The sequence below is a fragment of the Juglans regia genome, chromosome 1 (genome assembly GCF_001411555.2).
Source record: "Juglans regia cultivar Chandler chromosome 1, Walnut 2.0, whole genome shotgun sequence".
In the NCBI taxonomy this organism is placed as follows: domain Eukaryota; kingdom Viridiplantae; phylum Streptophyta; class Magnoliopsida; order Fagales; family Juglandaceae; genus Juglans; species Juglans regia.
In genome coordinates, this window is record NC_049901.1 from 42,978,863 (window position 1) to 43,049,676 (window position 70,814).

Genomic DNA, 70,814 nt, shown 5'->3' on the forward strand with positions numbered 1-70,814 from the left:
ATCTACATGTCCTCCTGAATCCAACAGATGTAGCATTCGTCCTCCTTAAAGGACAACTTTCTCAACAACTAGTCATTGAGGCTCAACCACCCTTTCACTATGCAGCCTTATTGTTTGGATCGAATGCCTCTCTTCCTCAATAACAAACTCCTCACGTAACAACCCCCCCACCACGATAGATCTCTCTTCCTCCATCCTTACAACTTCTTTAGTCCCACTCAACCCTACATTGGGATAACTGCCCCGTACCACCTCCACCTCACCAGGTTCTATCTCCTTCCACTCTACAAGTTGCAACACCCCATCATTTGGTGATGGCCCCTCACATGAAAGCATATTAGTTTGTGAATTTATTTTTATATAATCTCTTTGTATTTATTACACTTTTCTCTGTGTGTGTGTATGTATATATATATATATATATATATATAACATCAAACGACTTGTTGACTTTTCATAAATCCACAACGTACAAATGAAGAACAGACTATCAATTACTTAATTAATTCAATGAATTATACATTAGGGCGGGGAGGTAGGGGTGACAATATGTGACACGACCTGTGAACCCAACACGAACATAACACGAAATTAGTGAATTTAAGTTTGATGTTAACGGGTTCGGGTCAAAACGGGTTGACCAGTTAAAACACGATTTATAAATGGGTCAATAACGGATTAACCTGCTTAACAAGAGAACAACTCGTTTTGACCCATTTATAATTTACTTCAAACTTAAAATCTTATTATTGTTATATTGTAATATTGGTATTTATCAATATACTTATGTTTTTATTATTTTTATTGTTGGGATTGTAATTTTAGATCTATACTTATATTTGTTAACATATGGTTTGTAATATTGGTTTTATATGTTAAAATTTGAAAAATATTAATATATATTTTTTAAGATATTGTGGTTATTAATAAATATAGATTTTAATTTTTATGTAAAATTATGTTAATCAGGTAAAATGAGTTATGTGTTTTAGTTAAACATGAAACAAATGGATTTAAATAAGTCGTATCGTGTAAACAAATGGATTTAAAATAGGTGATATGACACGATCCGTTATCTAAAATGGATTGAGTAAAGATTTGAAATTTTGGGTTCAAATTTATTTATATATTTAAATATTCATGACTTGACATGATACAAACATTATTCGAAAATACGATTTGACATCCCTGCTACGTGGAGAGGAAAGAAGAACCACTAGACTGGCCAGACCGGCCCATCTGTTAGACAAACCCAATAGTAAAATCGCACTACGAAAACTACATAATCAACCTAGCATCACTCTTTAGAGCACTCTCAATGAATTAGCTAAAAGCTAAATTCATTGAGTATTTAGTTATTAGAGAGTAAAATATGCTCACAATGGATTAGCTAAATTCTAAATATATTTGGAGTTTAGCTACAGTGACTTTTAAAAGTTTTTTCAAATTTGAAGGTTACTGTACATACATCAAATACATATTTTATTAATTATTTCTCTCTCACTTTCTTTCTATCACATATTTTATCACAATTGATATATTAATTTGAGTTAGTGATGTATTAATTTAATAAGAATATGATTATTAATTAATGTATAATAGGTAGAATAGTAAAATATGATAAAATAAAATAAATTAATAATTAAAAAATTAAATATTTTTTAAATGATTAATTATTCATTATTATATAATGAATAAATATATAATCTAATGTAGAAATTTGATGTGAATAATTAAAATGAAATTTATCTTATATTATTTTATTATTATATAATATAAAAAATAATTATTTTAATATAAAAATTTATGTAAATAGAATATTTAAATTTTAAATTTTTTTTATATTTATAAAAAAATATTCTTTTATTTTAACTAATCGAATGAATGTGATCTTAATTAATCAATCCCGAATACGGCGGTCATCGTCGACTGCGTCGGTCAGAAAAATAATAAAGCAGCATTCGTGTCGCAAAGGCAGGCGTAATTTGACTCCAATGAACTGAACGATTGAGAGAGAAACAGATGGGAAAGTGCGCCAGAAAATTGTGTGGGCGTCGAATATACCAGCATCATTTTTTTTTTTTTTTTTTCGTCGAATATAAATACCATGTCCAGGCTAATCTTTTCCTGCAACCAACCCACTAGCTAGTACTACATTCCTCAACTTTCTTCGACTTCCAGCTTCTGCTCGATCCCTCTGTCTCGCTTAATTTTTTCTCTCTTGTTTTTACTGCCCCGGATCCCGAGAAAGACAAGGAAAGGCCAGGTCAGTATATTTATGAGACACTTATCTTTTCTTGACATGTTTCTCTGCTAGATGCTATGAAAAACGAAAAACAAAAACATGTTGCTTCGTTTCTCTTCGAGGTTGTGTTTTAAGGATGTTTTATGGATAATTGCAAGCATTGTAATCACCTTTACTCTCTCTCTCTCTCTCTCAAGTTTCGTCTGTCTTATGTTACGAGTGATCTTTTATTTGGTACCAGGGATTTGGGATCGAATCATGCATGAAATAAAAACCACGTAAAAAGTTTTCTTAGAAAAAAAGAGATAGACAAGTAAAGTAGTAATATTTAAAAAATAACATGATACTACAGAACCAAATAACACTTCGTCATTTTAGAATTCTCCATGCATACAAAGAAGAGTTTCTAGGTTAGTTGTTAATGGAGACAATTAAGAGCTTTTTATCTGGATTCCTATCTGAACGCGTCCCATGTTAAAGTGTTCACCAAAAAAAAAACAAAAAACAAAAGTGAGCTGTAATACGCTTTCACACATATTTTATTCTAAATTTTTTCGTTTTTAACTTTTGTCTACTGCCTTCTGGCCGCTTCTGGGATACCCTGTTAAAAATAACTCTTATAAAAGAATAAGAAATTGGTAGAAATGCATATGTTGCCGGAATAATTTCCACGATTAACGGGCTGAACTAATATATATATATATAGGGTTCAACAATCCTGTAAATTTCCAAAGAGGATCAGGATGCAAAATTAAGGTAGCAGTTGTACCTGCTCTTCTTGTTTTGACTAAATTACATGATCCGTTCGATCTGGTTTGCCAAAGTCCAGTGATATATTATTTTGTCCCCTCCCTCTCTTCAAAATAGTCCAGAGACATGATCGTGAGGATTCATTCACGACTCTTCTCGATCTTAGGTTGCGGACCGTATAAAAATCATTTCTTCTTCATCATCCTAATATTTAAAGATTCACCCTGCCCAAAATATGGGTGAGAGTTGCAGTCTCTTTGTATTTTTCTGATTCTTTAATATTGGTGTGTTTGAAGATAAAATCAAATCAAAATAATATCAAATCAATTAAGAAATAAGCTTAATTATTATGAAACTACTATGATAATTCAATTAGAATATCATAACAACAATTTGTTTGAAGTCTTACGTGTACTTGCACTTCTCAAAATTTGCAGACAAAGAAACATTGTGCGAAACAGACAGCAGAGAAGTAATTAAGCTTCTGAGTGAGCTCGAAAATTAACCATGGCCAAGGACAATTTACAGGTGCTTAACGCCCTCGATGTAGCAAAAACACAATGGTATCATTTCACTGCTATCATCATTGCAGGAATGGGGTTCTTCACCGATGCATATGATCTATTCTGCATATCTCTTGTCACCAAATTGCTTGGTCGCATATACTACCATGTTGATGGTGCGGAAAAGCCTGGCACGTTGCCTCCCAACGTCTCAGCTGCTGTCAATGGTGTAGCATTCTGTGGAACTCTCGCCGGCCAGCTCTTCTTTGGGTGGCTTGGAGACAAGATGGGCAGGAAACGAGTCTACGGCATGACTCTCATGCTCATGGTTATAGCCTCCGTAGCTTCAGGTCTTTCTTTTGGCCACAATGCTAAATCTGTCATGGCAACACTTTGCTTTTTCCGGTTCTGGCTTGGGTTTGGTATCGGCGGTGACTACCCACTTTCCGCCACCATCATGTCCGAATATGCTAATAAGAAGACTCGTGGTGCTTTCATTGCCGCAGTCTTCGCCATGCAGGGATTTGGAATCCTAGCAGGCGGTATATTTGCAATCATTATTGCATCAGCGTTTAAGGCTAAGTTTGATGCTCCATCTTATGAGGTTGACGCGCTTCGCTCAACCGTCCCACAAGCAGACTTTGTTTGGAGGATCATTCTAATGGTAGGAGCACTCCCAGCTGCACTGACTTACTACTGGAGGATGAAGATGCCTGAAACTGCCCGTTACACTGCCCTTGTTGCCAAGAACGCAAAACAGGCTGCAAACGATATGTCAAAAGTTCTTCAGGTTGACATTGAAGCAGAACCGCAGAAGGTTGAGCAGTTAGCTCAACAACCAGCCAACACTTTTGGTTTGTTCTCTAAACAGTTTCTTCGCCGCCACGGACTTCACTTGCTTGGAACAACAAGCACATGGTTCTTGCTTGACATTGCATTTTACAGTCAGAATCTATTTCAAAAGGATATCTTCAGTGCAATTGGATGGATTCCTGCAGCAAAGACCATGAATGCCATCGATGAGGTGTACAGAATCGCAAGGGCACAAACACTGATTGCTCTGTGCAGTACTGTTCCAGGCTACTGGTTTACAGTGGCTTTCATTGACAAGATAGGAAGATTTGCTATCCAATTGATGGGTTTCTTCTTCATGACAGTGTTTATGTTTGCCCTGGCTATTCCTTACAACCACTGGACTCACAAGGATAATCGCATTGGGTTTGTGGTGATGTATTCCCTCACCTTCTTCTTTGCAAATTTTGGGCCTAATGCCACCACATTTGTCGTGCCGGCGGAGATCTTCCCAGCTAGGCTCAGGTCTACTTGCCATGGCATCTCGGCAGCATCCGGGAAGCTCGGGGCTATTGTTGGTGCTTTTGGGTTTTTGTATTTGGCTCAGAACCAGGACAAGGCCAAGGCAGATGCAGGGTACCCTGCAGGAATTGGGGTGAAGAATTCACTCCTTGTATTGGGTGGAATCAACTTCTTGGGAATATTGTTTACTTTCTTGGTGCCTGAATCGAAAGGAAAATCTTTGGAGGAGATGTCTAGGGAGAACGAGGACGAAAATGGAGAAATGCAGGAGTTGGATCAAACATCTTACGAAAACAGGACAGTTCCCCTGTCTTAGATTGATTGTGTCAGTGGAATGTTCTTTAGAATCAACCTGAGTCAGAGTCCCTCCCCTCTTCTTTAGGGTGAGAGTAGCTCAAGTTTCTCTAAGCAGTTTCTTAGAATACTACCGCGTAACCCCTTTCTTCATTCGGCACGAGAAGCTTTTGTGTTGTTCTTTTTTATCTAGATCTGTGTACTAGTTCTATTTTTAGTTTCTGTTCTCTCTTGTAGTATCTCGGTTCTACATCATCGCTTAATATTGAGAAACATGAGAAGAATATTTCTCCGCTGTTTCTTGTCATTCTATGCTATGATGATCGGGGACCTGTAGCCATCAAAATTGAATAAGATGTAACCATTTGGCCATATCCTGCATTTTCTTGGTGATGTTGATTTCTTAGTTTTAGTTCGATATTTGAGAATGATTATGTCCTGATTTTGTCTGAAATCATTTCCGAGTGCTTGTGGATGCGTAATAGGGTCCCATTTGTGATTAGAAGACTTTGGTGTGTGGAAAAAGGAGGAAGAATATTGAGACTTTCACCTTGACATTTGTTCGGCACATCTCTATCTCTGCTTTAGTATCTATGCAAGCTCAATGTCACACTGAAGACTTTCGAGAAGCTGAGTTACATGAAAGACTCTTTTCTTCTTTTTGAAAAGATTTCTCTGATACGACAGCCTTGTGCTCTCTGACGTCCTTTTTCTGCCATACCTCGTCTTTTTCTGTTATTCTTGGGCAGATGCTTAAGTTCCCATCTCTTCCTCCACTGAGTTCTTTCGGTTCTCCAAGCTCTCTCATTGTTCCTGGAGTAGAAAGAATTTTCCGAGTTTAAGGAAAGAAGCCAGATTTTCTCTTGAGCATCAGATTGGCAATGGAGGAGGCACTTACCTTTGATTGCCATTTAACATCATGCTGAAAGTCTGGTCTTGAGATATGGCAGTAGGATCATTTAAGATGCTGCTAATAATATCAATGCTATAGCAAATAGTCTCCTCTGCTATAAAGGAGGATGGTAGATGGGCTTGGAGTCCTGCTAGATCAGAAGACTTGATGCAGATTCAAAGTCAATGAACTTAATTGCTTCTTAAGCGACTCAGCAGAAAATTTCTTGCGAACCTGCCCAAGTCAGGAAATTAATTTGAACTTGCTGCAACTTTGAGATGCTATTATGGGAGTTCTTCCCAAGTTGAATTTGGTGAAGACTAATATGGCATCTTGAAGCCATCTATCCACAAGCTTTGGTTTTGTTTCATGGTTGGCAAATCAAAATAAGTTATTTCCCAAGGATAGCCAAAATATGTAGGGCTGGTACTGTAGATATCAAGGATATCTTCATAAACGCTTGATCATTTAATAAACGAACCAAATCCACATCGAATTTGCTCAAACCGATCTCAACAACTTGTTGAGTAACCTTGTTTATTTACAATCCTAATCTTCGTAACTCCTCTGACAATGTCTCGCTGGTTTGTTTTTTGTTGGCTTCATCCGATAATGCAATAACCCTTCCTTTGGTTGAAACGGCTGCTTTTAGAGCTTCCCCCTTTGGGCGTGACCATAAGAGCTTCCACTCGCTGCGGCATGTTCAAATTGTGCCATAGCTACTAACCCCAAAAGAGGCAGTCCGTCACCGCAATCCCACCAAAGTGCCAGCATGCAAAGGCTCCCAAGACTTTGGTTTACAAGTTTTATTAATACAAGCCATTTCAAACCTATGACATCGGGCAAGGGAGGAAAGAATGATCCCGTAACCTATACCAACCAACATTTATTGTTTTGGGGCCCTTGAATGGAATTATTATTACTGAATACTTTAGTTAGGATTTTGACAAGGAATAGCTAGTTATGAAATATAGTCATTTATCAAAGGCGATAGGAATAGTTATTCCTTGAGGTTAAGCAATAGAATTTTTCAAACAAATTCCCATGAAAACAAGTTAAAAACTTGTATGGTGGCCGTCCACCTTCCTTGACCCTGGGGTTTCTAACCGAACATAAATGAACATCCTTAATAATCATATACCGATTCCACAAATCAAGAGCATCGTTCCTTAATATGTTATATTTCTGTTGTGTTCGTATCCCACTGAGTTTAACTCTGTCTAGTTACTATAATTTGCATTTGCATAGGAAAGCAAAGCAAAACAGAAAACCGGTGAAACTAACTAGAAAATATAGTGAGTGTCTGTTGCTAAAAGTATGAAAACTGTAAAAAGGCTAGAAATAGCAGGAGATTTTCATGGAATATGGCGGTGTAGATTTTGGTCCATTGAGAGTCGAGATAATAATAGGATGATAATGTAGTCAGACCAGAAAATATGGGGAATATGCAGGGCATATATTCTGGTCTATTTTAAGGAAATTCTCATTCATATAAATTATCGAACCCACACAAATCTCTTCACTGTCCATTGTCATCCCTGTCTGTCTCTCACAGACAACACGACAGGCTAAATCAGGTCAGTCACTTATTAACTTCTTCTACACATGTGTTGTTCTTCCTTCTGATCTTAGAATCTTTTGAAGGCGCTTTATGACGTCTCATGCTAATTGAATAACCTTGAAATATTATTTCGTACATCATATAGATGATCCTGACCCGAATCTATTCATTTTAGGCAAGGAGGAAATCGTCAAAAATAACTTTTCTATTTTTAAGGGAAAAAAAGGAGAAATTAAGGAGCCAACTCAATGCTTGCATTTATATGTATACTTGGGATTTAAGATTTTCTTAAAGAATTCAAAAGGGAAAAAAAAAAAACCATTTAGCTCTCTTTTCGATCGGAGTTCGAGAAGTTTGCGGGGAAAATGGAAAGGAAGTATTTGCGTTGGAAAGTTTGTAATTATATAACACTTCTTCTGGCCCTTCCATGTGTTCTTGTATATCTATTTCTACTTCTGTAATTTTGATTCACGTAATATTCCTTTCTGTATATCGTGAAGAAATGTGAAGTTTTTATGTCCATATGGTACACATGTTTGCTTGCATTCATGAATTCATGCATGTCACATTTCTAAAGAAAACATCGAATGATCCTTGTTGAAAGCTTTTAATGTGTATGTGGCTAAACGCTCTTACACATGCAGCTCCCAACAGATAGCAGAGAAAAGTTAAGAGCTTGGCCGTGAAGGAGAGAGGTTGAGCAAAAGACAAGGCAGATTCGAAAGTGAGGCAGCCAACCATGGCCAAAGAGCAGTTGAAGGTGCTGAATGCGCTTGATGTTGCCCAAACGCAATGTTACCATTTTACTGCAATTATCATTGCTGGAATGGGGTTCTTCACAGATGCATATGATCTATTCTGCATATCCCTCGTCACCAAATTGCTTGGCCGCATCTACTACCATGTTGATGGGGCAGCAAAGCCCGGCACATTGCCTCCCAATGTATCAGCTGCGGTTAATGGTGTAGCACTCTGTGGAACACTCGCAGGCCAACTCTTCTTTGGATGGCTTGGTGACAAGATGGGCCGAAAGAAAGTCTATGGCTTGACATTGCTGCTCATGTTCTTTTGCTCCATTGCTTCTGGTCTTTCCTTTGGTCATAACGCAAAAGCTGTCATGAGCACTCTTTGTTTCTTTCGGTTTTGGCTTGGATTTGGCATAGGGGGTGACTACCCACTTTCTGCAACCATTATGTCTGAATATGCTAATAAGAAGACTCGTGGAGCCTTCATTGCAGCAGTGTTTGCCATGCAAGGGTTTGGCATTTTGGGTGGTGGTATATTTGCTATTGCCATGTCTTCCATATTCCAGGCCAAGTTTGGTGCTCCTACATATGAAGTTGATCCAGTTGCCTCCACTGTCCCACAAGCAGATTATCTATGGCGAATTATTCTAATGGTTGGTGCACTTCCCGCTGCGCTCACATACTACTGGCGCTTAAAGATGCCCGAAACTGCTCGCTACACAGCCCTTGTTGCCAAGAATACAAAACAGGCTGCAGCTGATATGTCAAAGGTTCTGCAGGTTGACATTGAAGCAGAACCGCAATCGAATGAGCAGCCAAAAGCAGGATTTGGGTTGTTCTCTAAAGAGTTTGCTCGTCGCCATGGACTCCACTTGCTTGGAACAACAAGCACATGGTTCTTGCTTGACATTGCATTTTACAGCCAAAATCTATTCCAAAAGGATATCTTCAGTGCAATTGGATGGATTCCTCCAGCAAAGACCATGAATGCCATCGAGGAGGTCTTTAGAATCGCAAGGGCACAAACACTAATTGCTATGTGCAGTACTGTGCCAGGCTACTGGTTTACAGTGGCTTTCATTGACAGGATTGGAAGGTTTGCCATCCAACTGATGGGTTTCTTCTTCATGACAGTGTTTATGTTTGCCCTGGCTTTTCCTTACAACCACTGGACTCACAAGGATAACCGCATTGGGTTTGTGGTTATGTATTCCCTCACTTTCTTCTTTGCGAATTTCGGGCCTAACGCAACCACATTTGTCGTGCCAGCTGAGATTTTCCCAGCCAGATTACGGTCTACTTGCCACGGCATATCTGCAGCATCAGGAAAGCTTGGAGCCATGGTGGGTGCATTTGGTTTCTTGTATTTGGCTCAGAACCAGGACAAGGCCAAGGCAGATGCAGGGTACCCAGCAGGCATTGGGGTGAAGAACTCACTCATTGTGTTGGGTGTGATCAACCTCTTGGGCTTGCTGTTTACTTTTCTAGTGCCCGAATCAAAGGGTAAATCATTGGAGGAGATGTCAGGTGAGAACGAGGGTGACAATGGAGCAGGAACAGAATAAGAGCAGCCAGAAGTTCACAATAAAATGGCCATTTGGGTAATTTATTTTTTTCTTCAGAAAATTTTGAATCATGTTGTAGTTTGTACGTTTGATTAAAGAGATTGATTATTTTTCCTCCTCTAACTCGGTAGAAAGTAATTCCTTTCTACGAAGTAATGACCTTTCTCTAGAATCATAACAAAGAATCATTTTATCATGTTTTTTTATCCAATAAACTGTCCGACCTTATTTTGCTCTCCGACCATTGGACACTCAACAATATAAATTAAACAGCAGTAGGCTTGGCTTGTTCGAGAAATTTTGAGCATGCTCTGGCAAAAGCTCGTTTGCAGGCTTCTTGATGGCTAACAAGTAACCATTCTGCATAATACTAACATTCAGGTGAGTAACCTACAAACTATAACAACAACAAATGATAGTATGGAATATAACTGCTAAGGTTCCGGTTTCTTGAAGAAAATTTATCTGAGAAATGAAAGGGAAAATGTGGAATGCATAGCTGCAAAAATATTCAGGTTCCCATGGGAGACTTTTCTACTCGGTTTGCTCTCAAAACTTGGGACTTTGGTGTTTGCATTTGGGTTCTCGTATTTCTCTAAGAACCGGGTTAAGACCAATGCAACGTGAGGATTTTGCTACTCCCGTTGGGGGAAATCAACTTCCCGCTTATGACATTTTCTCTCGTGGAACCTAAAGCAAAGAGGAAGAGAAGGGTGGAAATTGGGGAGGGGAGGGTAAGAATAATTTTTGTTGTTTCCCATACATCTTCAGACATGTTTTACGTGCCAATATACATGGAGTTTCTACATATCCTTTTACAGGTAAATCCTTTGGAGACCAACTTTCATAAGATTACTTACATCAAGAGTTTCCAGATACCACTTTACAAACTCATCCGAGAATCGGCAATCAAGAAGGAAAGTGACTTTCTCCATTATCTCTGTTATCAGATAATATTAGCCTAAAACTAATGTGCCTCAAAGATGTCAATTTATTCACAGATAGTGCGCAATGCTATGCTGTGCCTGATAACTATTTCATAAATTTAAAAACCATAGTAGATCTCCTCTCCAAGGAAGAAAACTCTAAACAGCAGAGTCCATTCAGCGTGCACGGTCTCTAATCACTTCAAGATCCATCTCCATGGGGTCAGTAGCCTGAATCTCATAATGGACACCATCCAGCTCCCGTCTGAACCTGTCTCTAGATGTGGCATAGAGCATCTTGGCACGGATTCGAGAGGATGAAGGAGACCTGATGGGAATGTCATGCAATGAATCATTAAGAATGAGATCTTAACAGCAGAACCACTCAAACACTAAAGAGTATAAAACGTGTCATTACCGTAGGATAAAACATAAATACCAACATCCACATGCACATAAAGAAAACTAGGACCAACGTTTACTGCTATGCAACTGCCTGGAGGCTTGAAAAAGAATAGCATTGGATCATTTAAAAGTCATCCTCCAACTTCTACCAGCAAAACAAGACCAAGTATTGATCATAAAATGAGAAAATGGAAAAATGTAAAACAGTGGTCTGCATATGGAGTCACACTGGCTACATCCATAAGTCCAAAACAAACAAGAAATATGGAACCAGATCATCAAGAATAGAGCTTAGGAGAAGTTTTACGGATTTAAATTGTTGGTTGCTAAATAACAAAGCATGATAAGATCCAGATTTCAAAATCTATTAAGTAGAAGTTTTTTAAATCGAAAATTCACACAAGCCTTGAAAAACTACATACATTGACATCAGGAACAGATTGTAAAACTGAGAGGACATTCTTTATTGTCAATTAATGCACAGCAATGGAACACAACAAGAACAGTAGCCTTGTTTCATTTAACAAAAGAAACCAACTAATTAATATATAAATGATGAGTGCATGCCCCATGACCCTATAATCTCATCAGTTACATACAAGATTACCCCATTTAACTTCATAGGTTGACTAATGACTACAGTTAAATGGAAATTTGTTAACTTCAGAAAGATCAGACATCCATACTACCACCTGATTTGCCAATGCATATCAATGGATGAGTTAAAAAAAATCTATCAATGGTCAAATATTTCTCTATGAACATTAAGAATCAGAATTTGAAGAAGGGGAACAGGGAGTCCTGAAACCCCAACAGATTGAGGAGAATTTGTTCAATCACATAGTTTGAGCTCCTGAAATATGCACCCTTCTAGTTTCTTTTGATGATGTAGCAGCATGAAACAGAGCTCCAATATAGCAAGAGACTGCCTATTAAAGTATGGAGGGATAAGGGCATCCCATATTTAACAATCATACAGCAGAAAATTGCATGCTTATAGCAACTACCGCTATTCTCGAAACAAATTTCCTTATGCCATTCTCAAACCTGTGAAGTATGCCAGCCCAAATATGCTGTATATCAAGAAATACCATAAATTAAGTGTAGTGTTTTAAGTTCAGATGACGATAGATTTGATATCAACAGAATAAGCATGTCTACAATTACCACAAATATTAATCATTTTTAACAAAAAATTGTATACAGAGAGTCAGAGCAAGTAAGTCCTGAGGCTGCATAAAAGAACTAAGAAAGACGAAAAAAAAAACTAAAACTAATACTAAATCTAAACCCAGATAAGTTTTTTAAATGCTGGATATTATGAGTGCATGGATATGTTAAGTGAGGTCAAAGAAATAAAACACAAACGAGAGAAACAACAGAATGAATTAACAATGCAAGAACTATTGACAGAGTAGATGTGGATTTTTACTTTTCATTGTCATTTGAACATAGATTTAATAAATTAATGACGATAATTGCCATGTCTTTTGAGGATGATATAAGTGCTTATGTATCGGTTACCCTCTCATAGAGAAAGTGATAATATCAATGGAAATGAAATATAAAGAGATTATAGGCGAAACCTTACCATGCGATGAAGAATATCTTGCTCTTTTGACAGTTATCAGAAGTCACGAAATCATAGTCATAAACGGCATATCGGCAATCATTCTCAGGTAAAGCTGCAGTGAAATCATCATAATTCTCAGCTGGACCACCTGTCTTCTCAACCACAACCTCCTTTTTATTCTCATCAACCTTAAAAATCACATATCGGTGAACCTTCTTCCACTTCAATTCAAAAAATGTGTTTTTGGTTTGATCACCAACACCCATGCCCCACGAAGCGTTTGGCTGAAAACGAAACCAAATTGCATCACAAAATTTTTCTATCTAAAACTTCAAAATCTTGACAACAACGTGCACATTAATAATAACAAGCTATTAGTTCCTTTTTAGCCAGCAAGAAGCTCCAAACCGCTTGTCATAAACGATCGAAAATTGTATTCCAGTGTTCCACAACTTGGAATAAGATTTTTGACACAAGGGGTCTAATAATAGATTTTATTAGATGACAAGACCATACCATACCACAATCAATACCGCAAATCAAATCATGATAAAAAAAAAAAGGTTTTAATTAGTGTAAACAAATAAACAGGATATTGAAAATGTTGGAGTTGCATTCATTACAGTGATCGAACCCCAATTTAATGAGAGAGCAAATATATAAGCTCTATCAGTCTGCAGAGGACTCAGATTTTCAATTTTCCGCGAACCAAGAACACATCAAGCAATTAAAAAAAAAATCCTTCACTAAATAAAAAAGAACCCATTTTTTTATATTTTCCTGACCTTCATCGGCAGCCAAATCAAACAGAAAAAAAAAAAAAAGTGATCTAACTTTTCATTCAAGTTGAATAAAATGAGCGGTGAAAAGAAAACTCTTCAAAATATAACTGAAAAGGAAAAGATGTCTTCGATTTTAAGTAAATATGCTTAACACATGAATCTATAATCTTATTCATGGTTGTTGAAAGCAAATAGCCGCAATAACGCCAACAGACTAATAGAAGTAGAGAGTAGAGAGAGAGACCCGGTTGAGCCATCTGAAAGACATGATATCCAAGAGCGTGAGCAAGACGAGCGAAAAAGAAGGAGGAGGAGGAGAAAGCAGAAGTGGTGGATTGTGTTTGGACGGAAAGAAAAACTACTATGAGAAGAGAGAGCACGGACCCAGAAGAGAGAGGTGGCAAAATACAACAAAAAAACAAGATGGGGAATACTGCCAAGAAACCAAAGAGAAGTGAACCTTCCTAGATCTCTCTCTTTATTGTCTTCGTTTCCTTTCAAAGACTCGGATTTTTCGAGGACAGGAAGGTTGGGTGCATATACTGCTCTACAGCTCTGTTCTTATCTTACAATCGAATGAAAAAGACTGAAAAAGACTAATCAATCTATCGTATGGACCATGCCTTTAACGGAACAAAGAAGGGGTCTAAAGGGCAAGAAATTATCCTTTTTTTTTTTTCCTTTTAATTCTGTTGGGTTAGAATATCGGCAAATAAATAAACAATAAATTATTGTTGTCATTAATAATAGTTATTATTTATTATTATTAGATGACATGAAATAGACAATAAATATATTGTTCAAAAGTTGGCAACTAAAGTCAATCCATGAGGTGGATTATTAAAAAATGGAAAAACTTTTGCATCTGCCTACACCGGCACACACTCAATGCATTGAGTGTAAAAATAAAAAATAAAAAATATGAAGTGTGTGCCTGGTGTAGGCAGATGCATAGCAAACCCCTTAAAAAATATATAAAGGTTCATTGACTCAGTAGTAGAGTTGCCTAATATTATAATTTTTTGTTTGAATTTTTAGTGATATTATTTCCATATATATCTTCCTATAACAAAGAGGCTATCTTTATTATTATTCATCAACAGTAATAAATAGTAAATATGTTTTTTTTCACGCATATTCTTATTACTGTTCATCAACAGTAAAAAGGTTTTTTTTTTTTTTTTTTACACATATTTGTTTGATTTTTCTGTTTCTTTTTGAGTTTTTTCGTGTGAATGTCAATGTGCGACATAATACCACAATCCTGCGTGGGGAATGAGAGAGAGAAAGGAAAAGTGAGAAAAAATATTGATTTTTGAATTTTAAATTACAATTCTTCATCTTTTATCTTCAGATTTAATCTAACAGTAGAAGTTTAAATATTGATTTAAACTAACATAAAATAGATAATTAAAATATAAATATTCTATCATATACTTAAAATTAACTTTAATTTATAAAATACTAATTTTTCATCATTAAATAAAAGATAAAGTTTTACTGAACATTTTTAAGTGAATAATATTATATCATAAACTAAAAATCAATTTTAATTTATAAAATACTAATTTTTCATCATTAAATAAATGATGAAATTTTACTGTATATTTTTAAGAGAAAAAACTATCTAATTAATTTAAATTTTTAATATAATTTAAATTTTGTAATAAATGATGAACATAAATAAATAATAATTTTATTCTTATACATTAGATTATTTTAATATTTAAAATTATACTTTATTTTTTTTTTCAATTTAATAGATGTGGCAAACGTTTGCCACTACTAGTTTCATTTATAAATGGCAATTCATATTTATTTATTTTTCTTATGTGGCTGATCATTAAATGCACGAGAATAAAATTGGTAAAAATCCCTTGAATTTACTATGAGTTTGAATTATGAATTATTTAATGATTTTTATAACATCCGATTTAGATATTTTCAACGAATTAAATTTCTAGGGAATTTTTGTGTTAAAAAAAAAGAAAGAAATAGGAAGAGATAATGATGGTTCGAATTAAAGGGCGTGCGTAACGTTAACGCTAACTTGCTTTTATTTTTCAACGGTGGACGCTGACCAGGAAGCTTTATCAAATCCGTACACGCGTAAATGTGCACGGTGTGACATTAAAATCAGATATATAACGACTTTTTATAATTTTTTATCCAATCATATTTTAGATAAGGGATATTTTTAAAATATAAACTATAAAAATAACATAATTTTACAAAAATGCCATTAATTTAAAATATAATTATAAAATAATTGTATCTGCATTATTATTCTCTTTAAATATAACAAATAATTTTTGTGTCAAGATTATTATATTTAAAATAAATAAATAAATAATACTATTTTTTAAAATACGAAAAATAAATAAATTAAATTATGCAATTTAAATAATATATAATATAAATTACTTCAAATATAATTGTTCACGCCATGGAGAACCAAGATGAAATCCCCCTCCCATATCGGATAAATTCAGCAGTCAGGAACTCACCGTTGGATGTTAGCTGAAAACGAATCTCACCGTACGAGTGCAAAGCAACCCCACCCATCTATCAGTGATCAAATTGATTAGTCAGTGGGTCCCACATTGCCGTGCTCAGCGGCTTACCCCCAACGGTACTGACACACCGCTGTTCCCTTTTATTTTATTTTTTAAATTGAGTAATATTAAATATAAATTTTAAATAGATAAATTTTATATAAATTTTTTATAAAATAATAAATTCTATTAATAAATAATAATTTTTTATATTTTTTTAAGGTAGAGTTTATTTTTTTATAAAGACTTATATAAAATTCATCTATTTAAAATTTATATAAATAATTTCTCTTTTAAATTTTGTATTAACGTCGATTTGCATATAATAAATATTCATCTCATCAATTTTTTAAAATTTTTATATAAAATATAATTAATAATTTAATTTTTTTTAATTTTAAAATAATAATATTAAAAAATAATATTATAATAATATTTTATTTAATTTTCAATTTTTATATAAAATTATTTCATTTTATTTTACCATTTAAACCGTACCGTAGCACACTTTTTTTTTTTTTTTTTCTTGTGTAGTATGGATGTATTAAATAGAACTCTTCTGTTTCTTTTTTTTAATTAAGTTGATGTACCATGTCCGATCCGACGGCTGTATTTAGAAGTACAGTATTTATAATGCTTAAAATGTAAGGAAATGATTTATATATAATATTTTACATAATTATATCTTAAATGAGAGATATTTTTTATAAAATATCTTACAAAAGTAATATCGTTTTATAAAAATACATTTATCTCAAAATATTATTATAAAATATATTATAAAAATATATTGTATATATATCATTACTCTAAAAAGTATGCATAAGTATTTAAAATATAAATCTACTTATTAGTTTTAATAATAATATGATATAAATCTATATAGTTTTAAGGAAGTAAAGTATCATCCAACCAATTTAGACTAAAAAAATATAGCACAAATTAACCTTTTTTTTTAGCGGTATGTAGTGCAAATTACCTTTTTTTTTAGTTCAATAAAATAAAGAACTCTATCAATTTTCCTACCCATTTTGGTCTTAATATATGTTAAAATGGATCTAAATTGACCGATTTAAGAAATTATGTGAGTAACTAAAACAAAAATATATTAAAATCGGTTTGGTGTTAACCACGTTAAATTAAATTAGTAAATCAAACCATTTTTCCGAGTTTTAAATTTAATCCTAATCTTCACTCATTTTTTTAATAAATTATTTTACGACAAAATATCACCCATTTATATTTTAATAGAAATAATTAATAATGGATCATAAAAAATAAAATCATTTTTTCAAATTTCCTAATCAAATGATTAGATACGTTCAATTTTCACAATAATATTTATCCAAAAATAATACAAATGGTGTCGCGTCAATAATCTATACAAATTTATCGTTATATCATAGTAATTAGTACCGTCGCCTAGGAAGTTTGGATTTAGAAGTCCAAAGGTCGTTATTTATAATGTGGATCCGGCCCATTTTAGCTAGGTTGGGCTTGGGAATCGCCCAAACAAAATATATCGCCGTGGCAGCAGCATCTCGCGATTCCGCGAGATGGCAAGAGAGAACGCCCGTAGAGGAACTTAACCCGTCTTTACTCACCCTACCCAAAACGAAAAATCAACCAGTCGCGTGCCCTAACTAGCAGACACAACTCTTTTTGTTTTCACTGGTTAGGGTTTTCCGCTGTCAATTTTTTCGCGCCAAAATGGAATCTGAAGGTAACCGTTAGATATTTTCCTGGATTCGAATTTGAATTTTGGTTTTGATTGGAACCAAAAGGCTTGAGCTTTCTTTAACGTATTTCCCCTTCCCCCTCTCTTTTCAGGGCAAAAGGCCACAGCGAACCCATCGGCAATGCTGGCTTCTCTCCTTAGTAGGAGAGCCAAGCTTCACGAGGAGCTTCGTAACATTGAAAAGCAGGTTCTTTATTTTTTTTATAATTGTTGCTTTATTTTTATTCTGTTTGGTTCCCTAGGATCCCTAGGAAAAGGGAGGAAAATAATATTTGATGACAAATATAAAAGTTAAAGAAAAATAAGATTAAAAAAAGTCAACTCAACAATGTCAAGTAGTTTATTTGGCCTATTCTCTTGCGGCCAACTTTTAAATTGGGTTGTTAGAATTTCTATCTTAATGGAAATTGTTGAACACTTTTAATCTAAATATTTATGTTAGTGGTTGCGTAGAAAGTGTGGCTCTTTGTAGTGTGAATAACTGTCTTATTGACATTGCGTTTGTTTGAGAAAATGCAAAGGCTATACTGCAATGGGAGCTTTTGGTTGTTGATCATGCTTTGGTTTCTCTCTTGTGTACATCCTGTATATATGGGTGGTTATGCCTATTGTTTTCATCATTGAAATTATTAGTACTTGACAAAAAAAATTAGTGCAATGGGAGCTTTATGTAAATATATGTGAAAAGCACTTGGTGCCATGCTCAATACCTGTGATTTGCTACTGAACACGCTCTTTCAATGTAATTAGGATGGTTTACTGGTCTCATGTGCTACAAAGTGTACTCTTGCATTTGGACTACTTGTCAACTATATGAATTGTTTGAGTGACCGTTTCCTGCTCTCAAAGTAAATTAGATGTTGCATTTCTTTTTATTTTTTCTCCTTTCTCTTAGACTCATAAAGAGATTGCATGTACAACAGTGCAATTTTCTTTTATTTGGTTAAGTTTTTAAATGAACTAGGGATGATTCATAGTTCCCTCCACTAAGTTATATTATGCAGAATTGTGTTTTTTTTTTTAATGAGCATAAGACTCTGCTAGAGCCTGATAGTTTGCCTTAAATTCAGGTCTATGATATGGAGACAGGTTATCTACAGGATCCAAGCCAATGTGGCAATGTGTTGAAAGGTTTTGAGGGATTCCTATCTTCATCTAAGAGCACTGCGCTGTACGGAGTGGCTAAGATATTCTTCTCCTTCTACTTTTCTTCTTATGATTAAAGTATCTTCATCTTCCATTCGTCTCAACATGTGTAGTTTTGAATTTGCTTCTTATGAATCTTTGATAATTGTTATTGAAAATACAGAAAGTATTTATATCTGAACTTTACTTTAATATACCTTTCTATTTAATATTTATGCTTGACCAATTTATTATCTGTTTAATATTCTTCTCAATTTGCTTCCTTTTGGTTGAGATACCCGTGTCTTAAATACTTCTCAATCACATTTTGCAATCTGGTAAAGTTCTTATTATATTAGTATTTGTCATGCACTATGCTTTCATATGAGTCTCTTTTGCTGACCTGTTCTTAATAAAATCCTAGGAACTAGCAAATATTTATCTCCTATGGCTCTGGATATGTAAAGAAACAAAAAGAAGGTAAAAATAAAAGAACTAGTTTTTCATGGTAGCTCTATGTGGCGTTCCTATTTCGGCTATGGTTTTATCCTGCTATGGGTGTTTGGTCCTCTTTCTAATCAACATCTACCCACTTCACTTTTTATATTTGTTTAATTCAAGTTGGTGTGAAACTGAGTCATCTTTCTGATTGTCAATGTGCTAAGAATAAAAACCGGGATCAGATCATATACAATTTTTTGGTAAAGAAGACTCAAGTTTCTCTAAAATCTTTAGACATATGTAGATGCTACTGATTTTGAAATCCGGTTGCTTCAAGTGCTGTTCAAAACAATTTTGAGAGTGTTTTTCGGGTAAGAGTTCCATTATCTGCATTGAAGTCATTAAATATCCCATGTTCAAGTTCAGTAGATTAATCCATGCATTAAGGAGTTTCTCAGTAGACTACTTTTGGTAAAGATTAAATTTTGCCAGATATATGTTGATGTCTCAATCAATCTCTGGGGTTAAGTCTCCATAGCCTTTCATGTCATTCCTCTAAATGTGAAGTGGTAACTTTAGCTGGCAGTTGAGGATATCCGGCTCGATTACTTGTTTAGTGAAAATTTTTTCATGCCAGTCATCTATAGGCTGATGAACCTGAGACATAGTATGCATTTTAAAGCAAAGCAACATGTTCAATTGAAAAATCCTGGATGTGATAGGAAGGTTACACACCTTTGACAGGGTTGTATTTTTGGTTGAAATGGGATGGTGTTCAAACTCATTCATACCTTGATTTTTGCTGGCATTGTGCCTGTGTAAGGCATTGTGCATACATTGATGTTTGCTGCATTACATACCCATGACATGTAACTCCTGAGAACTTGTGGTTGCAGCTTGAAGCGGTCCAGGAAGTTTCAGCCCGAAGATAGGCTCTTTTCATTATCGTCAGTCACCTCACCGGCAGTGTGTAATCTTACTCTTATTGTCCTCTATTTTTAATGCAAGCGCCACTTAAATCTTTCTCTCGTGAGACTTTCCCATTTTTCTGAAAGAAGTGCTTACAGTTTTTTTATAAGTAAGATGTGGTTACAGGTTTAACTAATAAAGTTATTAGAACATAAACAGGGTGCATTCATCATTGTTGTAATGTATTCTTAGTGCTCGTTCTTTGAAATATAATTTTTATGAAGAGAAAAATGAAGGGGGTTGGGGGGTGGGTATATCTATAACTGAATGATTCCTGACTATTCCTTATCTTCCCATATCTGAACCACGATACTAGGAAGAGTCTTGGTAACATCACTCATTCCTTTATTTACAAAGAAGCTAGAAGCAACTTCTTGGCCTTTTTTTTTTTCTTTTTTCTTTTTTTTTTTACAAGTAACATGAATTTTATTAAGGCGAAAAAGGGTGTTAATATTTTAATGTGAGAATAGTGTCTCCTCATCACCTAAATATGTAATTGTATTCAGCATTCTATGAGCAGCTCATCATCCTGTTATGTTCAATTACACAGTCGGAATTGCATCAAAGCCCCTTTTTAATTATCCTCCCTGCTTTTTACAATCAGTATCTGATATAGAACCGAGAATACCCAAAAAGAGACAAAAATAAATAATAATGGAGAAGAAGAATATTGCAGTGGATATGGTGCTCAACATGGGACAGAGTTATGACAATTGAATAACTCATCTATTCTTTGAAAGGGGGGTGAGTTAGATGGTCAAGATGTATTCCTTTCTAATTTTGATTGATGACAGAACTGGATCTTGACCAAACTTATACTTGGGGGCCTGGGGCATTTTTGCATAAAGAATTCTTGATGATTTCCCTCTATTAATGTGCTAAAATTTTTTGCATGACAAAAGATGCTAAAAACGTAACTCTGCAGTGAAGCAGCAAATTTCTTTAGGAAGTGAGGGAATACATACCAAGTGAAATAGACATATTTTCATTTATAACAGCAAGTTCATCGATTTCAGCAGAGAGGAAAAAGAATAGTGTCTTGTACTTTGCTTTATTAAATCAAAACCCTTTATTGATTTTAGCATCCCTTTGTTTTCCCATATTCAATTTTCTAATATCAGGTTTCTTGGCTTTCTTCTTTAAGTATGGCAATCGTGCCACGTAGAGGTTGTTTGACTTATTTCTAACAGGCTTCTGTATATATCTTCCACTGTTTCGCAGGCTGAAGAGCTTGCAGCTGGACGAGATGGTGAGCCTCTATATGCAAGAACATATTTTGCAGCTTTCCTTTCCTAATTTTTTGTCAATCTTCTTCCTTTGTGTTCATTGTAGATGGGAGATCAGACTTTGGTCCTGGTCGATCTAAGGGTGGAGGTATCTTCGCAAATGGGCAGTAAGTATTCCAATAGCATTATGTTACAAACTCTTGCCTAAACTGAGAGAAAACTTTTAGAGAGAGAAAATTCTCTCCGTACTCATTTTTTCTCAGTATTCTTTTCATTAGTTTAGGATGGTGTTCATGATTGGTTGAAAGTTTGAGCTGTGATTGGTGGGAAGGAGAAATGGTTTATGGGAAAACCATTTCCATTGAACTAAAATCTTTTGAGATTTCTAGGGTGGGTAGATGGCTGACTCTCACAGAAAGAGGGTGGAAGTTTGTGAAAAGCATGAAAATGGAGTTAGCCACGGCACGATGGTTTTGCAGAGTCCTGGAGGATGGAGTGCATGCAAGGAGAATGGGGTTTTATGCTAGCTATCGTGAAGGGGACAGGGGCTTCACTGTACAAAGGGGCTCAAATGTTCAAGGTGCATTCATGGCACTTGAAGAGCACCGAGGGGGAGGGCGTCATAACTGTATTTTTGTCCCAAATGACAGAGATGGGAGGGGATGGAGGAAACTTGCTGAGGGCCTTAGGGAGGTTGCTAGTTTCGGTGGGCAGGCACCACCAACAATGGCTGGTGCTTCATTTTTTAAACCTCCTCAGTCGTATAAGGAGGCTCTCCAAATATCAAGGTCTGTGGACATATCTCGTCAGTTGGACAGGAGGGTGGCTAGTGGGGATGACAATAGCATTGTTTTGGTAGGAACTCAGGGACGTGAGGAGGTTGGCAGGAGATTTGTTGGTCTTCAAAAGGAAACTATTATGCGGGTTTTTTATGATATGCAAATGCAGTTGGGGGAATTGCAAGGTCATATTATATGGTTGAAACGGTGCATTGAGGATCAAGGGTGGGATCTGATCCCTGGATAGAGTAATGGGCCTGTTATTGGGCAGGTAAAGGGCAAAGAGCCCAAGGGCCAACATAAGGGTAAGGTTACATGTGGGCCTGAAGCTGGCCTCTCTATTGGGCCTGCTAAGGGGAAGGGCCCATTATACGGGCCCAGGCACTCCACCAGGGAAGCATCCAGACCCATAGGGCCTGTGTGGAGGAGGCGTGGGGCTTCCTTTCCACCTGCAGTTGTGGCTTGCGTTGAGGGGGGGCGGGGCCTTCCACCCGCAGCGTTTTCGGTGAAGGTAGCGGCACCCCTGTCGAAGGGTGTTCACAGGGGTGGCTCAGGCGACACGACTGGCGGAAACGATGAAAGTGGTGTGATCTCTTGCACTGCTTCACTCGACATGGAGGGGTTGAGTCATGCACAGACCCGGTCGACTGAGGCTGCTGGGCCTTCGACGGCTGTCGCCCTCCCTGTTCAACCGCTGGTGACTGTAGCGAAGCTATTTTAGCCAAAGCCCAATCTTTTATTGCCGTTGGAGATGCCAAAGCTGGTTGCACCACCTCAAGTGGCTTTGCCGTACTGGGTCATGCTCCTACGGCTGTCGTGGCACCTTTTCCACCATCGTGGCCCATTCTACTTCCTCTGGAGGCGCCATGTGAAGCAGAACCTCTGGTTTTTTCCCAACAGAACATGCTGATGGAGTTAGGTGAGCCCTCAATGGCAGTCGAAGCATCATCTCCTCCGCAGGTGGCTGTCTTACTTTCTGAAGGGGTGTCGATGGACATGAAAACTCACTTTCAGCCTCAGCCAGGGGATCAAGACTCGGCTTTGGTAGTGACCAGTCTAGACAATGGGCCTTCTGTTGAGGGGATGGAGGAACTAGCTCCTTTATGCACAATTTCCCCTAATCTGGATTTATCTTCATCTGATTGGGTGTTTAAGCAGGTGGAGGAGATGTATTCTGCGCTTGGTATTTCTTGTGTAGGCTTTGAGGATCAATTTAGAGCCCTTCTCATTGCTATTGAAAATAGTCGTTCGAAGTCAACCACGAAGCGAGACAGAAACTTAAAAAGCTTTCTTGCACTATCAACTATGCAGCCAAATAAGGCAGGGTGGAAGAAATAGATCGAAAGGGAGGGGCACTCTTCGTAAGGGGACTGAATGACTGCAATAAACGTCTTCGTATAAGATCTTTATTGAGGTCATGGAAAGTGGACGTAGTGTGCTTTCAAGAAACTAAGTTGAGGGTAGTTGATAGAAGAATAATCCGTAGCTTGTGGGGGTGTTCATATGTAGGGTGGTCTTACTTGGCATCGTTGGGTGCGTCCGGGGGGGTTTTTTTAATGTGGGACAAAAGAGTGGTGGAGTCGGTTGAGGAATGTGTTGGGAATTTTTCGGTTGCTAGTCGCTTTAAAAATACGATTGATGGGTGGGAATGGGCGTTTGCGGGTACTTGCATTCCAAACTTGGATAACGAAAGGAGGCGACTATGGGAGGAGTCGGCTGGTCTTATTTATTTATGGGAGGTGTCGTGGTGCATGGGGGGAGATTTTTATATTGTTCACTTTCCCAGCGAGCGTTCGGGGACTCATCGCCACTCTGCAGCTATGGAGGAGCTCTCGGAGTTTGTATTTGATTTAGATCTTATGGATCTCTCTCTTCTCGGAGGCGAGTTCACATGGTCTAATGGTCGGGGATGGTCGAGATTGGATAGGTTCCTTGTCTCCCCGTCGTGGGAGGTGTACTTTCGTGAACTTTCTTAGAAATGGTTGCCCCATGTGTGCTCTGATCATTTTCTTATTGTCTTGGATTGTGGAGGTATTATGGGTAGACGCAGACCATTCAAGTTTGAAAATATGTGGTTAGTGGCGGAGGGTTTTGTAGAGAAGGTGCGTTCTTGGTGGTCTTCTTATATGTTTACAGGCAACCACATTTTCATTATAGCTTGTAAGCTCAAAGCTTTGAAGCAAGATCTAAAGAAGTGGAATTTGGAAGTGTTTGGTAGCATTGATAATCAAAAGAATACTCTTATGGAGGAACTACAAGATTTGGAGAACAGGGAATTGACGGGAGACCGCTCGGAGGAGGCCATTGCTAGAAAAAGAGTGGTTGTAGCTGATCTGGAAAAGGTGTTATTGTTGGAAGAGATTCATGGCGATAAAAATCTAGGGCCCTTTGGCTAAAAAAAGGTGATAAATGTACGAAATTCTTTCATAAAGTGGCGAATTCACATCGACGCAATAACACCATTGAGTCACTCCACTCAGGTACTCAAGTGCTTTCATCCTCTGATGATTTGGAAAATCATATTGTGCAGCATTTTGAGAACCTCCTTTCGGAACCGGTATGCTGGAGGCTAAAATTGGATGGCTTGTCATTCGAGTCTATTGATTCACAAAGTGCTAATGGGTTGGAAAGGGCATTTGAGGAAGATGAGGTGTATAAGGTTATTAGTAGCATGGTGAAGGACAAGGCACCTGGCCCAGATGGTTTCTCAATGGGTTTCTTCCAGGCTTGTTGGGATGTAGTAAAAAGTGATATTATGCATGTTTTTGCAGAATTTCACTATTTCATAAATTTGAGAAAAGTCTAAATGCGACGTTCATTGCTCTTATTCCAAAGAAACATGGGGTTGAGGTAGTTGAAGATTTTCGTCCCATAAGCCTGGTGAGTGGAGTTTACAAAATTATATCCAAGGTCCTGGCAAATAGGCTTAGCTCAGTGATGGAACATATTATTTTTAAGCCTAAAAATGCCTTCATTAGGGGGAGACAAATTATGGATGCGGTGCTTATTGCTAATGAGTGCTTGGATCATAGGTTGCAGGAAGGCATCCCAGGTATTCTATGCAAGTTTGACATAGAAAAGGCTTATGACCATGTGAATTGGTATTTCCTTCTTTACTTGCTTGGTAGTTGTGGTTTTGGTGACAGGTGGGTTTCTTAGATTTGTTGTTGGATATCTACTGTCCGCTTTTTAGTATTAGTCAATGGTACTCCTGCTGGATTCTTTAACAACTCACGTGGTTCGAGGCAGGGGGATCCCTTGTCTTCCCTCTTATTCGTCATTGTTATGGAGGCATTGGGGTGGTTGGTGAAGGTTGTTGTTAGTGGAGGTTTTTTATCTAGTTTTTCGGTGGGTTATGGCATAAATGGTCCTACTTCACTCTCTCATCTCTTATTTACAGATGATACTCTCTTATTTTGTGATGCGGATACTGGCCAGATTCAATCTCTGCTAGCTCCTTTGCTATGCTTTGAAGCAATGTCGGGGCTTAAGGTTAATCTTAGTAAATTCGAGATGGTTGCGGTGGGTGCAGTGCCTAATATTAACAGCTTGGCGCGATTGTTGGATTGCAAGGTGTCGTCCTTGCCTATGAAATATTTGGGTCTTCCACTGGGGGCCAATTTTAAGGCTCGAGCCATTTGGGATGGGGTGGTGGAGAAAGTGAAGAGGAAGCTTGCTGGGTGGAAACGAATGTATCTATCGAAAGGGAGTCGACTTACTTTAATTAAGAGTTCATTAACCAATCTCCCTACTTTTTTCCTTTCACTCTTTCCTTTGCCTGCAGGGGTGGCGACTAAAATTGAGAGATTATTCCGGTCTTTTTTGTTGTTGGGGGGAAACCAAATTCCATTTAGTTAACTAGAACAAGGTTTGTTCTCCTATTCCAAATGGAGGTTTGGGGATATGCAATTTGCGAACGTTCAATAAAGCATTATTGGGCAAATAGTTATGGAGGTACCACTTAGAGGGGAACACAATATGGAAGGAGATCATTGATTCTAGACATGGGAGTGGATGGGGAGAATGGTGCTCTAAGGAAGTAAGAGGGAGGCATGGGGTGAGCTTATGGAAATTTGTTAGGAAGGGTTGGCAAGGTTTTGAAAGTCACATACGATTTGTGGTAGGAGATGGTTCCAGAATCAGGTTTTGGCATGATATTTGGTGTGGAGAATGCGCTTTATACAGGGCATTTCCAACACTATAGTAATGCAGCTAACAGGGAGGCCTCTGTTGCAGATATGAGGGTATTTTCTCATGGATTTTATCCTAGTGGAATATTCTTTTTAATAGAAATATTCATGATTGGGAACTGTAGGTTGTATCTGATTTCCTCAGGTTGCTCTATTCTATGGGAAATATTACGGCTCAAGAGGATAGGTTGACAAAATCCTACTATAAGATTTTGTCAACCCAAGGCCATGTTTCATTTCCATGGAAGAGGATTTGGAGATCATGGGTGCCTACTAAGGTAGCTTTCTTCGTTTGGACTGCAACCCTTGGGAAGATCTTGACTACGGACAATCTGAGGAAGAGGAGAATCATAGTGATGGATTGGTACTATTTGTGCAAAAAATAGGGAGAATCTGTATGTCACTTACTTTTGCATTGTGAGGTCACGAGGGGGTTATGGAATGAGATCTTTCGAAGAATGGATATTACTTGGGTAATGCCTCTGCGGGTGGTGGATTTATTGGCATGTTGGAGGGAGCTTCAAGGCTGTCCTCGAGTGGCGGCAGTGTGGAAGATGATCCCGTTGTGTATCATGTGGTGCATATGGTCCAAGAGGAATGAGAGATGTTTTTAGGATAGGGAACGAACAATGGAGGAGTTTCAGAATTTTTTTATGTGCACTTTAATGCTATGGTTTTCAACCATTGTACTTGATGGAAATAATGTCCATGACTTTCTTTCCTTAGTTAGAATCTAATTAAGTGGTTTCTCTTGTATACTCCCTATGTACACGGGTTATGCCTATTCCATTCGTATGAATAAAATTTTTATTACTTATAAAAAAAAAAAAAAGCATTATGTTACAAATATTGTCCAAGCTCCATTTAACAGAAAGCCATTAACTTGTGCTCCACTGCTCCATAACTTGTGCTTTTATCCATTACTAACAAAAGCTTTATTAATAAATTTCTTCATTGAATGATGTAAAACTCTGTCACAGAGGAAAACCAAAGAAGGGAAGAGCAGGGCCAAGGGATTCAAAGAGATTTAGGCCTTCAGGTGATCCAGATTTCGACTACGACGATGATCCCGACGTGACATTGTAAATTTGCCATTTCTGTGGAAGAAACTTTGCAAGATCTTGGGAGTCAATAACATCAATTTTTTTTTTTTTTGTTGAAATCTCGTCAAGGGCGCAAGTTCATAGGCAAAGAAAGCTTTTTTTGTGACCTTTGTCATTAATCTTGAGACATGAAAATGTTGATCGAAGATTAATGTTTATATCTTTATTTATGGTTACAATGCTCGATGGAGTTAATATCATCTCAAAACTAAATGGGATTGATTAATCAATTGTTACATGAAGATAATGCATGGGTCTATTGGGGCCAACATCGTGAAACATGTGGCAGGCAACAAATGAATGAATAATATTAGCAGCCACAAGACTATAAACAGCATGATTCTTACTTAGTGCATGAATCATTATCCATCCTGGTAATGGTATTATATCATAAGCATAATTCTGACTCACGTTCTTAAAAATATGAAGTTAAGCCTTCTGCAACTGCAGCCTGGTGGATAAAAAATAAAATAAAATAAAATAAACAACAACTCACGTGGCTAATGTTTTAAATACTGCAGGAATTTAAAAAAGAGTAAGAAAAATAAAAAAAAAATAAAATAAAAAAACAACTCACGTGGCTAATTGGAGGAAAAAAACATTAGGCTTGCTTTTTGTTCTTAGAGCATGCATGCATGCAAGTAGAGCATATTTCTGGTCACTGTCAAGTTAGCTTTAAGCACACCTTAGTCAATACCAACTTTCTCTGCCCACTTTTCTGTCTCAGTGATTGGATCAGAAAATTCGGTACGGTATAATATATTTTTTTAATTTAGTGATTAAATAAATATTTTTTAATAATATTATATATTTTTTAAAAATATTTTATAGTATTAAAAAAATACATATATAAAAAAATAAAATAAAAAAAACTCAACATTTCACACTATCATTAGCTCCCAGCCGAACTGAGAGCGGTGGCCGTAAAGCCACCTTTAATATATATATAAATATATATATATATATAATATTACACTCAAACTCATTCGCTCTTAAGTTCCGTACATTGATTGGTGTTTTACGATATATATGTTATAGTATCGTTTTTAGAGTTATAGTTACGAATTTTGTTTCGTTTTGGTGTAATATTCGGTTCATTATATATTCTCATTCCGTTTCATTCTAAGTTTAAGTCCATTCCGGAATGGATTTCCTTCCATATTGTTTTAATGAAAATTTTGTAATTTCAGGTATTTGGATTATATTTTTGTAAATTTCAAATTTAGATCACATTTATATAATTTTAAAATCTAAAAGAGAATTATATAATTTCTCCTTCCTTTTTTTTAATCTCATTATTTTTAATAATTTCTCAGACTTTTTTTTTTCTCAACTCAAGGTTTTTTCTTTTTAATATTATCTATTGACATCAATATATCTACATTTTTTTTAATATTTTCAATGTATATTTATTTTAGAAATTTTCAATTCTACCATACACAAATAAATATATGATGCACACTTACATATACTTTTATTTCTTTTATTAATTATCAAATATATATCTACTTCTGAAATGGTACATCGAAACATACTAATATCGAAATATTTTATTTTAATATTTAAATTAAAATGATTATGGAAACGAAATTAAAAACATGAATTATGTACCATACAGGTAAAGTACGTCCCAGCTTTATCACGTTATATTGATCATGTGGTATTGCATAAGTTTTTGAATCAATTCTGATGTGGATAATGTCATATCTAACGTCATAAGTTTTTGCAATATGTCTTTAGCAATATTACATATAGTCTTCGTTTAGAAACTGTAATATAAGTTTAGGTAATTAAATTTTTAAAATTTTTTAAAATTATAAAAATATCCCAATGATAATTTTTTTCATTTAATAAAAGACTTGTATATATAATCTTTATTTAACGATTGTAAATAAAAATTTTCATCTGTTTATTATCATTTTCCAATAATTCAGAAGTACTGGGATGGATTATTCATCCAACTTTAATTTTATCCTATTATAGGTACTGATGAGGTGGAATTGTATTTATTTCTTATTCGATTCTTGATGGCTAACGTCATAGCAGACGTAAGAATAAGAGGAATTCAGGTGTATGTATATTATATGCAACATAATCGGCAATAAAGACAAATGTAGGTGACCTAACTAATCTTGCCTCAAAAGTGGGCTGACTCGAAGAACAAGATATTTAATTGGAGTACTTATATTATTTAGTGTGTGACCAGCTGGAAAAAACACCATCTTTGAACATGCCGGCGGCCTTTTGTCACATCCACACGTATCATGTCATGTACATATATCTTAAGACACGTGTGAATGCGTGCGCTAAAGTATATATACCCGTGAATTAGGTCAAAGAAATTGAACATCAAGTTTAAATAATGATGGTAACAATCATGTCATATTGTAATTAGAATTATGGCACAAAGTGGCATTAAGGGTCAAGCTCTAAGACATTGGGTTGAGACTATTTACATCATGATCAAGTCTTCCTAATTGATCATGGAGTACTAGTGTTTGAAACTGATTTATATCTTTGACAAATGTTATTGTCCATTAATAATATCGGTCCCCTCTTTCACACAAATAGATCAGATATTGTTTCGATTCTTTATTTTTTATACTTTAATTTTGTTCATTTTTAAGAGTGTGATCCGTCATTAAAAATTTAATTTTTTCGTATGAGTCATATTTAATTATTTAAAAAAAAATTACACGACGCTTGCTGAGTCTATGAAGACAAATATAATTTTTCTTTCATTTATTGTGACCACCTAACTCCAGCATAGGTGGCGCTACACATATGTGTGTGTATATATATATATATATAATATTTTATTAGTACGTGATCATGAAGTCATATGAGCCTCATGCAAAGTTGTAGTTAATTAGTCAATTTTGAAAAAAATGGAAAATGACATCTTCAGTTTTTTTTTTTAAAAAAAAATGATCAATTAATTTCTAAAAGCTTGATTTTCTAAAAAATCAAAAAACTTATATTTCTAATAAATAAAAATATCTGAAGAAACAAATTAGAACCAAGATGATCAGAAATTCAAGCCTTTTATATTTTAAATTTATTTTCATTTTTGAAGATTTTTTGTTTCTCAAATTCTTTGAATTCAATTTGTTTATATATGGGGGTACGTAATTGTAAATGGGGGTACGTATGTAATTCTACGAAAATATATATCCTGTATTCATTATAAATAGTACTCTGTATGTGGTATGTGTACATATACCTAATGTATTTATAATGAATACATGATATATATATTTTTGAAATAATATTATTAGAATATATAGCATTGAATAATTGGTTCATCTCTTGACTCTAAGTAATCTTCACGCTCACTTTAGTTGAAAAATATTCTTTTTCACGTGTAGTCTTTTCCGAGCATATTCTAATTCAATCACCAACAATACCACATACTAATTAAAGAAAAAATTCGCCATTTTAGACCACAAATTATATGGCGCCATGCATTACTAGTCATGTTGTTGTTATTATTGTTACTACTACGAATATCCTATTTTAAAAATGTCACAATCTACACGTATATATATACATATGCATGCGCGATCAATTTTGTTTAATTTATTAAGTAATATTTAAATTTGTATCAGTCATAGCCATCGATCGATACATTTAAATCCAAAAACCCAAATTTAAGCAAAACACGACACTTTTGTTGGGTCCAAGATACTTGTTTTTTTTTAAGGGGATGCAAAGAATGATTGTGTATTAAAATTCTATTACTTACAAGTTGGTGTATGATAATCATGAGATCACATGAATTATTAAAAGAAAAATTAATTTAAAACATAAATATTTTTTTATAATATATAATTTATGTGTCATAGTTCTACATGATGTGCACCCATGTGTTACAGAGTAGTCACTATAGCTGTGCACCCATTGCACACACTATGTGGCTACTTCTCATCCTTTTTTTTTTGTACAAAATGCACCAGACGTCTAATCATCTCTCTCTCATAAGTGTCTCTCTCTCTCACAGTCTCTCTCTCTCATAAGTGGCTCTCTCTCTCATTGTCTCTATCTCATCGTCACTCTCTCATCTCTGTTCGGTCTCTCTCTCATCTCCACTCTTTTTAATCAACTCTTTCTAATTTTGAATTTAAGAGATGTGTGATTTAAATAATGTCACGTAATTTATGTAAAAATAACTGCTCCTAATAGTAGTTGCTGTCAATATTTTTGGCCTTATGAGTAGTGGAGCTTGCTTTGGTTTTATTAATAATGCTTGACATAATTAAAGGCATTGAAAGTACTTGATGATCAAAACCACGAACTAGAGGTACATTAATTAAAACGTGTGCCAGAAGAAAAATATGCAAAAAGACAAATATAAATGTATAATCCAGCTTTGATAATGCGAGGTACGTAAGTGCAAGTCATTGTCGTTGGCTGAATTAGTAGGTATGGAAAGGTGGAATATTTGATTCGTCCTGGCTAGGCAGGTTGCCCGGCTGCCTCTCATTCCCACTTATACCTACGCAATTGCAATACTTTCTCTATATCCCACGTCGACATGCCTTTGGTGGGTTTTTTTTTTAAATAATGTTATATGTAATCGTAAAGTACGTAAATGTCATAAAATTATTTTGAAAAAAAATGAGATTTATTATTAAAAAATAATTATTTTTTCATGTAGATCTCCTGTATTTATTCATTTTTTTCAAAGTGATTGCACGATACTTATGTACTCACGACTGTAACTATTATTTTTTTATTTACTTTTTTTTTCTCCTATTTAGATTGGAAACTCATCTCAATTTATCATTACTTTTTGAATTTTTTACATAAAATATAATAAACAATTCAACTTTTTTAAATTCTAAAACGATAATAATATTAAAAAATAATATTTTATTCAACTCATCTAAAATCATCTTTAAATCCAAACACCTACCTTTTGTTTCTTAATATATATATTAGCTACAAATTAATAATCTAATAAAAGTAAATCCACGTATTGAAGCATGTAATTTGATGTAGTATATTAGATTATAAAATTATTTTTATTATAAAATATATATAATCTATCGAATGAAATTATATAATTAGTTTGTGATTTTAATTATAAATTATATTTCAAATTAGGTGTAAAAATAAAAAAATAAAATAAAATTTATTTATTGGGGGCCGGGGTCGACATGTTATTAGTGTCGGAAAGGTTAGGGATTGTATATTGAGTAGCTTTAGTACTTGCAAAAGGTGACAAAATCATCCAAGAAAAACTAGGACAGTCAAGGCCACTCATGTCTGTTTTCAAGAAAGCATTACATAAAAATTAAAAATGTAGGTCACCTACATCCCGTACTAATTAATTAGTCCCTAGCACAGAGAATATCATTGAGTCAATATCTGCTTAATTTGTTCCATCAGTCTTTGATATGTCTCGATTCATTTAATTGTACACATTAAAGTAGATTGAGGATCATGACATTCCCTTGATCGGAAGCCAAGTAAAACTTACCCTTATATATGTCCAATCAATTGTATATATATATATATATATATATATATATGTGGGTATTCTTTAATTCAACACCATCATTCATGTCACAAATTTTCTAGCTTAGCTTGTTTATTCAAAAGCTGAAGTAAACATCGTGAATGTATATATATATATATATATATGGAGTATTATTCATGGCAATTATTTTCTCATTGGTTTTATGTCTTAAGACTATTTTCTTTTGTAAGCTGGTGTAGACGTGCTGCGTGCATCCTTCACATCGCTTTCGCACGTCAGATATTTATTTTATAAATTAAATTTTATCATTAAGTCGGGAGATTTAGGTAACGAGTTGAGATGAGATAAAAATTAAAAATTAAATAAAATATTATTATAATATTATTTTTTAATATTATTTTTGTTTTGAGTTTTGAAAAAATTAAATTATTTATTGTATTTTGTTTAAAAATTCAAAAAGATTATAATAACTAAATGAAATGAGATAAATTGATAATGCATATTTTCTGAATCCAAATAAGACGTAATTAACAGTTTGTGTGAATGTAGGGTTAGAGCATTAGCATTAGATTGGTCATCCTATTCTTCAAATTTTGACTAATATGTAGCTTTTTAACTTTTAGCTAATCATTCAAAACTTGAAATCTACATTGGATTAATCATCACACTTTCTATAATAATAAAATATTATTATTTTTTATTATTTAATTAATTTTTATTTTATTTTTTATGATCTTCAATAATCTCCAACAAATCATATTTATTTTTATTTTCACAATCTAACAATCTATAATATAATAATTTCATATGTATATAGATGGTAAAATTTTATATGAATAAAAATCTCATATCTATAATATAATAATTTAAAAAAATATTTTTAGATTTGTTATAGTTTTTTTCATATTTGAAAAGAAGAATAAATTTATTGTAGTTTATAATTTGGATGAAAATAATTTAATTAATTTAATGTGAAATAAATATAGATGATATTTATTAAATTTAAAGATAAAAATATATTTGATTAATTTAATACTAATGCTCTTACAATCCGGAGGGATCAATTATTTCATATTTTTTTTCCGCGCGCGCAACAGTACTCATGACGGTTTCAGTTTCATTTTCCTCCCAGAAAACGTGTGGAGATTAGATTATATACAGAAAGAAAGAAAAGTAGGTAATTCCTGATCCCACAGGGACTGTTGCTACTCGTGATGTGCTGGCTGATCTCGTTTAGCATTGGCCGAACGGAACTACACTTTCTTCTTAGACATTTTAATAAAGGGTAATTCTATGCATCAACCTACACACTTCACATACTATGCATTCAAATTTTTTTTTTTTTTTTTTTTAAACCTCAATACACTAAGTGTGTAAAGTGTGTGATGAATAGTAGGCTGATGTAAATATTTTTCCTTTAACAAAACGATAGGAGACGATACAAGTACTTCTCACCTAATTAGCCATGACATCACTTTGTACGTAAGAAATCCCATCTTCATTAAGATCGTCGTACGTCCCCCTTGATCTTATAATTCTTTGTTTATTACGTTAGAAAAATATGTTATTTTGTCCAATCAATTTATATATTTAATTTATCTTTTTATTTTGATAATTTCTATATTTTTATTTATTATTTATTATTATTTATTTAATAATTAAAAAATAACTATTAATATATGAGCATTGCTATTCATAAGCCCATATACCACACACTAATTTTTTTTTATTTTTTTATACTTTTTTTTAAGTTTTATTTTGTTTTATTATTTTTAAAATAATTGAATTATTCTACTCATAATCCATATACCACACATTTGGTAAGAGAATAAAATTAAAGAAATTATAAAAAGGATGGTGTGTGGTGTATGAGGCTTAGGAATAGAATTTTTCTTAATATATTGATATATTTTTTATAATATTTTAAAATGATAAAAAAATATAAATTAAAAAAATAAAAAGATCAATTTAACCTATCGATCACTTGGAACGATGCTATTCAGGCAGCATAGTAACACCATTAGCATTTTAAGATAATGCGTATTCTTTTTAAAAAAAGTTAAATCTATTAATAATTTTTTTTATTAGTTCCAAACTTACCAACTCTATTTAATGATAGTGCACAAGATTTCATCATCTTAGTGCTGCAAATATAATTTTTGTGTTTATTAATATATATTTTTTTAAAATAAACTTATAAGAATAATGCTACACAACTTATTCAATTTTCACACACAATATTTTTTAAAATTTTTAATTTTGTTTAGTTTATTCTTTTTAAACTAATTTAATTATTTTATTCATTATTTATATATTAAATATTTGATAAAAGAAAAAAATAATAATAATAAAAAATAAATTATGATGTACAAAAGTTGTGTAGATTTTTTTAATTTATAAATCATGAGCTTGACATGACAGCTATATATCTTGCGCATGGTGATACTGATATGGAATATTTCAGGTAATTATAATATTATATCAAAGATATGGTCTGTTTAAAGCATATATATAATGCCTGCCCTATTCAAAGTTGGAGGTAAACCAGTTCTTTTTTTTCTTCCTACCTTATTTGAAATCTTGCACAATTACGAAAATCCAAGCTGCATGCACTACATATGTGGTGCTCATGAAGACATGACATATTCATGCTGACTTTTAGGGCTTGCTGGTTTCTTATTTCTACAAATTTTGTCACATTTGCTGAAATTCATGTATTCACGTACTAAACTCAAAAACTTGAACAGACTCTGAAATTTTGAAAATCTTTTATCTTATCATTATAATTTTTTAAAATTTTTATATAAAATAAAATAAATAATTTAATTTTTTTAAATTTTAAAATAAAAATAATATTAAAAAATATATACTAATAATATTTTATTTAATTTTTTAACTTCAATCTAAATCTATGTCATTGAAAATAAACGATGATCATGTGATTTCGATCATGTCCACCAAAGCTAAAATATAGATATCCAATCATACATTGACAGATCATCTTCATCAGATAGCTATGTCCAATAGCAGCATTACATATATGTACCTACGTGCATGGATATGCCGAGTCTTGCCTTTATAAGGTGCCCAAAAGTCACCTCTGGTTGACTTGCTTAATTGTACTTGATCATGAGCCTCGTGATGATGTTATCCTGTATGAATATTTCTCCTGCTGAACTCAGATAGAAGAATTCCTTTGATCCCCGGCCCTTCTTTTTGTTTACCCTAAGTAGTAAACAAAATTTAATTTTACCTACCTGCTTGTCGGCATGAAATTAAAGCAAATAATTTATGAGAAACAGTACTAATTTTCTGTAATTAGAAGATCAGAAATAAATTATTAAATTAATACATGAGTGTATGAACTTTAACCATTTCGCTTTGAATTCTTATCTCTCTTTAATTTTAATAACGTACGTAAAATGTTTTGAGTAGATATTTTAAGCAATCTTGATCTCTTTCTTTGACCCATTTTAATTAATTCTATTGATGCAGCTGATTCCATGCATGCATTGCAAAACAAAAAGAAAAATCAAAGAATTTTTTCAAGACAAAAAACAAAAACGCCGCATAAAAAGAAGGCCGAGTAGTACTCCATACACGACCGATCACGATCGAGCAAAGTCATCTATTTTATATGCATGACCAATATTATCATAAATGTTGATAAATATTTAAAATAAAAGAGATTATATATCGATATTAATTATATATTGTGTTAATATATAATAAATATTATGAACCCACTTTTTGAATGCATGAAATCTAAATCCCGGCCTATATATATATATTAGATAAAATTTTAAAGAGTCTAATTAATCCATTAATAGACTTTTATATATTGATCTATTCTTAAGTCGGTGGATAAAACAGTACACCGTCCACAACGTTTAAGTTGAGCATATAAAGCACTTTATTAATCGTATTACCCACCTAAACTTATAAATAAAATTTTTCAATCCAATGTATATTTTATATATATACGCAAAACTTGCATGGGTGCAAAACAGAATATTACAAAAATACGTGATATTGAAGCTGTCACGACAGCAAGATCACCATAAATCAGTACAGGAAATTCATGCAATATTATATATAAGTACATTAAGGAAGACGTGCTGATTCAGGAAAGCTACGTCGACGAGGGGAATTAATCGCAGCTTGCCAAAGATGGTAAGTTGGGAACACACTGGCCGGAAGATCTAGCTAGCCAGCTAGCTATGTTTTGAAGTGTGTGCGGACGACATTCAAAGAATCATTTGCTAAATAATATAAGTTTCTTTAAATTTCATGTAGCTATCTATTTATAAAGCCGGACCATATAATATTTGGACTCTTTTGAAAGTTTATGAATTAATAAAAATTCTTTTTTAGAGTTTTATAAAAATAGTGGGAATTATTTTATATGCATGCATGCATGCTTATAAACAATATTAATTAATAAATATGGTACTGGATTCACAATCCAAATTTCACAGCACCAGATCCACTATATATATATACACATTAATATATATATATACACATTAATATATAGGGAATGGTTAGATATCTGATCAATCCATACTGACTAGAAAATATCAACTAGCTCGCGAGTTCTGGTCAATGAAAGATCGGCTGAACTCAAGTTGCAGTCCAAGTTCATGAACCTGTACACATACCCATCATCTTCATCATGCTCTTCCCTGAAATCCGCACGTTTTATTTGACCATCAACCCTATCACCCCTGACCCCACACACGCATACGGAGAGGGAGAGAGAGACAGAGAAATAGATTTCCTTGAAATTGTTGGCGCGAGGTGCGCTTTGGAGTTTGGACTATTTGGGAACAGCACACGTAAAGTGACTGCACGCTGGCTTCGTCAGCATCATGTATATGTTATATATATATAGCCATTCCTGGCCTCGATATGTTGCTGTGCTTTGAGATCACAACAAGAAGAGCAATACCCAGAAATTACCACAACAAAGGGTATATTGTGCTGAAGATCATAACCCCAAAAAACAACAAAAATGGTTAGAGCTCCATGTTGTGAGAAGATGGGGTTGAAAAAAGGTCCTTGGACCTCTGAGGAAGATCAGATTCTGATCAATTACATTCAACTTTACGGCCATGGCAATTGGCGAGCACTTCCAAAACTAGCTGGTAATAATTAGTTGTAAAAACACCTCATGTTTCATTAGTTTCTCAGGAGAAATAATGAATGATCTTAAATCAATGAGCTTCTCTTCCATTAATTAATTGCTATATGTCAGACATGATATTAATGTGGTTCTGAATCTTTTGCATGCTTTTTTTTTTTTTAGGTTTACTAAGGTGTGGAAAGAGTTGCCGGCTCCGATGGACAAATTACCTGAGGCCAGACATCAAAAGAGGGAACTTTAGCAGAGAAGAAGAGGATGCCATCATAAACTTACACGAAATGTTAGGCAACAGGTTGGTATACATACATACATAGAATATTTCCACTTCCTTTTTGTCTCTATTTTTTTCCTGTCTGGGTTCATGCATGCAGTCAATTTAGAATGAAGTACTTGGTTAATTCAGAATACCTGGTTCAATATACCGACATGCAACTAATTTCTAGCCTCAAAATTTACACGATTTAGGCTCGAGTTTGGTGCATATATATAAGCTAATTAACTAACTTTAGTCATTTGCATTTGAACTTTGCTTCATGAACAATTTCAAGCATTAAACTCGTTTGATCTGAAACGCATGATGCCTATTAATTAAGTTGAATTAATTCATCTAGAACTGACCCAAACAAATTAAACCCATTAAGGAGTACCCATTTATCCACTTTTAAGAGTTGCTATATTATATACATATGATGAATATTGGGTTGTGGAAATCATAATAGCCTCCATTAATTATAATTATCCTTCCCTTATTTAGTGGGGCATTTCCTTTGTTTATTTAGGTTTATGAAACATGTGGCCTGCGGAGTTATATAAAAAGATATACAATATATATAGGGAACAAATGTATGTAGCACTACAAAGCATATAATATAGTCATGATCAGTCATATCATAACATATAGCAACTTTTTGTAGCTTTTTAAATAGTGCAAGACAAGATTTATCATCATCATCATCATCACATCGTTAACTTTTGAGAACAAATTTATATCCTGATCCTTATATCTTTTTCAGATGGTCGGCAATCGCAGCGAGATTACCGGGACGGACAGACAATGAGATAAAAAATGTTTGGCACACCCACTTGAAAAAGAAGCTCAAGCAACACCAAGACATCCCAGCATCAGACAAAAGAAATGACACCAAAATTAGTACTGCACCCAAATGCTATCAGGAGGCTAAAACTGAAGTAGAATCCATGAACTTTCCAAGTCCTAATCATCCAACGTCCGAGAGTCCAGAACATCCACCAGTCTCCCCACAAGAGTGTTCGAGTGAGATGTCCACAGTGACAACCGGTGACAACAGTAGTATGTACCCGAAAGTCGAATCGCCGGGAGATTTCCCCGAAGTGGATGAGAATTTCTGGGCAGAGGTGTTGTGGTCGGATAATTCGGGCGTGGAGAGTGATTTTTCGGCTGTTGGCGGCGATCAAGAATTTCAAATTCCATTTTCTCCGATAATGACTATGGAACCTGTCCATCCATATGGTTCAAACATGCATCATGATAACATGGATTTTTGGTTCGATATTTTCACAAGGACTTCGGAATTACCAGATCAGTTACCATAATTCTGACAGAAAGTGTTTGGTTAAAGCAGTCAACCTTTTTGTTCTGTGTGGGAAATGGATGTCCAACTTCTTGTTGATCCCTAGCTTGCAGCCACGTGGGTCAAGATTGTCGGATTCATTGAGAGAATTAGAAACAAAAACATGATTGTCAGACAGCAACATATATGAGCCGATCGATCGAGATATTAACAGAGACCCAAAATTTGTTTCAACGGTTGTAACCACATGTTGACCATTGCTTTCTGCTTGTATCATACAAAGCACTATTAAGTATGTGGAAATTATATATTATAGCTCTACAAGAACGTCATGAATACTAAAGAAGAAGAAGAAGAAGAAGATGATGATGATGATTAGCCTCGAGAACAATATTAATCATGTAGACTATGGTTAATTTACATTAAAATCATATATTTGTCTTGATAATCTAGCTAACACGATGTTAATTTATAAATATACCTGGTCAATACTAGTTGTACGTAGATCTGCGCGATGCACAAAAATAGTTTTTTTTTTTTTTTTTTTTATAGGAAACAGACATTTCATTAATAGAATAAAATTTACAGACATTTATCAAACCAAATAGTTTGAGAAAGAAAGTCTGAAAAACATTAATCAAACCACATTGATAGTTAAGATTCTTAATATTAATGTAGATCTGCATGCGCGCTAAGGTCAATGCAATTTGGTTAAACATGACCTTGATTTGTTTGGTTTTTCTTCTCTTACTACTAATTTCTTTGTGTACGTACGTTTGTATTAGCAACGAGAAATCTCACAAACTTAATAATTCACTACTTGATGATGATCAGAGAACAAGATTAATTAATTAATTAATTATATAACGTTTGAAAATATCTTTTCATGATCAAGAGCCATATATAATTTATAAAGTTCTTTAACTTTCTCTAAAGTACTCCAATAACTTTTATAATAAGAAAACTGAACATATATATATAAATGCATGCAGATCTAGTACTTGAAAATGAATCTAGATCAGACATGTATTGTAAAAATAAAATTATAAATAAACTCTAATTCGACACATCATGAGTACTAGAAGAAGCTAATTGGGTTTCTCAAATTAAATATATATAAATAATTTTCAATATTATAATTTTTCTATGTGCAATGCATGCAGGCCGGTGGTAAAAAGGCTTCACTGATCGGTACTACAAGAAAATGCCTGCTTTATGATTTATCGATTAGGGTCGGCTAGCTCTAATTTCCATGATCTTATACCAGCTTTAAGTTCAATTTTAAGAAAATTAGTAGATAATGTTTATAAAAAATCTATTTACAAACCTAAGTATTGATATATCAAACACGCGGCGCCACTAATGTAAATGAGTACGGCCGCAATAATAGAAAAAATATCAAAACTCTATTCATTATCTATTATTCTATCATCTTTTCAACATCTAACATTAAATGATTGGTCCACAAGTTGGACATAACAAATAATCTCCAATCATTTAGGTCTCGCTTGTTTTCGCAGATGAGATAAGATGAGTTGAGATAAAAGTTAAAAGTTGAATAAAATATTGTTATAATATATACTTTTTAATATTATTTTTATTTTAAAATTTGAAAAAGTTGAATTGTTTATTTTATTTTGTGTGAGAATTTGAGAAAGTTGTAATGATTAGATGAGATGAGATGAGATGATTATAACAATTGTGAAAACAAGCAAGGCCTTAGATATACTACATGATGAGATGGTGGAGAATGATGATAAAAAGAAGAGAAATGATACTTGCAGTCGTGAAATGTGCAAACGCTACGCAATCTCTTTGAAAAAATTGAGTAAATACAAGATCTACATAAAAAAAATTAATTTTTTAATAGTAGACCATATTTTTTTTCAAAACGATTCCACGACGCTTATGTACTTTACGTCTGTACGTAGTATTACTCTAAAAAGAATAGTGGGTAGCATTTGCAACATTACTCAAAAAATATTTGTATTTGTATTTTTATTTATTATTTTTATTTTTAACTGTAAGGAGTCTCATATAATGAATTCAATGCTATATAGTAAGTATGATGACGTTTGTTACCATTTAAACCCCATTTTGACATGGGCTTAATTGTAAATGGAGAAAAAAAAACAAATAATGGGCATAAATTAGATTGGGCTTAAAGCCCAGACCAATTTGACATAAGTTAGCTCGTAGTCCGTAGAATCCTAGTTGGGCCCAAACGAACAGACTTATCCTTGTAGCGTTAATCTGTCTACAAATTTAGAGAAATGCGTGGCCCAAGCATTTATAAGAGTTCCTGATTTCCGATTCCAAATATTGAAATCGTACACCTCGGGGGTTTAGGATCTAGAGGGCCAAACTATGGCGACAGCTTCAGGTATTTGTTGTTTTACTTTACCGCCATTTATTTAAGATTTTCTTATATTCTATTAATCTCTTTCAATTTCGTTACACTGATTTTGTTGTTTCACTTTGGAGCGTCTATTTCTAGATTGGTTTTAATTGATCATTTTCGAACCATTTTCTTTTTTGGGTTTATGGGTTAGGATTTCATGGGTCTTCTGGTTTGGTTCCGACGTAAGCTCTTTTAGGGATTCGGCAGTTTAGTTTTTTCGTTTCTATAGTGGGGTTCATTTTTTTTTTTTGTTTTTTAAATCGTTTTACATTTTATTTTAATGGTACTTGGGGAAGGGCAAATTTCTTGGCTTGCAAACGAGTCAGAATCTCGGAGACAATTTTTCTTCCTTAAAAAAGGTTTCCATCGTCTCTAAAATTTGGTGATTAGTCGGAGCTGAGGGTGGTAGTGTTAGAATAGAAATCACAGACGAAGGTGTGCTTTCATGGCCTATATGTTGCTATGGTTTGCCGGGAATTATTTGGTAAGACGATGAAAAAACAAAATAGAAGAGAACCACCTGAAACTTGGAAAGAGGTAGTGTGATGAAGCGTGTAAAAATGCAATATGGGTTACTTGTAGTAGTCATGTTTTTGATATTGCATTATGTTTATATTTGTTGGTTGCACCTTAACATGTTTAGCATGGGTGTAAATTTTGATAAAAATTGTATCGATTGTTTCTATTCATGATACACATTCTTGTTTATTGTAACGCTCCTTTGTCAAAAATTGTAGTAATTGATCTAATTCGTGGTTTTGTGAAGTCTGCCTTCTTCTTCCAGGACTGAAATATATTTATTCATCCATTTTATATTTTTGTTATTTTATGGGGCTTGCAGTTGCCTTTAAATCTAGGGAAGACCATCGGAAGCAAATTGAATTGGAAGAAGCGCGGAAGGCTGGGCTTGCACCGGCTGGGGTTGATGAGGATGGAAAAGAGATCAACCCTCATATTCCCCAATATATGTCATCTGCACCTTGGTATCTCAATGCAGAGAGACCTGTAAGTAGATTTCTTCTTGATTTATCGTTTAGGCTTGCATGCATAACTTGTTAAAATCAAAAAATTATTTATCTTTTATTTTGTATTTTAGAGTCTAAAACATCAACGGAAGTGGAAATCGGATCCAAACTACACAAAGTCATGGTATATGACAGGGGGGCAAAATTTTTCCAGGTGGACAAGTACAGGAAAGGTGCCTGTGAAAAGTGAGTGTACTCTCTCTCTCTGTCCCCTTCCCAACACCCATAACCTGACCCTTCAGCATCACTACTAAAATTGAATAGTCTTTCCATCACTGGCTAAGAAGAAGCAAACATTAAAGGAAATACAGCCTAGACTAGCAACTCATACTACAGAGGTCCATTGATGGTAACGCCATAAACTCGTGTCTTTGATCTAAGCACCACCTTCCTTCTCGCCAACCAAAAAGAAGCCTATATGTTATTATTTCTTCTCCCTATTCCGAGTGCAGGATAATAACTGTTTTATTTTATGCTTCTTAACAGCTGTGGAGCCATGACGCATGATGCAAAGTTGTGCATGGAAAGACCCCGGAAAGTGGGAGCCAAGTGGACAGCAAGCACATTGCTCCTGATGAAAAAGTAGAGACCTTTGGGCTTGATTATGATGGCAAGCGAGACTGTTGGAATGGCTATGATGCATCCACGTATGCATATATCATTGAGAGATACGAAGCAAGAGATGAAGCATGAAGGAAATACCTGAAAGACCAACAGCTTAAGAAACTTGAGGAGAAAAATAACAACAAAAATGGTGAGGCTGGGGTAAGTGATGAGGAGGATGATGAAGATGACCTAAGGGTGGATGAAGCCAAGGGGTTGATGAGAGCAAGCAAATGGACTTTGCAAAGGTTGAAAGCGTGTGCGGACAACAGGTGGTGGAAGCACAGGAACTGTGAGGTGAGAGCTCTCCCTTCTATTGCTGCCACATATTTAATACCATTGATGTTATTGATAAAAAAACATATTTAATCATTTTTTTTATAGTTAACAAGAGAATTTTATTCCAAGTAAATATGCATAGTCCAAGTACACAGGATGTATACAAGTGAGTACACCTAATACAAGCTAAAACAAAACACAACTAAAGCAAAACATTACAAATGTTTCCATCCCTTACAAAATTCTTCACCCAAAAACTTAAAGTGCTAAAGAAAAACTCCTGAGTTCCCCCATAGAACGTTCACAATCTTTAAAGCACCTCTCATTCCTCTCCAACCATAGGCACCAAAATAAACACAAGGAGATTATCCTCCACAGTGCTGCACTGCCTCTACTTCCCACTAGACCTTGCCAGCAAGCCAAGAAATCCACCACATGCATAGGCATCACCCAAGCAATGCCTATCCCAAAAATCTCATTCCACAACGTCGTCACCACCTCACAATGAAGAAAAAGGTGGTTAACAGATTCATCATCCTTCTCACACATATAACACCAATCAACCACCAATAAACCTCTCTTCCCCAAATTATCCATGGTTTATATTTTCTCAAGAGACACCAGCCAACAAAAGAAAGCAACTTTGCTAGGCACCTTTGCCCTCCAAATACAGTTCCAGGGATAGTCTTTAGCTCCCTGACTAGTTAACACCTTGTAAAAAGATTTCACTGAAAACCTGGAGTTATTAACTTTCACCCACAGCAGACTATCCTCCCTATTCTGATCAATCTTCATATCATATAAATTTACTTATAAAAAAAAAAAAAATCTTCATATTATATAATCTTCCAAAAAAATCAGATACTTCACCCACTTCCCAGTCCTGCACATCTCTGTTGAATTCCACAATCCAATGTAACATGTTATTAGAAAACTGATAAGAATTAGCCACTGCAGCCCCTTTATCTCTAGCAATCCTAAAAAGATTAGGATATACATACTTAAGAGCTGAATCCCCGCACCAAGTATCATGCCAAAAATAAATTTTTGTCCCATCCCCCACTTTGAATTTTATGTTTTTGACAAAATCCCCCCATTCCAACCGAATGGACTTCCACAAACCCACCCCATGCACCCCTTTTACTTCATTAGTACACCAACTCCCCCACATCCTCCCATATTTAACATCCACAATTTGTCTCCTTAATGCATTACTCTCGTTATGGTATCTCCAAAGCCATTTCCCAAGTAAAGCTTTGTTGAAAAGCTTTAAATTTCTCACACCCAAACCTCCACATGAAACCGGTTGACAAACCTTATTCCAACTCACCAAATGAAATTTTCTTTCCTCCCCATTACCATCCCACAAGAAATTCCGAAAAATTCTCTCTAATCTTTTTGTCACCCCCGCAGGTAAAGGAAAAAGAGAAAGGAAATATGTAGGGAGATTAGATAATGTACTTTTTATCAAGGTAACTCTTCCCCCTCTTGACAAATAGAGCTTTTTCCAACCAGCTAACCTCCTCCCAATCTTCTCAATAACCCCATCCCAAATAGAAATTGATTTGTGGGGAGGCACCCAAATGTAGTCCAAGATATCTCAAAGGTAAAGTACCTACCTTACATCCCAAAATATTAGCCAAATCAAAGATATTGCTGACCGTACCCACTGGAACAATTTCAGACTTAGATAAATTAATTCTAAGTCCTGAAACAGCTTCAAAGCATAGCAATAAGGCTCTCAAAGCTCAGAGATGATCCTGATTTGAATCACTAAGAATTAAAGTGTCATCTTCAGTATTTGTTCTTGCTGGTCTTCTATACAACTATGTGGGCAATATATTTCCACTTGGGTGTTGGATATTGTATATAAACTGAAACATATAACTTTCAGGAGCTTGCGTATTCGGGAGGACACAGCAAAATATCTTTTAAATCTTGATGTCAACTCTGCACACTATGATCCCAAAACCCGGTCCATGCGTGAAGATCCTCTTCCAGATGCAGATCCTAATGAGAAGTTCTATGGGGTAAGTGCCCTTCAAGAGCAGATATTGTATTGTTAATTGTAAGGGTAAATTATGTACAATCACACTTTGGTTTATTGGCTTTTTATATTGTAGGGAGATAACCAACATAGAAATAGTGGTGAAGCTTTGGAGTTCAAGCAGCTTAACATACACGCTTGGGAAGCATTTGACAAAGGACAAGGCATTCACATGCAAGCAGCTCCGTCCCAAGCTGAGTTGCTTTATAAGAATTATAAGGTCATTAAGGAAAAACTGAAGTCCCACACAAAAGACACCATCTTGGCGAAGTATGGCAATGCTGCTACTGAAGAAGACCTTCCAATGGAGCTTCTACTTGGACAAAGTGAAAGACAAGTTGAATATGATCGTGCTGGCAGGATCATAAAGGGGCAGGTAGGGTTCGTATAGATGGTTTTAGCATTATTTTGTAATTACAACTTTAATTGCAGAATTCCACTGATGACAAGCAAAACATGCTTGTCAAAGAAGAGGCATGGGGTTCTAATTCTGATCTTGTGCATGAATGATTTTCTTTTGCATTGCTGGTCTTCTAATTTTGATCTTGTGCATAAGACTGTAAAGTACTCAATAACAGACATTGAAAAAGAAAGTCGATCGTTAATGTTTTGTTACTGTGCATAATTGGCCTCATTCTATTTACAGGAGAAGGCACTTCCAAGAAGCAAGTATGAAGAAGATGTGTACATCAACAACCACACAAGTGTTTGGGGTTCATGGTGGAAGGATCATCACTGGGGCTACAAGTGCTGCAAACAGATGATCTGAAACAGCTATTGTACTGGTGCTGCTGGAATAGAGGCTGCCGAGGCTGCAACAGATCTTATGAAGGCTAATATTGCTCGTAAGGAAGCTACAGAAGGTGTGTATCGGCTTAAGTTATTTTTTGGGAATTTCTATATTCTCGTGACAATCAAATAGCATATTTTTGTTGTTTTGTATCTTGTTATTGCTGCTTATATGGCTGTGGAATGTATTGATTTAACTTGACATTGTATTGTGAATATCAAACCAGAGATCACTTCACCCATGGAGGAGAAAAGGCTTGCTACTTGGGGAACCGATATCCCTGATGACTTGGTTTTGAATAAGAAGTTACTGGCCGAAGCACTTAAAAAGGTGAATTAGGGCTTTTGACCTTTGACATCTGTTATATTCCTCTTGATCCTAAGATTCTTTTTTCCTCATCAAATTCTTTCTTAATGTAACTGTTATTTGGGCTTTTCTGCCTGGGCTATAGCTCAGATGGTATGGGTGGTGTTGTTTTCGACTCCTCTGCCCTTAATAAAACTTAGACTGGGAGTTAGTTCTCCCCCCAAAAGAAGTGGGGAATTAACAGAATAGGAATAATCTAGCTGTAGTAAGGGCATGAAATGTCAGTATAAATTGCACAAACCTTTTGCCTATGCCATCCAAATTTTTAATTGAGATGGGCCAATTTTCAGAGGTGTACCTTTCAATTTGTGGACAAGAGTATGTATATGTCCCGTATACTCGGGCCTTTGTCTATTTTATGTTCAGTAAAGTTTTGTTTATTGATAAAAAAAAAAAAATTTGATGAGTAGTTGATAAATGTTGTTTTGCATGTATGTAATTGTTGAATAAAACTTGTTTTGCTTGACAGGAGGACGAAAGGAGGAGAGAAGAGAGTGACGAGAGAAAGCGCAAATACAATGTTAAATGAAATGATGAGGTAGGATCTTTTAACTTGCCATGGTTGAACCGGCACCACCATTGAGTGCTGAAATTAGAATTAGAAGCAACTGCTAGTTTGATTGAGTGGTTCTCTTAATGGATTTTCTCACCATGATCCTTTTGATCAATTTTAGGTTACTCCCGAGGACATGGAGGCATACAGGATGAAGAAAGTGCATCACGATGACCCAATGAGGGACTTCTTACACTAGGTTTAGGTACGCGGTGATGCTCCTTTGTTACGAGCCTGGATTATAATGCCAGTTTCACCAGCCGTCTTCCACAGTTTTGGCGTAACATACTTGTATAGAGCCTTCATCTTTGATGTAACATAGTTTTGTGGTTTTCGTTCTGTAAGCTCCATTTGGATGATTTCCGTGTTATTGTACAAATGGGTTTGCTCCGTGAAATCACCATAGGTGTGGATGAATGCTGACAAGAACTTGTTCTTTTGAGTATTCATTTGTTTTGTTTTACTCAAAGTTCAAACCCCATGTGGAGAATATTTGTAGCTTGTAAATTACATCCATCCGTTCTAAGATTCGGTTGTTTTACTACGTCCCTCTTGCTGGATTACTAGCTAACAGTGAAATAAAAATGTGTTGATCTGATGTTTTTCGACCCACACTGACCTAAAATGTTAGGGAAGACCGAAAACTGACCCGCCTTACTCATGTACAGACATACAAAATGCCAAAAAAAAAGATATTGAACTCTTCCGCTTCAAGATGAATAAAAAAGCTCTCTTCCTGGTGGCGGGTGTGAGGGGTGTCAAATAAATTGCCCCAGTCAGACTTGAGAAAGAACAAATTAAAGTCTGTATTTGCGTAAAATTGGTTGCTGTCCGAAGTCTTGTCACAATTTCACATAAGTTTCCTGGCCTTTTTCTTTTTGAATCATGATCACAACAATGGCAGAAGGAGAAACAGAAAGAGAAAAAGGTACGGGATGCAGATGAAAGAAAGCGAACCTATGGCTTGGAAGATCGCCAAACTATATATAGACAAAAGACGTCCAATATATATACACTATTTACAGTCTATACAAAAGTACTACGTACCTACACTTCCCTCTTCTCTCAGCGTTCCCCAGACCTTTGTTTATTTCATTAATTCTTGTTTAAAAGGAAAAGAAAAAGAAAAAAGATCAAGATTGTAAGAGGCAAGCAGTCGCTACAAAACGCGTGCGAACATCTCCTGAACCTCCATTTCAGCCCTGAATTTCGCAATGAATTCCTCTGCTCTTTCATCTACGCCGCGCAGCAGAGGCGAGGCCAACACCAGTGACTCCCACATATCATCTCCCGATATAGCTTTCTCGGGCAATCTGCCACCTTGCTGCTGCTGCTGCTGCATTACTACAGCTGGCTGATCAAGGTGCTTCATGTTCTTTGCGCTAGGCTGACAACTTGTTTGCAGTGGCTGGACATGTTCCACCAGCTGATCAGCCCCGGGCTGATCTTTGAAGAGTTTATCGACATACACAAGCTGTGCAGTACTTCTCTTCTCGAAGACGCGTACTTGTCGATGGTAGCGAAGATGATCAACGTGGTGTGCATGGACAAGCCGTACATTTTTACGTTGGAAGCGTTGCTCAGAAAGGAGGGAAGGCCAAACGCCAAAGCCGGGCACGGCGGTTGTTTTCTTGAGCCTGTTTTGGGGTTTCTTGATGACTTTAGACCGCTGGAGCTTGTGCAGTTTGCTTTGGAGTTTAGAGGTGAAGCTTTTCCATATCTTTGTAGCAGGGGGAAGCTTCACACTCAGACAAGACATGCCAGAAGTGTGCTAGCTTGTGATGATCGATCCGAGAGAGTGAAAAGGAAAAATGCAGGCAAATTTGAAGCCAGGGTGTGATAATTTGATGATTAATTTATAGTGTCCATGCGGTGGCTTAGTTCTTACGCGAAGTATAATATATATATATATATATATATATAAATATTTGGCAAAAAGTAGTAGTAGTGGTGCGTGTGTGAAAAGCAACCAATTAACCTCTGCAAGATCACTTTATGTTATATACGGATTTTGCTTAGTTATTAAGCTTGTTATTTGATGCGCGCAGGAATATATAATTAGTGGGTTAGTACGTCGTAATTCATGATCTGACCATGCATGCATAAATATTAGTGCGCCTAATCCTTATGATCTCTTCCTACAATTATTAATATTCCATGCTAGCTATAAGGCTGCATACATATACATTAATATCATAGCTAGGAAACTTGATTGATCAGTGAGCTGGAATATTTTCAACGTACACATGATGCCCGCCCGACAAAAGTAGCTAGATTGCATGCATGCATGCTAGCGCTCGTACTGTCGATCCTGATGATCTATACAATTTTGAAATAAAATACATATATATATATATATAGAACCTTTCCAGGCTAGCTAGCTAGGCCTTTATATATCCATATTGTTGTGAGGCATCTTTTTATGGAATATATATATCTATATATATATATATATGCTGCAAATTGAATCTTTTTTTTTTTTTTAATCTTTTCTTTTAGTTGTTTGACCTCCCAACTTGCTGCTGCTGCTGCTGCTGCTGCTGCTGCATGCACATATATACAAAATGGTGACAGTAACGATCTAGAGTATCTCTCATATATAAATATTAGTGACAGCAACGAGAATTCATGCAAAGATATTTCTCTGGGGTTGCGTACGATCTATCAGGTGATCAAAGTAGACAACGATGGATATTATAGAATATTGGTGGGCTATTCCTCCTGGCAGTGGCAGGCACTATTATTTATATATAACTAACGAAAATTAATGTGCAGAAAGTAGGTAGGGATCCTACTATTTTAAGAACCTTTCATTCCACGCCTCAAAACGGCCATACCGCGTACCCATCTGATCTCATTTTCTGAGATAATGCCATGTAGATAGGAAGAGCTTAATTTCATATATATATATAAAGGCCGCAGGCACTACTTTTAAACGGAAAAAATGAATGCAATTAAGAGCCAAAGCGTTAATAGGAAAATATATAAAGATTAGACATGCATTAATATTTACATAAATAATCGATAAATATACTAATACTGAGATTAAATTAATATATATGAGGTTGGTGAGACACATACCTGAAGAGATTTTTTAATAAAAGCTTAATATAAATTGTTAATATATAATTCTATGGGCCGGTTTCAATCAACATATATATATATATATATATATTATTGCTGAAAAAGAAATCCTATTATATATATTGCTGAATACAAGGGTAAAATTGGGCTTCTAGCCCAGTTCATGTAAACTATTTCCCCAATTAAGTTCATGTATAACGTCCTGTCACTATATACATATAACTGTATTTAATTGCGATGATCTTCTGCTGTTACTCTTTTCTTTTTTATTTTTATTACTTTTTAATGTGATATCTTACGTAGTTTTGCTGACTGACCTCTCATCATGAAGAACAACCATGACAAATGTTCGGTATCAGTTAAGAGTCTGCTGCAACACCACCTTTGCATGCATCACCACGTTTAAAATTAAGTTATAAACCTAGTGCAAGGTGGCGCAAGTTCTTCCCAAACAAGGACACGATCTCCATGCAAAACCAAACAGCCAGCCTTGGAAATCATGTCACCCGCCCCGCCACGGCCTATTCACTAACATCCCAATCCTCCACGCTATAAATGGGGGCTCTAAGCTCAGCTCCCTTTCACCATCCCTCAATTTGCTTCTTTTATCTATGGCTGCAAAGATTGTCCTGGCACTAGTGCTCTCTCTGCTAGTTTATGCGGTTTCCGGGGAAACGAACCCCAGTGCCTGCATAGGCTCAGCTCAGCAATGCCGGCTCCAGAGACTGAGGACCGTGGAGCCAACCCGTCGATGGGAGTCGGAGGGTGGTCGGACTGAGCTGTGGTCGGAATCTGAGGAGGAGTTCCAATGTGCTGGAGTTGCTGCGATCAGGCAGACTGTGCAACCTAACTCACTCTCTTTGCCTAACTTCCAGCCTGCCCCTATGTTGGTTTACATTGAGCAAGGTTAGAGATCTGGGGAGTTTTTTCTTTCTTTCTTCTTCTTCTTCTTTAATTTCCAGGTCGACGGAGAAGGAGCTTAATTAATATTTATCTGGAACTAAATAAGTCGCAAGCAATTAACGTTGAAAATTTTCATGAATGTGCTAGGCAGACTGTATGTTCTACTCCCTAGTTTTCATAGACTCCCTCAGGGCAACATATTACGTAGGTTTAAATTAGGGATTAATTAATATTGACTGTTTACATGCACGTGTAAAAAGGAATAAAACTTGATACATATTTTCTTGGAGCTACAATTTTACACTAGATCAGAGATTTTAACTAGAATTTTGCTAGCATAAGTTATAAGTGCGTAATATTTACAGTGAGAACTATTATATATATATGAAACTACTTTAATCATAAATGGATTATACAAAAATAAATCTATAAATTGATGTGACTTGATATAGTACGTCAGATTGTAAAATTATTTTAATTATAAAGTAAATATAACGTCAATTTGTACATTTAGTTTATGTAATCTCTTTGTATCTTATCTAAAAAGTAAGACTTACAAATAAATGTTAAATATATATATATATAATATTAATGTTACACATGCATGCATGCAGGTGAAGGCTTGATGGGGTTGACCTACCCAGGATGTGCAGAGACTTATGAATTAGAAACGTCACAGGAATTGTCAAGACGCAGGAGCAGCCAGATGGCACAGCTGCAAGGAGAGAGATCAAGAAGATCAGATCAGCACCAGAAGATACACCGGATTCGCCGGGGAGACATCCTGGCCATTCCAGCTGGTGCTGCCCACTGGAGCTACAATGACGGCAATGAAGAGCTCGTTGCCTTCGCTGTCATGGATCTCAATAACCATGCTAACCAGCTTGATCGCAGATTTAGGGTAACCACCATCACTCCCCATATATATCTTTCTTCTTCTTCTTCTTCTTCTGCTTCTTCTTCTTCTTCTTCTTCTTTTTTTTTTTTTTTTTTCTTAAGAAGAGGATGGTACTCTAATTTTATTAAAAAAACTTTCACTTGTGGCGGAGAAAAACTGTAGTTACAAGCCAGAAGCCTGGGGTTACACATTATAAAAAAAGACCAAAACTCAGGCCTCAAAAAATCCCTAGACATCAAACTAAAATTCAAGCTGAAAAGAAAATATATAAGACTCAGGACAACCAACCTAAAAAACCACCAGCAAGAAAAAGTCAGTTCAAATAGATAATAGAATAGTAAAGAAAAAAATAGCTGTAATAAGAAAATATATCACTACGATATACGCAAGTAGGGAAGGCCAATTCTATCTATGCACAGAAGACCTTTTAACTTACTGGGCAAAGTACCACGATCCTCAAACCACTCCACATATATATCATGTTCACCATCTCATCATTTATCTACCTTTATGTATGTATCGAGTCGATCTTTACTGGGCATCCTAGCTAGATATCTCTCATATTGATTCCTTTCATCTTTTTATTACAGGATTAATTTAGATTTTATTTACAAATGATGATATATAGTAGCCGTTCATAAAAATAAATAACCAGACTACAGATCAATTTGTATGAGAGATCAAATCATCTGTCACGTTAACAAACCACTCGTTTTCCTAATCCTATTTCCATCAATCAACTGTTATTTTTGCACAAACTAACTAGTTTAGTTTTGGTCTCACAGTCATTCTTCCTCGCCGGCGGGGAACCAAGGCAAGAGCATATGGAAGGAGATCGAGAACGCACGAGACAAAGACGTAGCCGTCAGCAGAGAGTAGGCTTCCAGAGTTTATTCAGTGGATTCAGTGAAGAACTGCTGGCTGAAGCCTACAACATTCCAGTCAATATCGCGAGGAGACTGCAGGAGGACGACAGCCAGCGGGGGATCATCGTCAGGTGCCAAGAAGAAATGCGCCGCATGATTAGACCTGACGAAGACCGACAAGAAGGACAAAGATGGCTAAACGGGTTGGAAGAAACTGTATGCACTACAAGAATTAGACACAACCTGGACACTCAAAGCGAATCCGACTTTGTCTCCAGACAAGGCGGAAGAGTAAACATTGTGAACATGCACAAGCTTCCAATCCTTCGATTCATGGACATGAGCGCAGAGAAAGGCCATCTTTTCCCTGTACATAATTCATATAAATTCTGCATCCTCAATCTTCATGCTCTAGAGATAACATGATGTCAATAACCTAATACAAGGCCAATGTTGTTGCAGAACGCAATGTACACACCGCACTGGTCCATGACCGACAACAGGGTTGTCTATGTGTTAAGAGGTGAGGCCCGTGTGCAGATCGTGGACGACAACGGAAACAATGTGTTCGACGAGAGGGTTAAGCGTGGAGACGTGTTTGTGATCCCTCAGTTCTTTGCGGTAACGTCTAAGGCCGGAAACGATGGCTTCGAATACGTGACAATCAAGACGTCCGGTCAGCCAATGAAGAGCCCCATGGCTGGCTACACCTCGGTAATCAAGGCCATGCCAATCGACGTCCTCGCAAACGCATACCAGATGTCACTCAGAGACGCCCAGAACTTGAAGAACAGCAGAGGTCACCAGAGTTTCCTTCTGTCCTCCAGCCGATCAGCCTCTTAAAGGAGGGTTTCTGTAATTCCATGCATGCAGCGTTTTACTAATGGCACCACTACTAGTACTAGTACTACTTAGGCCACTAGACGTACTTATAATTAAGCTAGTCCTTCTTGTAGAATGGAGAAGGCTTTTTTAACATGTTGAGGAAACTTGACCAGTAGTATAAACCAAGTCATGATCATGAGAAAATATAATGCACTAGGGCATGCAGCCTTCAATAAATCAATAAAATGTGGCCTTTTTTCTCTCCTTTAAATCATGATCATCATCTGAGGGGTTCAAAGTTTTTTTTTACGATCAAAATGGTTTTTTTATGATGAAAAATAATCTGGTCCATTTCTCTAATAAGAATATTTCTATTATATATAGTTGACTATATATATAAGGAGTTAGCCATCAGTGAGATCGATCGATCAGCGCCCAGCTTCGGGCTTCATGAGTACAATTGGCACTACAAGGAAAACAGGTTTTTCAGCGCCCGAGTTGGTCGCATGTCGATTTATTAGTCGCTGCACGATTGGATGCATTGTTTGTTCACTTCTGTTTTAAAGCAACAAAAGGCTTAAATCATCGTCACAAAAACTTATTTTTCTCGATATTTTTTTTCGCTGCAAATATCCAACAAAAATGCCGTAAATGGGCATTTAGTTTTCCCATCAACTCGTTAGGAAAACTTTATTGCAGCCAGCGAGACAAAGTCGCTGCAATTAGATAATAAATTGCTGCAAATGTGCTTTTCTTTTCCATCGGTCATAACATATCGTCGCAATTATCTTTATTTGGGACGTACAAAAATTGTCGTAATATTAATATTAATATAAATCCCGATCAGGCCGGTACATGGTTTTAGATAATAAACTGGTCTGATTTTTCTTTTCCATTGGTCATTACAAAAAGGTCACTAATTCTATACTCTATCGCCAAATTTTATTTTTTGGAGTGACATATATATAATAGCTTAATTTCTCTCGCCCATGATCAGTTTTAGCATAATGCATATACAGTTTGATCAGTTTGTGCGTATTTAATTTAATTTAATTTTTAAATATTATTCATTTGATTTTTTTAAATATTGCTTTTTGTTGGCATTTTATGTTAACTACTAGAAATTTCAAAAAAATAAAAATGCCTATTGTGTATATATATATATATATATATATATATGTGACAAATGTCTGCATGTCTCTGATCTTAATTATTATAACATGTCAAGTAATTAGTGTAATTTAGTGAATTAATTATTGAAATTAATGGACGGAATTAAAGACCATTATTAATTATTATATATATACGCCCTCAATTAAAGTTCATTATTTATTATATATGTTTCCCATTAATATGCAATATCAATCTAAATTAGCAATTAATAACTCAGCATTAATAATATTCAGCCAATAAATTAATAGGATTGATTAATTCATAACATGATCAAGACGCACAAATTAATATATATCCCGTATTACTAACGTTAATCAGTCGATATTGCAACTAATTAACATACCACGGCCTTCATCGACGGCCTGCAAATTTTATCAATATAGCTTATTTATAAATTATCAACATCATCTATCTATGGTTATACAAGGACGCTGTCTAGCTAGTGGGAGTTCATTGATCATGATGATAGATGATCAGTACCGAAATGCTCAATAAATTAAAGCTAGCTAGCTCTCAGATGAAGACAACACCGCTTCTGTATCTTTCTCTGAACCCTTGAAGCCACCTGCCCCAACAAGCATAATGAGGTGTAAGAAACTAGGCTTTTTATAGCCATGCAAATTGAAGAATGGCGAAAGATTCCTTGCCCACCTCTCATGCGTGTCTCTTACTCGTCCAGTTTCCTCCCCTATATATACAACCTTCCCTAGTCCCCCTCCACCTTCAGTACCCCAAAACAATCATCAGATATCACCATGGCCAAGCCCATCTTGCTATCCATTTATCTGTTCCTTATTGTGGCGCTCTTCAATGGTTGCCTTGCTCAAAGTGGCGGGCGGCAACAACAACAATTTGGCCAGTGCCAGCTCAATAGGCTCGATGCCCTTGAACCTACAAACCGCATTGAGGCCGAAGCCGGTGTTATCGAGTCCTGGGACCCGAACAACCAGCAGTTCCAGTGCGCTGGGGTTGCCGTCGTTCGTCGTACCATTGAGCCCAATGGCCTTCTCTTGCCTCAATACAGCAATGCTCCTCAGCTCGTCTACATTGCCAGAGGTGGCTTCAGCTCACCTTTTATTGAATTAATTAATCCCTCCTATAAATATATATATATATATATATATATATATTATTTTCAAATGCACGCAAAAACAACATATATATAATGTAGTAAATAAAACCATGCATGCGTGGTGATAATTAAATGTGATTACGTACTGATCATGACTTTTGAATATCGATCGGTACAGGTAGGGGTATCACCGGGGTTCTATTTCCCGGCTGTCCCGAAACATTCGAAGAATCTCAACGACAATCTCAACAAGGACAGAGTCGCGAGTTCCAACAAGACCGGCACCAGAAGATTCGACACTTCCGAGAGGGCGACATAATCGCATTCCCGGCAGGAGTAGCCCATTGGAGCTATAACGACGGCAGTAACCCAGTAGTTGCAATCTCTCTCCTTGACACCAACAACAATGCCAATCAGCTTGACCAGAACCCCAGAGTAAGAACTTCACATTATATTCCCTCTCAAAATTATTCTCTATAAGCCACGTCGAAATAATATTGCACGCCTCAATGCAGATCTCCTAGATTTTCATCTCTCAGAAATATTTTTCAAATCTCCTTGTATTCCTCTAATGTATTATTTATTGCCCAAGAGATTTTTGCCTACTATCTTAATTCCAAACCATGGACATAAAAGAGTGTTTGTTGGTTCTTTTGATATGAACGAAACAAATATATAATGCGTATCGATGTACTTACTGTGTTGCTTTTTATAATGTACGCAATAGAATTTCTACCTCGCTGGGAACCCCGACGACGAATTTCGGCCACAAGGTCAGCAGGAATATGAGCAGCACCGCCGCCAGCAACAACGTCAACAACGCCCTGGCGAGCACGGCCAGCAACAGAGGGGCTTAGGCAACAACGTGTTCAGTGGCTTCGATGCTGATTTTTTGGCGGACGCTTTCAACGTGGATACTGAAACGGCCAGAAGACTTCAGAGCGAGAATGATCACAGGAGGAGCATAGTGAGAGTGGAAGGCCGTCAGCTTCAAGTGATCAGGCCACGATGGTCACGTGAGGAACAGGAGCGCGAGGAGAGGAAAGAGAGAGAGCGAGAGCGAGAGTCGGAAAGCGAGCGCCGCCAGAGCCGACGTGGCGGACGTGATGATAATGGGCTGGAGGAGACTATCTGCACCTTGAGGTTGAGGGAGAACATCGGCGATCCTTCACGCGCCGACATTTACACTGAAGAAGCCGGTCGCATCAGCACAGTCAACAGCCACACCCTCCCAGTCCTGCGCTGGCTGCAACTCAGCGCCGAGAGGGGAGCTCTGTATAGTGTAATTAACTCTACATTCTACTTTCTGACATGAAGTTATACGATTTTTTGAGTAATGTTAGCGAAATATTGACAAAATTAATGATCTTAAAAACATGTATGCAGGATGCTCTGTATGTTCCACACTGGAACCTGAACGCCCACAGTGTGGTGTATGCTTTAAGGGGTCGTGCCGAGGTTCAGGTGGTGGACAACTTTGGTCAGACAGTGTTCGACGATGAGCTTAGAGAGGGTCAGCTCCTAACCATTCCACAGAACTTTGCGGTTGTGAAAAGGGCTCGCAATGAGGGCTTCGAGTGGGTTTCATTCAAGACAAATGAGAATGCCATGGTTAGTCCGCTTGCTGGCCGAACCTCGGCTATCAGGGCATTGCCGGAGGAAGTGCTTGCCACTGCTTTCCAAATTCCGAGAGAGGATGCTAGGAGGCTTAAATTTAACAGGCAGGAGTCCACCTTGGTTCGTTCAAGGCCGTCAAGGTCAAGGTCGTCAAGGTCTGAGAGGAGGGCTGAAGTTTAATGTTGTGAACATACTGCGCGCAATGTAGAGTGCCATACATGCGGCTCGCTCGATCGATCGTAGTTTGCTTTTTATATGTGTTAATGCTCGACCTACTCTTGATCATCTAGACAATAAAAAAGCTAGCCTTTTACTGGCATTTCTCTTTATATCGTCATAGTGTACGTACGAGATCAGTTAGTCAATAAAGCCTTATAAATTAATCATGGCATGTATTAATCTGTCAAATTCTACCAGGAGATCAGAATATATCCATTCACCTAAACAATTACTATACATACTTGTATCCCTAGATCAGAATCTGATCTTGTATGACATAAAACAATTTTTCGGATCAGGATCAAATCCTCTGGCCATTTTTTTTCGTCGTGTACGTACTGATCATGCATGATGCTTAATTTGATCAATATGCAGTGATCTGCATATAATTTGCTTGTCTGTTCACGATTGATATTAATTTATACGATTGCCATCATATCTTTATATATCTCTTATATATATATATAAAGTGATTATCTACTATAAATTCTTGTTTTAACAGTTTTTTTTTTCCGTTAAAGTTAACGTCTTCTTCTAAATCATAATTTCAAAACAATAATTTATTATCATTTTAATAGTGATTTTTCGTCTTCCATTCCATTCCACTGCCATTGTATTTTTAGCCTCTCTCTCCATTCTTTGGTCTCTCTCTCTCTGCTTTCTCTTTCTCTTTCTATCCTGCAGAAAAGGCTACATCATATTGCCGCCATCAATGTCACCGAGTGAAGGCCTTTGCCTCACTGGGTGCTGTCGTCAACCAAGATCTGCACAAGGCCGAGCCACCCCGAGCCCTCAATACCGCCTGCAGAAGAAGAAGAAGAATATTACTCCGATTGGCTCAAAGATCGCAGTAATTTCAACTCCGCGCCTTTTTTTCTGTATCTGTTTATCATAACCAATGTTTCATTTGTTTGCTTAGGAAAACTTAATGGGATTTTTATTACTCTGCTTGATTGAGGTTTTGTGGAACGATAACAAAGAGAGAACTGGTGGTCCGGCATTTCTATTTGTTGTTTCTATTATCTGTGTTCCCGATATTCTCTGCAGCCAAACAGGGTCTTCAAACAGCATCCCCTGGGAAATTTTTGTAAGATGTGGTGTTATAAGGTTGGGAATGGGTGCTAGCAGAGGAATTTCTTAAGTTTTGATCAATGTTTACTCGTATTGCTTTTTATCAGACATGTCTTACCTGAGTTATGGATATCTTTTGAGTATATATTACAGAACTGATTCTTGTTGAGCCATGTGCCCTGCTCAAAGAATAAATTATATATTTTTACACAGGATCTAGGAGATTCCCTTTGACAGGCAAGTGGCATTTGCTTTTATACTCTTTCTTGGTCAGATAAAGCACTATTAAGTTTTCATGCATTATAGTTGGTTCATTGTGTGAATACCAACTTCGACCTGCAAAATTTCAGGTTTGCAAGCCAATTAAATCTTTATTTTTATGAAGATAACATTTCTCTCCTATTTTGCAGTGTTTTAGCATGCATGGATGTCTATGTAATTGTTTTTGTTCTTGAGATGTGATGCTTTCTTTCTCCTTCTCTCCCTCTTTCTTCTCTGTGATAATATATAATTTTCCTGTTTAATTTATATAATTTTTCAGGGTCGCAACATTCCAATTGTTCATCGTGTAATTAAGGTAAACACTTTATGCAGACCTTGTATGATTGATTTCGATGAAATACTGTGAATAAATGTTATTGTAATGCTCACTGAGATCTCCATCTTAGTATACTCTTATTGAGTATAAGTAGACTTAAAAGTTGGTCTCTAACGTGTTCAACTATTGACTTGTAAGTATATTAGATCCTGTGTATTCGAAAAGCCAACAGAAGTGCTCAATTGGATGCTTTAATTCATCTGTCGACACCTGACCCATATAGATGATGGTTCTTAGCAGCATGTAATGTTCTGCTTAATTTGGTAAAAATATCGGGTTAGATGAATGTATAAAAACTTGAGATGTTTTGATCTGCATTCTTGGTATAGAGTAACACCCATAGAATGTTTGTTGTTGCTCATAGGGTTGACTCTGTAGTTCTTGTTCCTTGTAAAATGTATTTTGTTACCACCACTAGCCCTTAGTTCAAATGAAGATAATCCCATTTTTTTACTCCTGTTAATTTTGACTTACTTGGTAACTTCTCTTGGTTATTGAAAAACTCCCTTCATCCCAGCCCCTTTTTTTTCTTATTTAGCAAATGCTCAATTCAAATTAACTAAGCCTTAATTCCAATTTACTTGGGTTGGTTTATGGGTTCATTATTTTTTGGTAAGTAACTATATTTTCGTAACTGAACCTAATTTTCTTCAATAATTGGGATTGGGAGATACTTGGAAGAAAGCCAAATTGACTGGGGTTGGTATATATGTGGAGTCAATTTGTCGTAAGTTAACTCTGTCCTTGTATAGCACAGTCACTTAAGCACAATGTTGTTTGTTCTGAAGAGTATCACAAAATAGGATAAAGAGTTGATTAGAAGAGTATCACAGTGCTGTTTGTCGTAAATTAACTTTGTCCTTATATAGCATAGTCACTTAAGCACAGTGTTGTTTGTTCTGAAGAGTATCACTCAAGTTAACTCTATCCTTGTATAGCACAGTCACTTTAAAGCACAGTGCTGTTTGAGCTAATTAGGATTTGCAAAATTAGAGATCAAAGTTAGACTCTTCAAAATTAGGATTTGCAAAACTCTAACTTACAAAATGAATTGGAGTTTCCATCAAAATTCCGTGTCCATTAAAATACTCAGAAACGACAATACAAACCTCTTAATAGGAAGATGAGAATCGCCATCCTAGAATTAAAATTATCTCAAATAATTTTTATAAAATTATAGACGATATTTATTTATAAGACCATGTTATAACTTCTATTAATGCTCTTCTTTTATAATATATATATCACAACGTATAATTATTTATAAATTACATAAACATTACATCGTTATTTAATTAACTAAAAATATTACGTCCTTATTAATAAAAAATTAATTCTAAACAAAAAAATAAATAAATAAAAATTAAACAAATGTGTATTAATGCACGTTACTTTTACTTAGTATATATATATATATATATATATATATATATATATATATACAATAGGCATCCACAAGAAGATTGATCCGAGTACGTGCAATTAATGATAATGGATATATAATAATTTGTTGGTCAATTGAACATGAATAATTGAGTTTTAATTTATTGTCGGCCTTTGAGGTAACTTTAATTCATCTTTACTCTTTCGCATATATTATGTCGTGAATTTCCTTGTGTGTGTATATATATGATTGATTTAATTAGACAATGACCCGATCAGCTTCGATCTCCTCTGGCATATGATTGAAATGATTTTTCTGTATTTACTTTGAAAATTTTACGTACTGATCTCTTTAAAAATGATCTTGAGGCTCATAGTACTATTATATACGAATAATCAATAAAAAACTGAGGCCCTTCAATTAATAAAAATAGAGTTAACAAAAAGAAAAAAAATTGAGGCCCTTAGCTAAAATTGAGGCCATTGGATAGAAAGGGAAAATGGGGCCCGCTATATTATGGGTGCTTATTTCATTCTACTGACCGATCGACTATCCTTTGGCTTGTTTAACACTCCCTTAAATTATGGAGTTTGGGTGTAACGCCTCCACTACAATAAAATGCCCATTTGCCGGCATTATATTAATGGCATTTATGTAAATACCGGTCACAATAGTGATTTGCTGACGTATTGTGTATGCGCTACTAATTAGCGGCGCATATGTCTATATGCCGGTACTTAAATATACATTTGTTGGTATTTGCGTAAACGCCAGAAACTTAGAGATGATTTAACGGCGTTTAGATTACCGGCAGTTATAGATATGTCAGGAGAATAGTCTTTTATCGACGTTTCATTTTCAAGCCAGTAATTAAATATTCATTTACTGGCATTGGCATAAAAGTTGATAAAGTATAGAGGATTTTGCGGCACGTATAGTAACGACGCTTATAGATATGCCGGAAAAATAGAAATGTAACGACATTTAATTTTTACGCTGGTAATTTAATATACATTTGTCCGTGTTTGCATAAACGTCAATAAAGTAGAGAGGATTTAGCGGCGGTCAGATTAGCAGCGCTTATAAATATGCCAAAAAAATAGAAATTTATCATCGACATTTCATTTTTATGCCGTTAATTAAATATACATTTGTTGGTATTTACATAAACATCAATAAAGTAGAAAGGATTTAATGGCGTTTATATTAGAGGCGCTTATAGATATACTAATAAATAGTAATTTATTGACGTTTCATTTTCACGCCACTAATTAAATATATATTTGTCGGCGTTTATATAGACGTCAGTAAAGTGTAGAGGACTTAGCTCCTAGTGGCGTTTATACAAATGCCAGAAAATGGACATTTACTGTCGTTTTATTTTTACGCCTATAATTAAATATACATCTATCGGCATTTGCATAAATGCTAGTAATAAAATCACATTTTCCCCATGTTTTTCCCAAATTTAAAAGCAATAGCCTATTTCCACTTAATCCAAAACAATAAAATAATTGTACCCCAAAGCTTATTAAAGGTGCAATTATGCTACATACAATCGCCATGCAGAATCGAGAGGTAATTGGCCGTACATAAACCTGGCGTGGAATTAAAAAAAAAACAAAAACAAAAGGCAAAAAGTAAAAGGCAAAGGACCCATGCCACTCCCTCTTCATTTCTTCACCCTCGCCGCTCGATCCGAAGCAACCCAGGCCCCTGCAATCCCTCAACATCCCTACCTTTGAGCACCCATGCCAAAGCAAGAACAACGCCACCCTCCTCTATGACTCCTCCAACCCCTTCTGCCACCTCCTTTTCCTCTCCCTCTCCAACTGCTCTGCAGACGATGTCGTTCTTTCCTTCACTGCCCTCAAATTCCTCTCTTTATTCCATTCTCTCTCCTTCCTCAACTGCCCCATCTCTCCCATTCGTTTCCTTTCAAAATGATGTTTTGCCGATAATGGGAGCAGGAGATGTAGTCAAAAGAGCCGCAACAAATTACTAACAATCAACCAGGAGAGAGATATAGAGAGAGAGAGAGAGAGAGAGATAAACTCAATTGCCTTTTTAATTCAATAAATGATATTCATTTGCATCGGGTAAGATCTACATAAAAGAATCATGTCCCCTCAACTAGATTATATCCCTATTTTCCATGAAACTCCGATAAATCCTTTCTTTGACTTAGGTATGACAAGATTTTGGCAGCGCTGAATAATATATCCCCATTTGTCATGAAACTCCACAGTAATCACCTCATGCGCTGAAGATTCATTCTCTACCTCATCAGTTTTGCTCTTTGACCGCTTATTTTCCTCATCGTTTTCATCTACCTCATTTGAAACTTTCACCTCACCAGCAGCCTCTGCAACCAAAAATACAAAAATCACAAATTATTACTCTGTGTTTGTTGACAACCCTGCGACCAAAACTCGATGCGACCAAAACTCGAAGCCTCTGCTTTTTCTCCTCTCCCGAAAACTCAACCTCGCGACCAAAAAAGGACTGGAAGAAATGGGGAAGGCAGATGATCGAAGGGAGAGGCACAGCTTTCAACTTCGAAGGGAGTGAGAAGATTTCAGTTTCGAAGGGGAACTGAGGTTATAGATTTCGGCTTCGTGGGTCGTCTCGATGATTTCTGCCTCGTCAATTTTGCTCCTCTTTTGCTAGTTTTACGTGATTTAAAAGATTTTTGAAGAACAAATAGAGATGAAGAGTCTTGGAGCTGAACGAAATGAAGAGAGTGAAGTAGAAAAAATAATTTTTTTTATAAAAAGTGGGCCCGGTTACGCAGAGGTTTTCCCAGTTGGTTGTAAGTAGAGATTTTCTTAAAGGTGAGCTAGCTTGAAAAAAAAAAAAGAAAAAGAAAAAAAAGAAAGTTAAGCTAGCTGGAGCAAGCAATTTAAAATAAAAAAGTATACATGGCCAATCAATATGGAAACGTGAGCTATTATGAGATTTTGGTATTGGATTTGGAAGTTGGGTGAGATTGGGTTCACGAAACGTGGGGTGATTTGGTTTTAAACTTATTTCGTACAAATGAGGTAAAGTCGGCCAATAAAAGTAAATTTTTTTAAAAAGAAATAATAACCTTTTTTTTTCTTTTTCATTTTTTATAATTTTTTCTTAGTCATTACTATTTTTCACATGTTTCTCTTAAATTTAAAACTATTTCCACTTAATCCAAAATAATAAAACAATCATTTAGCCCAAAACCCTGTTAAAAGTGAGGTAATCGAAACAATAAAAGATTGTTGATTGAAGGTTGGCGTATGTGAAGGAGAAAAAAAACTAGAAGCACTGATCTCACTACACTCACACACAAAAAATGTAAAAATGAACTTTAACTAAAGTAAGAATAATTCCGTAAAAATGAAGATGATCAATTTCTTTAAAATTTACATTTAAAGTTAAAAATGAGGGCATAATCGATGGTAAAGATGATTACAAATGTAATTGTGTAGTACGTATAAGTTACAAAATTCTTATATAAATTATACTCCAATAGGAAAGTTGTAGATATAGGAAATTAAGTAATGTGTGTATGTGTGTGTATATATATATTGTATTAGAGTATTGGTATTTGAATGCTTTGTATCACTAGGCGTGTTCCTTATGCTTTTGCACTTTTTTAATTTTTTTTCTTTTTTTAAGCATTTTTAAATATATATTTTTTTTTTTAAAAAATTATTAATAGTTAATGAAGTAAGTATTAGTGAATTGACGTATTTTTAAAAAATAAATATTTTGAAAATGCTTAAAAAAAAATTAAAAAAGTGCAAAAGCACAAGGAACACGTCTAGCAATACACAACCTAAGCGGCATAGTAACACTATCCATAATTGGAACATGGCTGTGGAACTACTAATTAATTATAGTATAAGCAATTAAGTATCATGATCTAACTATTAATTATAATTACTCCAAGACATAAAAAAGTATATATATTGGTATAATTAATTTTTAAGTATGTCATGAAGGAACATTTAGCAATTACTCTATGATATACACTAGTACATATTCTAGTATTAAGTAAATGTAAAATTGATTAATAATTTGTGATACTATAAATATATTATGACATAATTACTAATGCATCTACAAGCTGTATAGTTGAACATAAGTTATATACTTCAATATAAGTATGCTATATATATATACATATATATATATATGATTACTATATAAATTAATTCTATAGAGTTAATACCTACTTTAGATTTGAAGAACCGATACCGCACCGGTTACAACCCTAAACCGATACTTCTGATTTTACCCGTTTCGATCCCGTTCAGTTTAATTTTTCTACTTTTAGTATAGTATTAGTGGATTATATAGTTAGTATAACTATATATATATATATATATATATATATCATAGCGATATAATGATATATAGTGGATTATATAGTGATACAATATTTGTATAACTATTAATACTACAGTACCCCATATACCCAAAATCATAAACGGACAAAGTTCTGCTTATTTTTAAAATTTTCTTCCTATTTACAAATATATATGAAATACACAAACTTTGATCACAACTATAATACAATGATTCTCAAAAATCTATTCACAAGTTTGGCCAAAACCATTAAATTCTAAATAATTACAATATAGATAACTGACAAAAGCTGTAAAAGTAATTAAGATATGACCTTAAGAAAACTTTATGTACAATCAAAACTATCTTCAAACAATAAAACCATCAAGCTCCAAAACTTCCAACCTCAATCAACTAAAACCATGTCCACTAGTCTAGAGTATTTGGCTCATCAAAAGCTATCACCTCAAAAGAAGGAACTTTCTACAACTCTGAAAAAGATGTGAAATGAAGTTGTGAGCTACCACGTGCCTAGTAAGTAGCAAATTAATGGAGGTGTGGGAGTTAGCAATTTTCTTAAATATAAGGGAGTGAATAAGTTCCAAAAAAACAATGTGAGCAATACAATTTTACCTCAAACAACATGTTCAACAAAATATATATCATATTCAAGGCCACATGATAATAAGGAAATCACGAATATACCGCAAAGATACCGCAATAAGCATCACTGTACCATGAAAACATTATGCCACGAGAGGCGTCAAACATGTCACAAAGGCATTCACATCATGGACTCAAGAATAAATAACATGCTCGCATTTAACTTCCAAAATTTAATAAGCCATGTAACATTTATCAAACATTTCAACTATTACACAATTTGCACAATTCTCACAAGCAGTACCAAAATAGCGTAAAAATGTGCACAAATCCAAAATTTACACAAGTTTAAAACATAATATCAAAGTGTACAATTCCAAACAAAACCAACCAGTTCTTTTAGCAAAACCCATTAGAGAGACACTCACCTTGATTGCTAGTCAAAAGTAATCACACGATATTCCTTCACTAACTATTACTCAAACCCTATTTCAAGACCATTACAACATGTCAACTTCTACACTAAAAAATAATCTCATTTAACTCTAAAATTTCACTCATTCCTTCATAACATGAATTTAGACTGGCCCAAAAAAATTATCCTCACAATTGATAAATCCCAAATTTCTAGATTGTAAACATGCTGCTGGACATTATAAGCACTTATACCAGTTTCTATTCCCTTATTATCTCAACGTAAATAAGGTCTAAACACAACCATATAATAGTGACATAAACATAGATTAATTCAAGCGAATACCCATAATTAAGACTTACTAATTTACCTAAAGTAAGTCTAGATGAAACTTAGACTGATTTGAAAACATTTAGACACATTCAAAAAGACTGATTAAATATTCAATCTTTCAAAATTTCAACAACCCTGAACTGTACACACCCACCAATAACACTAGTGTATTCAATTCATCCTCAACACACAACAAGAAGTATAATTAACTAAGTTGTAATAACCCAAAAAAAAGGGCCTAGCCCCTGCATAAAGGATTCCCCCCATCCTTTTTCTATCCCTTTCCCCACCCCATCACAACACTTCTCTGCCTCCTCCTCCCTCTCTCTCTCTCTCCCCGATTCTCTCAATTTCCCCCTCACCGTATATCTCTCTCAAATTTCCCTCCCCACCCATACACATATTCTCTGATCTCTCTCTCTCTAACCTCCACCCACAGCTACAGTTCCTTGTTGTTTCATCACTATTAACGATAATATTAGATAAATTCTCATCTCTCATAAATATTATATTTAATGAATTTTGAGTATAAAATTTGTTATTATTTGGTATTGTGAATTGTTGAGAATATACCTAGTTGATTAGGTTGTTAGGGTGCATTAAAGATGAATTTAATATTCAACTGTTGGTGGTGGGTATTAGCTAGAACTAATATATTTTTATGGCACTGTTATATGGTTGATTGTAGACATTATTTACGTTGAATTAATAAAGGGATAGAGGTCGATGTATGTGCTGTCTGGCAGCGTATTTGCAACATAGAAATTTGGACTTTATCAATTTTGGATGATAATCTTTTAAAACAAGTCTAAATTCATGTTATTAAGGATGGTGTGAAATTTTAGAGTTATGTGATATCATTTTTAGAGTAGAAGTTGATGGATTATAATGGCCTTGAAATAGGTTACTAGTGATCGTTGGCAAAGGAATATCATGACTATTTTGACTATAAATCGAGGTAAGTGGCTCTTTAATGAGTTTTTAATAGAAGAACTGTTGGTTTTGTTTGGAATGGTGCACTGGAGTATTATATTTCAAACTTGTGTAAACTTTGAATTTGTGCACATTCTTATGCTGTTAATTTGGCTCTAATGATGGGATTTGTGCAAATTTTGTAATGGTTGGGTTTGTTGAAAAAATGTCATGCAGCTTATTAAATTTGAAAGTTCAATGTGAGCATGTTATTTATTCTTGAGCCCATGATATAAATGTCTTTGTGACATGTTTGATGTCCCTCGCGGTGTGATGTCTTCGTGGCATGATATCTTCATGGTATATTGGTGATTTCTCTATTATCATGTGGCCTTGATTATGATATTTGGTTAAATATATATTGATTAAGATAAAATTGTATTACTCACATTATTTTATCAAAAATTTATTCAATCTCTTATATTCAAGAAAATTGACAACTCTCACACCCCCATTAAATTGCTACTTACTGAGCATGAGGGAGCTCACCACTTCATTTCACATATTTTTCAGTGTTGTAGAAAGTTCTTTCCTTTCATGTGATAGTTTTTAGCCAAAGATTCGAGAGTGAACTTGGTTTAGTCACTTGAGGCTGGAAGTTTTGGGGCTTGATGATTTTGTTGCTTGAAGATGGTTTTGATTGTATAGAGAGTTTTCTTATGATCATATTTTAGTTATTTTATAGTTTTTGTAGGAGTATCTGCATTTGTAATTATTTAAAATTTAATGGCTCTTGCCGAACTTGTGAATGAATTTTTTAAGATCATTGTATTATAGTTGGAAATATTTTGGAGGTTGTATATATGATATATGTTGCAAATAGGGATAAGTAAATGGTAAAATCTGGCCCAAGCAATTTCCTAATTAGATAGTAATTATACAAACTTAAAAAGAGAAAAATACTTACGAACGTCATATATATATATAACATTTAATACATGAGTAACGTCGACGCTGAGTGATCCATAAAAATTTGTCGAACTCACTAATATGCAAGAAGAATATTACGGATATATAAAGTCACTTCGTTTCGTTCTCTGAACCCCAAAGCCATGCCACTTGCCCCAAGAACCATCATGAGGTGTAAGAAACTAGGGTCTGATTGACATGCAAAGTGAAGAATGGCGGAAGATTAATTCCTTCTCCACAGTCTGCATGCGTGCGTGTCTTTTCAACCTTCCGTTTTCTCTCCTATAAATACCATCGTCTCCTAGTTGCCATTTCATCACCTCAAAACTCAAAACAGCCATCCCCCACCAGATCCGCATGATCACCATGGCGAAGCCCATCCTGCTATCAATTTCTCTATGCCTTGTTGTGCTCGTCAATGGTTGCCTTGCTCAAAGTGGCGGGCGGCAACAACCACGATTTGGCGAGTGCAAACTCAAGAGGCTGGTAGCCCTTGAACCCAGTAATCGAATTGAGGCTGAGGCCGGTGTGATCGAGTCCTGGGACCCCAACAACCAGCAATTCCAGTGCGCTGGGGTTGCCGTTGTTCGACGTACCATTGAGCCCAATGGTCTTCTCTTGCCCCAATACAGCAATGCTCCTCAACTCTTGTACATTGTCAAAGGTGAATTCAGAAATAGCCAGCTCTCACCCCATGTTTATTATGCCCACTAATTATCGCAATATACTCGCAGCAGCGAAAGTAAACTATAATGTGGCTATATATGATTATCGATCACTTTTGTGTACATGATGCAGGTAGGGGTATCACTGGGGTTCTATTTCCTGGTTGTCCTGAAACATTTGAAGAATCTCAACAAGGACAGAGCCGGATCCGACCCAGCTTGAGATCAGCCAGCTTCCAAAGAGACCGACACCAGAAGATTCGCCATTTCCGAGAGGGCGACGTAATCGCATTCCCGGCCGGAGTAGCCCATTGGTGCTACAATGATGGAGATACCCCAGTAGTTACAGTCGCTCTAATGGACACCACCAACAATGCCAACCAGCTTGACCAGAACCCGAGAGTAAGAAATTTGCATTCACTCATAACTATTTTTAAAAATGTGTTTGGATAATAGACGTACGTAATTACTGTGTTGCTTCGTACGTGGGCAATAGAATTTCTACCTCGCTGGGAACCCCGACGACGAATTTCGGCAAGAAGGGCAGCAGGAATACGAGCAGCACCGCCGTCAGCAACAACATCAACAACGCCATGGTGAGCCAGGCCAGCAACAGAGGGGCTCAAGCAACAATGTCTTCAGTGGCTTCGATGCAGAGTTTTTGGCAGACGCTTTCAACGTGGATACTGAGACGGCCAGAAGGCTTCAAAGCAACCATGACCAAAGGAGGGGCATAGTGAGAGTGGAAGGCAATCTTCAAGTGATCAGGCCCCGATGGTCACGGGAGGAGCAGGAGCTCGAGGATAGGCGAGAAAGGCAACGAGAGCTAGAGTGGGAACGCGAGCGCCGCCAGAGTCGACGTACTGGTGGACGTTTCGATAATGGGCTGGAGGAGACTGTCTGCACCTTGAGGTTGAGGGAGAACATCGGCGACCCTTCACGCGCAGACATTTACAC

General features: G+C 35.6%; 9 protein-coding genes and 1 pseudogene across 10 annotated transcripts in view; 8 read left to right on the plus strand and 2 right to left on the minus strand.

The window, feature by feature from the left end:
* The first annotated feature begins 2,135 nt into the window (after nucleotides 1-2,135).
* LOC108996057 (inorganic phosphate transporter 1-4-like) lies at nucleotides 2,136-5,480 on the plus strand. The gene is made up of 2 exons (XM_018971807.2): nucleotides 2,136-2,266; nucleotides 3,433-5,480. The coding sequence occupies exon 2, from the start codon at nucleotides 3,503-3,505 to the stop codon at nucleotides 5,126-5,128; it is 1,626 nt and encodes a 541-aa protein (XP_018827352.1). The 5' UTR covers nucleotides 2,136-2,266; nucleotides 3,433-3,502; the 3' UTR covers nucleotides 5,129-5,480.
* A 2,006-nt stretch (nucleotides 5,481-7,486) lies between these two features.
* Nucleotides 7,487-10,168, plus strand: LOC108995914 (probable inorganic phosphate transporter 1-7). 2 transcript variants are annotated; one of them, XM_035684463.1, is made up of 2 exons: nucleotides 7,487-7,575; nucleotides 8,214-10,108. In XM_035684463.1, exon 2 carries the CDS (start codon nucleotides 8,299-8,301, stop codon nucleotides 9,868-9,870), a length of 1,572 nt encoding a protein of 523 aa, XP_035540356.1. In that variant the 5' UTR covers nucleotides 7,487-7,575; nucleotides 8,214-8,298; the 3' UTR covers nucleotides 9,871-10,108. The 2 variants fall into 2 exon arrangements, with proteins under 2 accessions (XP_035540356.1, XP_018827131.1); XM_018971586.2 differs by having other exon boundaries at nucleotides 7,520-7,575; nucleotides 8,204-10,168.
* Nucleotides 10,169-10,605: 437 nt separating this feature from the next.
* On the minus strand, nucleotides 10,606-14,154 carry LOC108995993 (actin-depolymerizing factor-like). The gene is made up of 3 exons (XM_018971702.2): nucleotides 13,801-14,154; nucleotides 12,793-13,058; nucleotides 10,606-11,124 (listed from the first exon to the last, which is right to left on the minus strand). Exons 1-3 carry the CDS (start codon nucleotides 13,822-13,824, stop codon nucleotides 10,974-10,976), a joined length of 441 nt encoding a protein of 146 aa, XP_018827247.1. The 5' UTR covers nucleotides 13,825-14,154; the 3' UTR covers nucleotides 10,606-10,973.
* A 3,569-nt stretch (nucleotides 14,155-17,723) lies between these two features.
* Nucleotides 17,724-27,861, plus strand: LOC108995992 (chromatin modification-related protein MEAF6-like). Its single transcript, XM_018971700.2, has 7 exons — nucleotides 17,724-17,834; nucleotides 17,942-18,036; nucleotides 18,920-19,020; nucleotides 20,312-20,381; nucleotides 21,606-21,633; nucleotides 21,717-21,777; nucleotides 27,560-27,861. The coding sequence occupies exons 1-7, from the start codon at nucleotides 17,822-17,824 to the stop codon at nucleotides 27,663-27,665; spliced, it is 474 nt and encodes a 157-aa protein (XP_018827245.1). The 5' UTR covers nucleotides 17,724-17,821; the 3' UTR covers nucleotides 27,666-27,861.
* Nucleotides 27,862-38,075: 10,214 nt separating this feature from the next.
* LOC108996040 (transcription factor MYB4-like) lies at nucleotides 38,076-40,275 on the plus strand. The gene is made up of 3 exons (XM_018971782.2): nucleotides 38,076-38,311; nucleotides 38,473-38,602; nucleotides 39,324-40,275. Exons 1-3 carry the CDS (start codon nucleotides 38,179-38,181, stop codon nucleotides 39,880-39,882), a joined length of 822 nt encoding a protein of 273 aa, XP_018827327.1. The 5' UTR covers nucleotides 38,076-38,178; the 3' UTR covers nucleotides 39,883-40,275.
* A 1,897-nt stretch (nucleotides 40,276-42,172) lies between these two features.
* Nucleotides 42,173-48,452, plus strand: LOC108996039 (annotated as a pseudogene).
* A 414-nt stretch (nucleotides 48,453-48,866) lies between these two features.
* On the minus strand, nucleotides 48,867-49,763 carry LOC108995943. Its single transcript, XM_018971619.2, has one exon. The coding sequence runs from the start codon at nucleotides 49,681-49,683 to the stop codon at nucleotides 49,084-49,086; it is 600 nt and encodes a 199-aa protein (XP_018827164.1). The 5' UTR covers nucleotides 49,684-49,763; the 3' UTR covers nucleotides 48,867-49,083.
* Nucleotides 49,764-51,587: 1,824 nt separating this feature from the next.
* LOC108995919 (11S globulin seed storage protein 2-like) lies at nucleotides 51,588-54,764 on the plus strand. The gene is made up of 4 exons (XM_018971592.2): nucleotides 51,588-51,914; nucleotides 52,526-52,812; nucleotides 53,595-54,044; nucleotides 54,138-54,764. The coding sequence occupies exons 1-4, from the start codon at nucleotides 51,620-51,622 to the stop codon at nucleotides 54,516-54,518; spliced, it is 1,413 nt and encodes a 470-aa protein (XP_018827137.1). The 5' UTR covers nucleotides 51,588-51,619; the 3' UTR covers nucleotides 54,519-54,764.
* A 1,628-nt stretch (nucleotides 54,765-56,392) lies between these two features.
* LOC108996042 (11S globulin seed storage protein Jug r 4-like) lies at nucleotides 56,393-58,753 on the plus strand. Its single transcript, XM_018971784.2, has 4 exons — nucleotides 56,393-56,729; nucleotides 56,924-57,180; nucleotides 57,473-58,027; nucleotides 58,132-58,753. Exons 1-4 carry the CDS (start codon nucleotides 56,429-56,431, stop codon nucleotides 58,540-58,542), a joined length of 1,524 nt encoding a protein of 507 aa, XP_018827329.1. The 5' UTR covers nucleotides 56,393-56,428; the 3' UTR covers nucleotides 58,543-58,753.
* A 10,745-nt stretch (nucleotides 58,754-69,498) lies between these two features.
* Nucleotides 69,499-70,814, plus strand: part of LOC108996041 (11S globulin-like) — a 2,125-nt gene continuing 809 nt past the window's right edge. Inside the window, exons 1-3 of the mRNA XM_018971783.2 lie at nucleotides 69,499-69,856; nucleotides 69,991-70,259; nucleotides 70,354-70,814. The exon at nucleotides 70,354-70,814 is cut by the window's right edge and continues 94 nt beyond it. Coding sequence (XP_018827328.1) covers nucleotides 69,550-69,856; nucleotides 69,991-70,259; nucleotides 70,354-70,814 — 1,037 coding nt within the window. The 5' untranslated portion in view covers nucleotides 69,499-69,549. The remainder of the gene's footprint in view (nucleotides 69,857-69,990; nucleotides 70,260-70,353) is intronic.

Coding starts and splice junctions, on each gene's coding strand:
- LOC108995993 (XM_018971702.2), bottom strand. CDS start 13,824: ATGTCTTTCAGATGGCTCAACCGG. Junction 13,059..13,800: donor CTTTCAGATGGCTCAACCGG/GTCTCTCTCTCT, acceptor TTTCGTTTTCAG/CCAAACGCTTCGTGGGGCAT. Junction 11,125..12,792: donor AAGATATTCTTCATCGCATG/GTAAGGTTTCGC, acceptor CATTCCCATCAG/GTCTCCTTCATCCTCTCGAA.
- LOC108995919 (XM_018971592.2), top strand. CDS start 51,620: ATGGCTGCAAAGATTGTCCTGGCACTAGTGCTCTCTCTGCTAGTTTAT. Junction 51,915..52,525: donor GTTGGTTTACATTGAGCAAG/GTTAGAGATCTG, acceptor GCATGCATGCAG/GTGAAGGCTTGATGGGGTTG. Junction 54,045..54,137: donor AGAAAGGCCATCTTTTCCCT/GTACATAATTCA, acceptor ATGTTGTTGCAG/AACGCAATGTACACACCGCA.
- LOC108995992 (XM_018971700.2), top strand. Junction 19,021..20,311: donor TCATCTAAGAGCACTGCGCT/GTACGGAGTGGC, acceptor TTGTGGTTGCAG/CTTGAAGCGGTCCAGGAAGT. Junction 21,634..21,716: donor GCTTGCAGCTGGACGAGATG/GTGAGCCTCTAT, acceptor TGTTCATTGTAG/ATGGGAGATCAGACTTTGGT.
- LOC108996057 (XM_018971807.2), top strand. CDS start 3,503: ATGGCCAAGGACAATTTACAGGTGCTTAACGCCCTCGATGTAGCAAAA.
- LOC108996040 (XM_018971782.2), top strand. CDS start 38,179: ATGGTTAGAGCTCCATGTTGTGAGAAGATGGGGTTGAAAAAAGGTCCT. Junction 38,312..38,472: donor AGCACTTCCAAAACTAGCTG/GTAATAATTAGT, acceptor TTTTTTTTTTAG/GTTTACTAAGGTGTGGAAAG. Junction 38,603..39,323: donor CACGAAATGTTAGGCAACAG/GTTGGTATACAT, acceptor TATCTTTTTCAG/ATGGTCGGCAATCGCAGCGA.
- LOC108995914 (XM_035684463.1), top strand. CDS start 8,299: ATGGCCAAAGAGCAGTTGAAGGTGCTGAATGCGCTTGATGTTGCCCAA.
- LOC108995943 (XM_018971619.2), bottom strand. CDS start 49,683: ATGTCTTGTCTGAGTGTGAAGCTTCCCCCTGCTACAAAGATATGGAAA.
- LOC108996042 (XM_018971784.2), top strand. CDS start 56,429: ATGGCCAAGCCCATCTTGCTATCCATTTATCTGTTCCTTATTGTGGCG. Junction 56,730..56,923: donor GCTCGTCTACATTGCCAGAG/GTGGCTTCAGCT, acceptor CGATCGGTACAG/GTAGGGGTATCACCGGGGTT. Junction 58,028..58,131: donor AGAGGGGAGCTCTGTATAGT/GTAATTAACTCT, acceptor ACATGTATGCAG/GATGCTCTGTATGTTCCACA.